General features: G+C 35.2%; 1 pseudogene; it reads left to right on the forward strand.

Moving 5' to 3' along the window:
• Window positions 1-4189: 4189 nt before the first annotated feature.
• LOC122747725 lies at window positions 4190-44664 on the forward strand (annotated as a pseudogene).
• Window positions 44665-72089: the final 27425 nt, after the last annotated feature.

The following is a 72089-nucleotide window of genomic DNA, read 5'->3' on the forward strand; positions in this document are numbered from 1 at the left end:
TGAGGCAACTGGGGTTGGGTGGCTTGCCCGGGGTCATGCGGCTGGTGGGTGTTGGGTGTCTGGGGCTGGATTTGGGCTTGGGTGCTCCTGGTTCCAGGGCCAGTGCTCTGTCTGCTGCACCACCTAGCTGCCCCTGGAAACACATTTTTAAAAAAAAAATTTCTCTTTGACAATTCCTCAGTCTGAAGTTTTGGGAGTTTTTTGACTGTTTTCTCTCACAACCTAGCTAATGTGGGAATGTTTTCCATGACTTCTCATGTATAACTTATTTTGAAATGCTTGAGTTCTAGTGGGTGGGGGGTGGTAATGGAGGAGGAAGAGAAGTTGGAACAATTTTTTTTTTTAAATTGATGTTAAAATTTGTTTTTACATATATTTTGGAAAATAAAATTCTATTCCAAAAAAAAAAAAAAAGAAAGATCAGTTCATTAATGTCAAGCAGTGTTATATCCATGTATGATGTTTAAAATCTAAAAGTGGGGGGAGAACAAGCTAAGATTTACTTATAAGCCAAAAACATAAGCCGCAGTTTTTGGCATTAAGCATTTATTAAAATGTATTCTAGGTTAGTAAAGATAGAACATGTGGAGTTCTGAAAAAGAAGCCTGTCTTCCCTAGCATTCAGACTGGATTCCTTCTCTCTCAGCCTCCAACCCGAAGTTCTGGTATGACAAAGGCCAGAGCTAGAGAGCCAGCCTCCCTTCCTACTTCCTTTATCCCTCCCTGGAAGGGGACAGTCTTTCAAACTGATTGGTTGAGGGTGATGTCCTGATGATACCTTAGTCCACAGCCTCTGAGAACACCTTACTCAGGGCTAGCCAGATGTGGTCTCGATTTAATCAACCTTAAGTAGGTTCTCAGTCATTCTCACAGTCAGTCTCACCTAATTAAATGAATTCCAAATCAGTCTTCAGGTGGGACCCCTGGGAATCTGCCAAATGCCATTATTTTCTCACACATGAGCACATTACTAATATTGTCAGTCACAAAATAGAACTATGGTGGGTAGGCAGAATCCACCACTAAACATCATTTATTTCTCTGAGGGGTTGTCTCCACTGAGTCTTTTTCACCACCACTGTAAGTTCTGATCATTGGGATGCTTCTTTGAGCATTTGGACACTTAATAAAGCCATTATATAATTTGTACACCAACAAGAAGTATTGGATTATTTCTCCACTGAACTCAACCCAGAGTTCTGGAATATCCTTCCAGTGGGCTGAGTGTTGGGCAATTGCATAAATTGTAAGGTGGTCCTATGGAGGAGAAAAGAAAAATAAACCAAGAAGTCATCTTATGCTTAATTTTGGGTCATTGCTAAGTGTTTTAACTAAGTGACAGAATCTCAGTTATTAAATTATCAAGGAGGCAATAGGTTAACTTTGCTAAAGGAGTCAACTGCTCCTGTACTTTAGTAAGTCATCAGCACTTTCCAATGGCAAGCTACTCTCTCTGATGAATGGAATAACAGTATGGAGAGACTTTCTTGTTACCATGCTGGTATTATTTGTTTCATAATTACTAACCTTTAGTGCTGCACAGGGTTACTTTAAATTTCTAATATCACTGGGCTCCTTAATTTTGGCTTATTATGGAGAAAGAGCCAAGATGTGGGGATAAAGCAGTAACTCATCTGAGTTATTCCCTAAACCCCTCCAAATACCTATACATAATGTCATAAGGGAATTTGTACATAGCACAGCATAATCCAGAAAAGCACAGGATGAAATAATTAGTCATCCAGTGACAACTTACAAGGTTGGCCAGAATTGTCTGTTGCACTGAGATTAGAGTGGAGTACAGTCCATTGCAAACTACCCTATCACAGACAGACCTCTCCTTAGCAAACTAAAAGTAGGCCTAGGGAGTCACTGAATTAGCAGCTGCAGCAGCTGCTTCCAAAGATCTTAGCCCTCTAATAGTAAGGGCATCAAAGAAGTAAGTCTCTTTGCTAGCACTGACACAGGAATGTTGCTTTGTCCCTTCTTTGATCTTGGTAGCTATCCTTAGTGGCAGTCCCAGAGCAAGAAGGAACATCATATCTTATGGCCACAATGGAGGAGTCAGTATCCTCATCAAAGTTCCAGGGCAGAAAGGAGTAGTTGTGGTCTCTCAAACCAGAGAATAGACCAGGAGAGAAGTAAACATACCTCTCCCCAGATCATACCATGATGGAAGAACTGAAAACTTACAGGTCCCTAAAAGTATTTCTGAAAACAGCTGCACTGCACAAAACACCAGTAGTATGGGACAATGCACCCTGCACCCTATAAATAGAATCAATCTTTAACAAATGGGGAAGAAGCACAAATATTCACTGAAGAAAAAAATCCTTAAATAATAGAATTGACCAAATGGAAAAGGAGATGCAAAAACTCACTGAAAAAATAAGCCTTTAAAAATAGAATTGATGACACTCTGGTTTCTCTTCAGATCGAATAAATGTTCTGCTTTTTACTAAAAAACATAGAATTGATGGGAAGCTAGGTGGCACAGTGGATAAAGTTCTGGCCCTGGATTCAGGAGGACCTGATTTCAAATACAGCCTCAGATACTTAATTAGCAGTGTGACCCTGGAGAAGTCACCTAGCCTTCATTGCAAAAAACAACAACAAAAATAGAATTGAGCAAAATGAAGCTAATGACTTTATAAGAATTCAAGAAACAATAAAGTAAATCCAAAAGAATGAAAAAAAAAAAAACATGAGACATTGTGAAATATCTTGTTGGAAAAACAACTTACTTGGAAAATAGATCCAGGACAGATAATTGAAAAAAAAAATATTGGACAACCTGAAATGCAAGATTAAAAAAAAGCCTAGACATCATCTTTCAAGAAATTATCAAGAAAAAATGACCTGATATTCTAGAATTAGAGGGTAAAATTTAATTGAAAGAATTCGATAACCTCCTGAAGCAGATCCCAATATGAAAACTCCAAGGAATATTATAGTCAAATTCCAGAGCTCCCAGGTCACAGAGAAAATATTGCAAGCAGCAAAAAGGAAAAAGGAGGAGGTGGAATGTGGTAAGTGGGGCAGCTAGGTGGCGCAGTGGATAGAGCACCGGCCCTGGAGTCAGGAGGACCTGAGTTCAAATCCGGCCTCAGACACTTAACACTTACTAGCTGTGTGACCCTGGGCAAGTCACTTAACCCCAATTGCCTCACTAAAAAAAAAAATAGGTATTGTAGAGGCACAGTCAGTATAGTAGAAGATTTAGTAGCTTCTACCTTAAATTATCAGAAGGCATAGAATATGATTTTCCAGAGGGCAAAGGGATGGGATTACAATTAAAATCACATACCCCAAAAAACTGAGGGTAATACTTCAGAGGGCAAAAAATAGTCAATTAAAGAAAGGACTTTCAGTCATTCTTGATGGAAAAAGCTGAGGTGAATAGAAAAACAAATGACTTTCAAATGCAAGATTTAAGAAAAGCATAAAAAAGTAAACAGGAAAAGGAAATCATGAGGGAGTTAAAAAGGTTAAACAGTTTATATTCCTACATGGTAAGATGATACGAGTAACTCCTAAGAACTTTCTAATTGTTAGGGCAGCTAGAAGGAGTATTATATATACATACATATATATATATATATATATATATATATATATATATATATATATATATATATATATATATATATATATATATATACACACACACATATATATATATGTGTGCGTGTGTGTGTATAAAAACACATATATACATATACACATATATTATATATACATACACATATAAATATACACACATATATGTATATATACACAAAGGAAACAAATATGAATTGAATATAAAAGGATGATTTCTAAAAAATAAAATTAAGGGGTATGGGAAGAATGCACTGGAAGAAATGGAAAAAGGAGGAGGTGGAATGTGGTAAGTTATGATATAGAAGTTGCAAGAAAAAAGCTTTTACTACTAAGGAGAAAATGGATTAGGCGAAGGGGAGTGAGTGAATCTTACTCCCATCACAATTAGCTCAAAGAGAGAATAACATACATCCTCAATTAGGTATAGAAATCTATCTTACCTTGCAGAAAAGCAGGAGCAGAAGGGTATAAGAAAAGAGGGGTGTGATAGAAGGGAAGTTTGTTTGGGGGAGGGAGTAGTCAGAAGCAAGGCCCTTTTGAGGAAGAATGGAGTTGAGATTGAAATAGATTGGGTGGGGGAGAGGGAATGGAAGGAAATGTGGTTGCTGTTGGTGGTTGTGAGGAGAATGTTGAAGGGAGTTTCTCTGATGGAGCCTCATTATTTCAGCATGTGGAGAACAAAGACAAATTTGTAGAAAGTCGGAAACACTCCCCACTTGATGGATTACATGGGTATATGAATAATTTTCTGATGAAATCATCAAAACCATCAATAGCCACATGAAAGAAAAATGTTCTATGTCACTATTGACTGGAGAAATATCCAAGCAATTATGGAATATTACATGAAATCTATTAGATTGACTAATAGGATAGAAAAGGAAAATGACAAATATTGGAGGTGATGTGGGGAAAATGAGGCATTAATGTACTGTTGTTGGAGTTGTAAACTTATTCAAACATTCTGTAGAGCAATTTGGAAATATACCCAAAGGTCTATAAAACTATATATACTTTTAGACTTAGCAGTACCACTACAAGGTCTCTATCCAAAAAGAGATAAAATAAGTAAAAGGACCTATATGCACAAAAATCTTTATAGCAGGTTTTTTTTTTCTGTTGTCAAACAATTAGAAATAGAGGAGATGCCATCAATTGGAAAATGGATGAACAAATTGTGGTATGATTATAATAGAATATAATTATGCTATAAGAAATAATGAGCAGGATGAATTATGTGAGCCCATACAAAGTGAAATGCTCTGTGTACAATGTAGTAGAAAAACTGTAAAATGATCAACTATGAATAACTTAGCTATACATTGATCCAAGAGAACTCTGAAGGATTTATAATGAAAAATGCTATCCATCCCCAGAGAAAGTACTGATGGTGTTTGAATACAGATTGAAGCCTTTTTAGCCCTTTTTCTTATTTAAAAATGGTATTTAAGGGGAAGCTAGGTGGTGTAGTGGATAAAGCACCAACCCTGGATTCAGGAGAACCTGAGTTTAAATCCAGCCTCAGACACTTGACACATACTAGCTATGTGCCCCTGGGCAAGTCACTTAACCCTCATTTCCCTGAAAAAATAATAAAAATTAAAAAAAAATAGCATATCACTCTCGCATAATAGACCTTACTGGAAGTTGAAATGTAATTTTTAAATATAAGTTTTGGTTTGCTGCTTCTTCTTGCCTTTGATAAATGAACTAATATCCTTATGGACAGAGCTCATCCTCTGTAATTGCCAATTAATTAATGAGGGTATGTAGTTGTCCTAATTCAGTCTTAATGCCAGTTATAATGATCAAAGAGTGGATGATGATGATGAGGTTTCACTACTGCTCAATACTACTCCAGTACCACAGCAGGACTTTGTTTTTCCTTCCCTTTTCTGTGATCCATTTAGATCTCTCAGCCTAGTTTTGCAAACACCAGATTCAGATAACCTCCACCTCATTTCCAGAAAAGCAAGATGTTGTCCTCAGTGTTACAATTAACTTATCTACAGGAGAGTATAGACAAATTATATGAACACCATGAAGAGTTTGGCAGTGAAGGAGGGATAATGGAGTCTGATTGAAAGGAAGAAGTTGAGGTAGGGATGAGGTAGAGGGAGGAGATTGGGAATAACATTGTCCAACTAATTCTTCTGCCCCACTCATGTAAAATCAGAGGTTGGGCTTTGGGGTCTCCCAGGGAGAAAGTGCGAATCATTATATTCTGACTAAGTATGATTTCATTCATCTGGAGATAGAAGCCCCAGTTGTGTGTGGGGGGGGGGGCGGCAAGAGAACAGGTAAATGTATAGAAGAGTAAGGAGAGGAGAAGGGATACAACATCATAAGTCAGTGGACACATTACAAGGAAAGGGGTGTAAGCCCTTAGCAACTGCACACTACCCTTACAGTTTTCACAAGTATTGTGAAGCAAAGGCATTCTTGAAGTTCTCTGATTCTGGTACCCAGCCTTTTGTCTTGTTTACTATTTTCCAAGTGCTACCTTATAAAAACATCCATCTTCAATTTAACTCCTGACTGATTTATGAAATTGATGACACTGCAACTGTTCTTATGGGGTAATTATGATTTCAGATTTGCTTACCCTTTTCTCCATTATTTAGAGCATATGCTTCCCTTATAAGTGACTTTTTGTAACTGAAATCAAGGTATAGATTCTTTACTAGTAGAAATACAATATAACCTTAGTTCTATTGACTGGGCCAGGGCCCAGAATGCATTATATATTACTCATCCTATTCATACCTTGGATCCCAGGAGGCTAAATAGGCTTCATGGCCTTGGAGTTTAAGCTCTTTGTCATGGAGATACTAACATTACAAGCTAAATTAACTGATGCATGCCTTTTGGTTGATCCTATGCAAACCAATGTTTAGAAGGGGTTATAACTTTTCTGATTAGATGGATTCTGATGTTTTGGACTATTGTGGTCATCTCCCTAACTTTATCCCTCACAAAGCAGGGTTTCTTTGATATCCTTGCTGAGTGTTTCTTTTAATAAAAGGGTTTGTTTTGCTTATCTGTTTCTTTCTTTTAGTCATTTGTATCACTGAGTCAATCTCTCTCAACCATGACCCTGTATTTTAAAACAGCATGCAAATCATCTAAAAAATTAGGGAACAAACAGTAAACAGAGGGTTCTCATATGCTTTCTAACACTCATTCAGTTGTGTTGTTATAAGAAATACAGTTTGCTTTAGGATGTTCTTTTTGAAAGTCTGTTTGGTTTTCCTACTTCTATCAAGGATGCTTTTCCTTATAGATTTATTATATATTATATATTTATAGATTACTTTTGAAGTTGGTAAACATAGGAAAGTTGGCATATGGATTCAATATTGATTTTTATTGCTCTTTGTGGGTAGTAATAATTTCCATGTTTTTTTTAGACTGTGACATTCTTCCCTCTTTCAAATAACTAGACAATCAATACCTCTATTCTCTCAAAGTGGTATGTCTTCCAACATAGATTACTTCTGAGTTCACATGTTTCTCTTGAATGTATTTTTTTCTTTTTTTGTTTTTAGAGACATTTATAGTTAGTCATCTAGTACATGAGGATCTATGAAGTTAGAGTCCAAATACGCTGGTTCTGCTGGCAATGATGAAGAGTTTACTATAACAGAACTATGGGTAGATATTTTGTATGTATTGTCTTTTTTAAAGGATGACCTGACTTAATTGTGATTCTTACATAAATATATCTGTTTTTCTTGCCCATATTTCACTTTTTTATAACTTTAATTTGTAGCTCTTTTCTTCTGAAAGATTTTATATACAAATTTATTTTCTAAATGGTTGTCAGCCAAGGCTACTATAGCAAGGGGATTATTCTCTCTTTGGGGGTCTGAAATCTGGCTCCCATTCATAATTCATGATTGAAACTCTTATTGATAATTTCTTAATTGATGAGCTCATCATTTTTCAATCTTTAATTTTCTTGAACTTTCTGTACCATTTGATATCACTAACTACAAACTACTTCATTCTATTTCCTTCTCCATTTGGCTCTATGTCAATTTCTTCTCCTGCTTCTACTCCTACCTCTTTGACTCTACGGGCAGTCTAATAAAAAGAATATACATACATATACACATATGTAATTATATGTGCTTTATTATATTAATATAATTAATGCATTATAATAATTTTATTTTGTATATGTATTTTATATTTTAGAATGCTTTATTTTATATAATTTATATAATTTGGCATAATTATATATATATATATGTATATACACGCATATATATGTGTATACACACACACCTTTAAATGTGTTTCTGCATTCAAAAGAAGGAAAGACAATGAAAGTTGATATAAGGATTTGTCTAATGATAACAACTTAATATAAAAGCAAATCATATACATAGCAAGTGCATGTACAAGACTGTGGTATGGTCAAAATGGGTAATTTCATCTTAACCTAACACATGAATATGAGTTAAGAGACTACTGAGATAGTCCAAAGGGAAGACAAGAAAGGGAATAATTATGGAAATAGAAGTCTCAATCTTTAATCTAGACTAACTCAAATTTGATCTTCTAGGAGGCCTTCCTCAATGCATATTTCCACTTCTAAATTGCTTTGGATTTATTTCTCTTTCTGTATAAGTTGACTTCTACTCACTCTCTCCCCATAGGATATTAAGTTCCTGAAGTATTGACTTTATCTTTGTATGGACACCTTTTATGCTTTTAACATAATAGGTGGTTAATAAATTTATATTCAATTGTAGTTAGAGAAGGAAATGCATGGGATATTGTCGAGGTAAAGTGGTTGGATTAGCATCTTACACAAAATATAAAATTACATCTTAAATATTATATGACCTAGAGTTTCTCTGTAGTTCTCTCCTTAACCACATCAGAGATCCATCCTTTATAAGAAAAATTTTGGTAATGGAAAAAAAGAATAAGGAGAGAAGAAAAATTAAGCAAAAACAATACTATCTAAAAAATCTCTCATTACAATAAATAATCCACACTTGTGGACACCTAGCTCTGAAAAAGATTTGTGTGGTGCTTCCTTAAGAAGAAAATTTTAAAGTAATAAATTCATCACACATATACTCAGTATATATATATATATATATATTACATATATGCATACAGATATGTATGTTCAGAAATATGTATGTTCTTATATATGTATACACATATATTTTCACAAAATATCTTGAACATTTTGCTTTATAATTTTCTAAAATGAAAATCTAGTGAAATGTATCAATAAAAGATGAAAAGTTGTTATCCTATCTAGGTGTATAACCAAAGAAAAATAACTATGCCACTGAAGTATTCTATCATATTTCTCAAAACTAGTTTAATATATTGTGTTTTCTTTGTTTATAAAATTTTATCAGACAATAAGATGCACATTCTAAAAGTGAAATTCATAATCTCTTTGGAAATCTGAATCAAATACTGGAAAGAAAAAACATCTCTATTGCCAAACTGAAATGAATTATATTAGTATCAGGAAAAAGAAAATTTAATTTAAGAACAAATCATGTTATTATACTAATATGACAATCTTAATTATTTCTTCCATTTTTCTCCTGGTATTATAATTTATAGCCTTATAATTTCAGTTTTAAGCCTTGGTTTTTCTCTCATATTTTACATGGAATCCTTTTTGATGGGAACACATATCCCACCACACACACACACACACACACACATATACATATATGCACATATATGTATATATATATATAATGTGCATATAAGTACATATAAATTTGGATCTGTAACTATTATTTTGTCACTATTTGCAATGTCAGGTGTAGAAACTTTCTTTAATGATGCAAACCATTCTCATCTCCAATTTATCATCATAGATGATTGTTTGGGGACACTGAAAGATAGAAGGCTTCCTCACTATCAGAACTAAAATGTTTCAGTCTTAGAACTTTAACACAGGTCTTCTTGATTCCAAAGCCAGATTTCTATCAATTATACTATCTTTCCACACCCTTATATATCTTCTTTTAATCATTTTCTTTGTCAATATTTTCCTCGACTCAATTGTATTCACAATAGAATCTTCATCTTCCTTTTAAATATAGTAATTATCTCTCTGTCAACATACTTCTTCCTATTTTGGATTTCTGTAATAAATTGTTTTGAAATATGTTTACTCATAACTCCAAATTTGGGACATCCACTGTTAAATGAGAAGTATTAAAATTGAAGATTTAAAGTTGAGATACATCTAAACATTTACATGGAATATAAGAAATGATACTGGAGTCTGGATGAAGTTTTCCATAGTAAACTTCTTTGGAGATAATGTTTCTCATATGTGATGACTCCTTAGTTCTACTTTTGTCACTCTACAACCCATCTAGTTCTATTAAGGAAAATTTCATTTCAGTCTTTAGGAATCATAGTAACTGGAAGTTGAGGTTTGGAGGTGAAGTGGTACAAAGAACAACTGACCCAAGACAGGTGCAGTCACATCACATTGGTAGAATAGAGACACACTCCTTAGAGAACAGTGGCTCAGGGTATACCCAATAACCATTTAACTCAGGTAAACATGGATTATGGAAAGAGAACATATATTTCCTTATATATCAGTGTCCTGGGACAAAATTCCTTTCCCTCACCCTAGTTCTGTTTCTAAATCTAAGGATTTCTGAATGAGAGTGACCTGAGTAGTTAGAATTTTGAACACTAAGATTTATTTTCCTTTTACTTTTGGGATGGGGAGGGGTTGTGTGTAGGTGGTATTTTTACTCAGCTTCAACTGTGGGTGTTTCAACTGTGAATATGACAGCAGCCTAACATTCAGTTTGAGATTGATTATAAACCTTAAACATTGTTGAGGCTTCATTTAAATATTACCACTAAAGTACTACATTAGTGCTTCATCTTGTAATCTAGGTAATCCTTGGTTATACCCGTGGAGTGTCTTCTGCAAAGCTAGAAAAGTTTTATGAATGTGTGAGATAATGGACTTTAAGGAAAAATCTTTACTGAATTTGGAGTTGCTCAGCAGGAGTTTGACATGATATACCTCAGTCTTCTGATCTTCTGGTTGGGTAAGAAATTTCCCCTACCCTCTCCCTTTAACTGCTAAGTACTGGCATACTGGCTGTGTTTTCCCTTTAAATTTTTTCGAATGGACCTTTTAAACTCCCTAATTACCCTATTTTTGATTTTAGTCTGTTTAACCAGACAAATGGGAGATAAGATCATGTTAATGCTTTGTTTTTGTGGATTTTCTATTTTTCTTTTTATTTTTGTTAAAAGAGCCAGCAACTTACTCACACAAGGAAATATCTCCCCCTCTCCCAACCATGCTTTTTCAGAGAAACCAGAAGAGATTCCTGCAGCTTTTCCCAGTTCTAACACTAATTGTTGCTCTAATTTTGCATATCTGGAGGCAATGACCCACCCTATAGAAGCTTTTAATCCCCTAGCACCTGGAGGCAAAGTGGGGGAAGAGGAATCCAGGCCTGAGTTCAAAATCAAGTCTGATTCAAATTGTGCTGGTCCCTCCCCTCCTCTCCAGACCCCACCCTCTACTCCTCCCATGGCCAAGCCCATTGCTTCCCCTGCCTGGGAAGTCCAGAGATCTGATGAGCATGCTCAATTCTCTCTAACTACATTTGCAGCTTCAGGCTCAGCTCTTCCCCAGCCTGCCTGTGCTTCTAAGACAACCTTAGAAAACCCTTTAAATTCCAGATATGCTCATTTTGTTCATAATTTTGCTAACCTGCTTTTGTCTTTAATTAGTAAGCTTATAAAGCATTTGTATGGTGAAAAGACTGACAGACAATATAGAGGGGTTAAAGAAGAAAAACTTAAGCTGAATAAGAATGACAATCATCAACATAGTTCAAGACTCTGCTTCTTTTGCCATGGAATATTGTACAGAAATTTGCCATGGAATATTGTACAGAAATGTAGAAGTAAGCAGCAAGGTATTGATATGAGTATTGGGGATTTTAAATATCAGAATCAAAAGTGTTCTGAATTCACTCAGAGTAATAGTATCAGTTCAGAGGTTACATAGGATTTCTATGCTATTACATATACATTTTGAAATTAATGGTATGGGTTTATTTTCATAGAGATTTTCATGCTTTTGAGATGGTGTTTTATACTTAGTTTTTAAAACAAGGAGAATATTTGTAAAAGCTTTTTATAGTCATGTGATCAAGTTTATATTTTATAATACTCATATTAATATTAAGTTCATATTCATTTAGATTTCCTTAGTTTGAATTTCATTGTCTTTTATTGTTCCATGTGTATTTGCTTCTATTCATTTGTCTATCTAATTTTGAAACATTGCAAGATGGTTTTGATTTTATTATACAATGTTAATTCTAGGAGTATTCTGCTCCCATATTCTGAGTTGTTCGTTTTTGTTATTTTTTTCTCAACTGATTATTTGATCAAACTCTTTAAAGCATTTCCCTGGCAAATTGGTTGCCATGGCAAGTGTAAATTGATTCTAGAAGTATTATTTTTGATAAGCATATTCCAAAAAAAAAAAAGAGGGGAATGTTTCTAAAAGTTTTCTTTTTTCAAAAAGAGTTTTCTTTGAGATTGTGTTGTGCTTTAACTTGTATTTAAATATGTTCTGATTTTTCACAAAAATAATTGTATACTAAGTAAAAAAAGGGGTATTATTTGAAATTGTTGCATAATTATATATTATATTCTGAGCCAACATGTATTCACATTTTTGCTATCATTTATTATCCTCAATTTTTAAATCCATATGAGACATGGATTATGGGAACTTATCATTTAAGACATTAATTGCCTTTATTCCGAGTTATCAGATGCCACTTGGCCAAGATGCCATCCAGTCACAAGAGAAATACATGTACTGAACTGCCACATGAGGGCAGACATGCATGAAGTCAAGGTATGGCCGAGGGAACGGCTTTTGACAAATGTTGAGGTTGGATTCTCTTGGTTGAATATTTTATTCTCTTTTTCCCCACAATATTGTACAGATGGCTGGAAGTATTCATCCCACCCATCTCATTCTACACCTGGCTTCTATGCCCCCTCCTATATGCCTGATGCCATGGACATCTCAATCCCATGCATCTGATTAACTCTGACTCAGTTTCCTCCAATATGTTTGGTGGCATGGACATGTATTCCATCCACCTCTTTTAAGCTCGGCATATTGCATGGACAGTATGTATTGCTCAAGTGTGGGAATGCTCATATGCCATCATTTCTCTGTTCTTTTATGGTAACCCCCATAATTATCTCAGGTGTCATCATAAATATAGTGTTGAATTTGGCCTTGACACCTGTTACCAATTATATTAGATTTTTTAATTTCTCATAATGGCATGAGGATAATTAGGCAGATGATGCAAGAAGTGATGAGACAAAGATAAAAATTATTTACAAAAATTAACATTGCAGCAATTGTCTTCTCAATTACCCTCCAGAAGGGGGGGACTATAGTAATATTATAATTTTAAACAATGTTTCAATTTTTGTTTTATTATATGTTTAATGTGTTACAACTAAGATTCTGAATTCCCTTAGACATATTTTTGAGAACTCTCATTGTTTGATTTGATTATTGACAAAGCTATTTTAAAGTTGTGTTAAGCTCAATTTTGTAGGAAATTTTCCTGGCTGATTACCAGCATCCACACATCAACCCCTGAAAAGACTTCCATTCCACCACTACACCTAGAGGACATCTGAAAAAAGACTTTCAGAGACTTTAAATGAACAGTTTTGTTTTGTTGTTGTTGTTGTTGTTGTTTTTTCTTTTCTCTTTCTGTTTAATATACACCATCTGTAACATGTACTCTCTGCAGAGGTCCTCCCTTTGCAAGACTAATGTCAAAGGGTCGGTTCATGAGGACAAAAAAAATTGCCCCTCTGAACAAAACTTTCCTCTCTTCCTTTTCTATATTGTTATTAACATATTGTTACTCAGCATAGGTTATTATATTCTGTTATTTTTGACTGTTTCATCAAGGAAAAGTCCCCTTTCTTGAGGAAACAAATTGGGGAACTGTAACGATTGGAATGATGCCACCCGCTGGAGACTTACTGTAGAAGAGTTCCACCCATGAAGTGAAGGTCTTTGAGGGCAAGACCAGGAGTCTTTTCTTTGGCACCAGGAAGTGACGCTGCCTAGTGGGATGAAGAAGGAAGAGACTGGTGCTCGGTCTCTCTCTTTTCCTGAGGACTCCGGCAGAGAAGGGAGCTAGAAATGTCTTTCTCTGTCTCTTTATCAAATTCTTATTCTCCTTAATAAATGCTTAAATGTCTAACTCTTGCTAAAGCTTATAATTTATTGGCGACCACTCATTAGATATTTTAGACAGACTAGCTAGAATTTTAGCCCTTAACATATTGTATATATTTCTCAAAATGTTTTAATAACATAGTGGAAGGTACACAACCTTTTCTTGTATGGTTTTTGCAAAACTTGGGAGCTTTCAAAATATATAAAATTATGTCCATATAATGCTGAAAGTTGAAATATTAAATAAATCAGTCAATTTCTTCTTTATACAAAAATAACTCCATTCAAATATTTTAACTTTTCTTTCTTTCTTTCTTTCTTTCTTTCTTTCTTTCTTTCTTTCTTTCTTTCTTTCTTTCTTTCTTTCTTTCTTTCTTTCTTTCTTTCTTCTTTCCTTCCTTCTCTCTCTCACTCTCCTTCCTTCTTTCCTTCCTTCCTTTCTTTTTTTTTTCTTTCTTTCTCTCTCTCCTAAATTATGGTGCTGATGTTCTATTTTAATCGTGTTCATTTCTTGAAGATTAAATTAACTTTTCATTGAAATTAGAATGCCCACCAAAATTCCTACCGGCCTATTTAATCCCTCAGTCATCTTTTCCTTTTTCTCCTGATACTTCTCACAAAAGTAGTTGATCACAACATAATCAATTGTGTTGAATAGGAAACAGGGCATCAGGAAGAGTGGTAGGTAGGATGAAAACATGCTACTCAAACCTGTGGCTATCTCCCTTAACACCTTGCTTTTGAAGTAAGCACATATTATCTTGGGAGCTTATGAAAATATTGTTTTAGAGACCATCTCTTAGTCATAGAAAAAAAACCACAATCAATTAATGGTCATAGAAAGATGACAACAGTAAATGGCCTGAGGTTGGTATATACTGCTTGGGTAGCAATGAAGAAAGGGAAGAGGAAGTTAATGCTTTCAAAGGATAATTGAATCACCCTTTGTGAGCAAGTTAAGTAGGATAAGAAACATAAATATCAAGTAAAAGATAAAAATTTATTAGACTTCCAGTAAAGCTACAAAATCTTACAGTAGATTACAAAAAAACCCAAAAAAAACCCATTTTTTTTCCTCCCAAACACAAAAGTTGAAGTGGCAAGAATTGTATTGTATGTAGCATGCATAATGAAATATTGAAGGAAAAATAGAGCCTGAATGCCCCACATCAGAACCAACGTAAAGATTTCATTTTATTTAAAAAATACAATTTTATAATTCAAACTGTCATTAGTATTAGAAAATTCATTTGTAATCTGTCTCATTTGGAATGAAACATTAACATCTGAGGAAATATTTGAGAAACTCACTAAACTATTGATTTAAAATGTTTAACAGTATTCTGACAATTTTAAATATTTTTCATATAATCTGTACAATTCCAAAGCATCAAAAATTAATATATAATTAATTTGAACAGTATAGATTAACATACCATTTAAGTTTTAAATATCAAATCAACTGAAGCAGCAGGGTATAGTGGATGGAGCATCAGACTTGGAGTAGGGAAGAAAAATTCAAATCTTGAGACAGAAAATTATTATCCATATTGTCATAAATCCCTTTACCATTCTCAGTCTCAGTTTCTTCATTTGCAAAATCCATGCAATAACAAGAAGGTAATAGATAATAAAAAATAGACTGGAAAGTAATTATTTCATCCCTCAATCAATAAGCATTTATGGAGTAAACAGATATTCATCAAGTACATCCTAAGTTAACACTCACTATTTTAAGCTCTGGGGATATATAAAAAAAAGGCAAAAATAATCCCTGCATTCAAGTTGTTTACAATGTAATGGGGGAAATAACATGAAAACAACCATGTTCAAACAAGATATATGCATGACCAACTGGAGATATATTCTCAGAGGGAAGATATTAGCATTAAGGAGGACCAGGAAAACATTCATGTAGAAAGTGGTATTACAGCTGTGGCCCAAAAGAAGCAAGAGCAACCAGGAGGTATAGACAAAATGGAAGACAGTTATAGAGCTGGGATATAGGGTGGAGACTTGAAGTATCTTGTGAGAGAAATAGCAAGGAGATCAATGTCATTGTGTTGTAGAATAATATGGAGGAGAAAACAGCATAAGAAGACCAGAAAGGTAATAGAGGTCAAACTATGAAGAGCTTTAAATACCGAAAAGAAAAATTTTATATTAGATATTGGAGGTAATAGGGAACCACTAGAGTTTATTTTATAGGGATGTGGCACAGTGAGATAGGCACTATAGGAAGATCATTTTGATATCAAAGTTGAATTTAGACATAAATGGGAAGAGTCTCTAGGGAGAGGGGCTAATCAGGAGACTATTATAATAGTCTATATGTGAGGTGATGAGCACCTGCACCATGGTGGTTCCAGTATCAGAGGACAAAAGGGGACATATTCAACAAATGTTACAAAAGTAAAATTAACAATACTAAGCAACACCTTCGATATCTGTGTGGGGAGGGTAATCAGTGAGAAAGTGGCCTAGGTTTTGAATTTGGGTAACTAAGATTTACTCAGGTGCCCTCAACAGTAGTAGGAAATTTAGCAAGAGGGGACCATTTTGGAAGAAAGATAATGAATTCTGTTTTGGACATATTAGATTTAAGATGTCAATCTGTAGCCAGGTGGTATAGTGCATTGAACACTGAGCTGGGCCTCAGAAAGAACAGAGTTTAAATTGGGTCTCAGACATTTACAAGTTGTGTGACCCTGGGCAAGACACTTAACACTAATTATCTCAGTTTCTTCATCAGTAAATGAGCTGGAGAAGAAAATGGCAAACTGCTCTGATATCTTTGCCTAGAAAGCCCGAAGTGGGATCACAAAGTTGAACACAACTGAATAACATCTGCAATCCAAATCAGCATACCGAAAAAAGCAATTGGAAATGCAAGACTGGAGACTGGAGGTCAGAAAGTAAGTTAAAGCTAGAAAAAATAAATCCTAGAACAATCCACATGGACATAATTACTTCATAGCAATTGATGAGATCGCCAAAAAAAAAAAAAAAAGAAAAGTCCAGAAGGAGATGATTTGAGGGAGTAGGACAGATACTTTGAAGACATCCAAATTTAGTAGGTTTGGTCTGAATGAAGATTCATCAAAGGTTACTGAGAAGGATGGTGTTACAAAAACCTGAAGGGAAGAGAATGATTGTTAGTATTTGAGTTTTGAGAGAAGGCTGTTAAATTTGGTAATTAAAAGCTTATTTGAAAAAATAATTTAAAAATGTTACTATTAACTTTAGGACAGGTTTCAGTAAGTTTCATTTTCTTTTTTCTTTTTTTTTGTGGGGCAATGAGGATTATGTGACTTTCCAAAGGTCATACAGCTAGTAATTGTCAAAGGTCTGAGGCTGGATTTGAACTCGGGTCCTCCTGAATCCAGGGCCTATGTTTTATCTACTGCACCACCTAGCTGCCCCAAGTTTCATTTTCCTAAGTATTTACTATACCCTTACTATATACAAGGAAATGGGCTAAATTGAAGTAATGCAACAAAAATATCAAAACATTCCCTGCAGATAATATGTGACCATGAGAAAGTTAAGAAATCTTTTAGCTTCTTTCCTCAGATAAGAGTGTAAGGAACTTTGTAGAAGCAGACAATCTAGGGTACAGTAGTTCACAAAATGGGAAAGGTGAGCAAGTACAGGAATTGTGGCCTGAAAAATGGGATTGGAAGTCATGGTGAGGATAGTGAACACGGTTTGGAATTGTAGAGTAGAGGGAATGAGTAGGAAGGAGTCAAGGCAGGCACTTGGCTAAACTCTCACAACATTCCCCTTTAAAAATAAATAAAAAAATAATGCTTCAAATCAACTTTTGGAATGGCAGAGTCAATAAATGATCAAGGTGAGACATTTTTCCACCCTAAGAAAACTTGGGAGGTATGCAGGAGAAGTCTGATACCAGTTTGGATGTCTCTCTAGATACCACACATACGGTGGCCTCAGCAGCAGCTTCAGAAACTTTCTGGCCAGAGATGGTAAGAGGATCTGACTACTGGCCAGAAGAGAAATACAAGAAATATTTTGCTGGTACTGGATACAGTTGTCTCTGATTGGTAATTCTATTGCCCATAAACAGTACTGAGGAGTGGTTCAAGTGAGAAGAGAAATTCTGGTGGTGAATCACAAGGAAGCAGGGGCATGGGCACAATTTTTTACCCATTTATTTAGAATTTTATTTTTTCCCAAATTACATTTAAAAACAAATTTTAACATCAATTTTTAAAACTGTGTCCCAAATTCTCTTCCTCCCTCCCTCTCCACCACCCTTAAGAACTCAAGCAATTGAATATGTTATACAAGTGTAATCATGCAAAATATTTCCACATTAGTCTTTTTGTGAAAGAAAACCGACAAAAACTGCAGAAAAAGGAACTAAAATAAATATGGTTCAATCCGTATTCAGACACCATCAGTTCTTTCTCTCAAAATGGATTGCATTTTTCATAAGTCATTCAGAGTTCTCTTGGATCATTGTATTGTTGAATACAGCGAAGGCATTCACAGCAGATCATCTTATGCTATTACTGTTATTTTGTATGCTGTACATTTCACTTCACATCATCTCATGTAAGTCTTTCCAGGTTTTTCTGTTACCATGCTGATCATTATTTCTTATAACACAATAGTGTTTCATCATAATCTAATCCCACAATTTGTTCAGCCATTCCCCAATTGATGGGCATCTCCTCAATTTTGAATTCAACTTTTTAAAAATCTCTTTTTGGATACCAACCTAGTAGTGGTATTACTAGGTCAAAAAGCATGCATGGGGGCAGCTAGGTGGTGTAGTGATAAAGCCCTGGCCTTGGATTCAGGAGGACCTGAGTTCAAATCCAGCTTCAGACACTTGATTCTTAATTAGCTGTGTGACCCTGGGCAAGTCACTTAACCGTCATTACCCTGAAAAAAAAAAAAAGCCTGCATGGTTGTATAACCGTATGACCATAGTCCCAAATTTCTCTGCAGAAAGTTTGAATCAGTTTACAACTTTACCAAGAGTGTATTAATGTCTCATTTTCCCCATACCCCCTACATTTGTCATTTTCCTCTGCTTTACTATACTCCAATCCAATAGAGATGAGGTAGTACCCAAGAATCCTTTTGACATGCATCTTTCCAATAAATAGTTGGTTTAGAGTATTTGTTTCCATGTCACTATAGATAGCTTTGATTATTCCATATGAAAAATTCATTATCTTTTGATGATCTATCAATTGGGTAATGGCTCTTATTTTAACAAATTTGACTCAGTTCTCTATGTGTTTGAGAATTGAGTCCTGTCAGAAGAACTTGCTTCAATTTTTTTTCACAGTTCCTATGACTAACTGTATTTCCCTCCATCCTATTCCTTCCCCATGACATTTACTCTCTTTTCTATCTTTTTTTTTCCCTATCCCTGCTCAAAAGTGTTTTGCTTCTGGGGACAGCTAGACGGTGCAGTGGATAAAGCACCAGTTCTGGATTCAGGAAGCCCTGCATTCAAATCCGGCCTCAGACACTTGACACTTACTAGCTGTGTCTAGTACTCTGAGCAAGTGACTTAACCCTCATTGCCCCACCAAAACAAAAACAAAAACAAAAAGTGTTTTGCTTCTGACTTCCCCCTTCTCCAGTCTGCCCTCCCTTCTTTCACCTTCCCCTCCTATTTTCCTTCAGGGTAAGATAATTATACACAAGTGAGTGTGTATGTTATTCCCTCTTTGAGTCAATACTAATGAGAGTAAGTCTCACTCACTCCTCCACATCTCCCCCATCTTCCTGTCCACATTATAAGCTTTTTCTTGCTACTTTTAGGTGAAATACTTTACCCCATTCCACCTCTCCCTTTCCGTTTCTCCCAGTGCATTCCTCTGTAACCCTTAATTTTATTTTTTAAAGATATCTCTTCATATTCAATTAATACCTGTGCCCTCTGTCTAAATAAACTTCACCCAGCTGCCCTAATAATGAGAGAGTGCTTATGAGTTACATGTATAATCTGCCCATGTAGGAATATAAACAGTTTAACAATTTAATATCCCTTATGTTTTCTTTTTCCTGTTTACCTTTTTATGCTTCTCTAGAGTCTTGTATTTGAAAGTCACATTTTCTATTAAGCTCAGTCCTTTTCATCAGGAATGCCTGAAAGTTCTCTCTTTCATTGAATTCCCATGTTTTCCCATTAAGAATTATACTAAGGCTCACTGGGTAGGTGATTCTTGGTTGTAATCCCAGTTCCTTTGCCCTCCTGAATATCATATTTCAAGCCCTCCAATCCTTTAAAGTAGAAGCTGCTAAATCTTGTGCTGTCCTGACTGTGGCTCCATAATACTTGATTTTTTCTTTCTGGCTGCTTATAATATTTTCTTCTTTACCTGGCAGCCCTGGAATTTGAGTATAATATTCCTGAAAGTTTTAATTTTGGGATCTTATTCAGTAGGTGATCAAAGGATTTTTTCCTCCTTTTTTAATAATAAGCATTTTTATTTACAGTGTTGGGTTCCAATTTTTATCCCTATTTCTCTCTCTCCCCTCCCTCCTCCCTGAGGTGGCAAACAATCATATATGGGTTATACTTGTATGATTATCTAAAACATCACCACATTTGTTATTTTTTACAAGAAAACTTGACAAAAAGAAAAATGAAAGTGTCAAATATATTGTTTCAGTCTGTTGCATCAATATCAGTTCTTTCCTTGGTGCTAGATGGTATGTTTCATCAATAGTGCTTTGGGATAGTATTAGATCATCGTGTTGTTGAGAATAGTAAAGTTATTCATAGTTCTTCATCAACAAATATTGCTGTCTCTGTGTACAATTTTCTCTAGGTTCTGCTCACTTCAAAATACATAATTTCATACATGTTTTTCCAGGCCTTTTTTTCCTCCTGATTGTCTTATAGCACAATGATATTCCATCAACATCTTATACAACAATTTGTTTAGCCATTTCCCAATGGATGGGCATTCCTTTGATTTCCAATTCTTAGCCACCACAAAAAGAGCTGCTATAAATATTTTTGTACAAATATGTCTTTTTGTTCCTTTTGTCGGGGATGTTTTTGGGATATAAACCTAGCAGTCATATTGTAGATCAAAGGGAATGCACATTTCTATAGCCCTTTGGGCATAGTTCCAAATTGTTATCAAGAATGGTTCAATCTTTTCACAACTCCACCAACAATGGATTAGAATCCTAACTTTCCCACATCCCCTCCAACATTCAAAATTTTCTGTTTTTCTTTTATTTGCCACTCTGATAGATGTGATTTGATGCCTCTGATTTGTTTTTAATTTGTTCTTTTTCCAGTTTCTTTTTAATTGTATGCCCAAATCATTGATCTGTTTTTCTCCATTTTATTGATGGATGCAGTTTAGGATATACATTTTCACTAAGAACTGCTTTGGCTGCATCCCATAAATTTTTATATTATGTCTCATCAATGTCATTTTCTTTAATGAAATCATCAATTTTTTCCATGTTTTTTTTTTCTTTGACCCACTTCTTCTTTAGGTTCAAGATTGTTTAATTTCCAACTGGTTGTTCGTCTCTCTTTCCATCATACATTACTGAATGTACTTTTTATTGCATTATGATATGAAAAGTCTGTGTTTGCTATTTCTGCTTTTCTGCATCTGGTTATAAGGTTTTTAATACCCTAATACATGGTCATTTTTGTGTAAGTACCATGTACTGCTGAGAAGAACGTATATTCCTTTCTATTCCCACTCACTTTTCTCCAGAAATCTACCACATGTAAATTTTCAAGAATTTTATTCATATCCTTAACTTCTTTCTTGTTTATTTTTTATTAAATTTATCCAGCTCTGAGAGGGGAAGATTAAGGTCCCCCACTAGAATTGTTTGATTATCGATATATTCCTGTAACTCATTCAACTTCTCCTTCAAAAATTTAGTTGCTATACCATTTGGTGTATATATGTTAAGTATTGATAGGACTTAATTGTCTAGGGTACCTATCAGCAAGATATAGTTTATTTCTTTATCTCTTTAACTTGACCTATTTTTACTTTTGTTTTGTCTGAAATCATAATTGTTACCCCTGCTTTCTTTACTTCAGCTGAAGCGTAAGAGTCTGTTCTAGCCTCTTACATGTACCCTGTGTGTGTCTCCTTTAAATGTGTTTCTTATAAACAACATATTATTGATTTTTGGTTTTTAATCCATTCTGCTATTTACTTCAGTTTAATGGGTGAGTTCATTCCATTCACATTTATAGTTATGATGTCTTACTCTTTATTTCTCTCTTTGCTGTTTTTCACCTCTTTATCCCCCCTGACCCCCCAATGTCTCCCTTCTCACAAGTGTTTTACTAAATATCACCACCCTCAAATCCCCTCCCTTGTATCAGTCCACCCTCCCCCTTCTATTATAACTGTCCCTTTTTAAACTTCCCTGTTGGGTAAGATAGTTTTCTATATCCAACTGAATGTGTTAGTTATTCCTTCTTTGAGCCAACTTTGATGAAATTAATGTTAAATCTTTGCCCATGCCCCCCATCTTCCCCTCCATAATGATAGTTCTTTTAGGCCTCTTTGTGGGTGTATTTGTTGGGGGAGGCATGGGCAAAGATTTAACATTAATTTCACCCATCCAATTTCTCCCCTCCTTCTTTCATGCAATTTCTTTTTAGAGCTTTATTTTGTTTTCTATGATGTTGTTCCATCAATGTCACCTTATGACCACATATTCTGTCTACACATACTCCTAATTATTCTTATAGCAAAGTTGTTAAGACTTACAAATATTATCATCCTTTCAATATTGTCTTAGGACCACATCCTCTTTACATATAATTCTTATTGCTCTAATAATTACTCTTATATTAAAGTTATTAAGACTTAAATATATTATCATATAGGACTATAAACAGTTTAATCTTATTCAATTTTTTTTTGTCTTTCTCTGTCTTCTTTCTTTTTTACCTTTTTCTGTTTCTGTGAATCTTGTAATTCGATCTCAACTTTTTTATTCAACTCTGACCTTGTAATCAGTAATGCTTGAAAGTCCTCTATTTCATTGATTGTCTATTTTTCTCCTGAAAGAATATATTCAATTTTGCTGGGCAGGTGATTCTTGGCTGTAACCTAACAACATTGACATCTGTTATATTATATCCGAAGCCCTGCATTTCTTTAATGTGGAAGCTCCCAAATCCTGTGTATTGCTGGCTGTACATCCAAGATATTTGAACTTTTCTTGTTGGCTGCTTACCATAATTATTCTTTGATCTGTGAGATTTGAAATTTGGCTATGATATTCCCAAGAGATTTCATTTTGGGATGTCTTTCAGGTGGTAATTGGTGGATTCTTTTAATTTCTACTTTACCTTTTGGTTCTAATATTTCATGATTTTTTTTTTGTTCTTTTGATAATTTATTGAAAGATATGGTCCAGGTTTTTTGTTTTTGTTTTTGTTTTTTGTTTTGTTTCATTTTGTTTTTTATCATGGCATTCAGGTACTCCAATAATTCTTATATTTTTTTCTCCTGGATCTAATTTCACATATTTTTCTATTTTGTATTTTTTTTTAGTGAGTCAATTGGGTTTGAGTGATGTGCCCAGGGTCACACAGCTAGTAACTGTTAAGTGTCTGAGGCCAGATTTGAACTCAGGTACTCTTGACTCCAGGGCTGGTGTTCTATCCACTGTGCCACCTAGCTGCCCCTAATTTTTTTTTAAATTTTGGTTTATTGTATCTCGGTGTTTCATAAAGTTTTTAGTTTCCATTTGTTCAATTTTAATTTTTAAAGCATTATTTTCTTCAGTGCCCATTTGTAGTTCCTTTTCCATTTTGCTAAAACTGTTTTTAAGGGAATTATTTTCCTCAGTAAATTTTTGAATTTCTTTTTCATGGTTCCCTTGCATTATTTTTATTTTTTCCCCAATTTTTCTTCTACTTCTCTAATTTGATTTTTAAAGTCCCATTTAAGGTTTTTCAGGAATTCTTTTTGAGCCTGAGAGCAAATTGATTTTTTTTTTTTAAGTTTCACCTGTAGCCATTTTGTTACTCTTTATGTTTTGATCTTCCCTAACTTTGCAGTAATTGTCAACAGTCAAGCTTTTTAAAAAAATTTTGGGGTTTTTTTGCTCATTTTTGTGCCTTGATATTTTATTCGAGTTGGGCTCTCTTCCTAAAATGTCCCAGGTTTTGTGCTGAGGCTCTGGGTCATATTGGTTGTTTTCATATTGCTTCAGGGCTTAGCACCTTTCTTTTGCTGGGTTGATAAAGTTAACAATATCTTTCTAGTGACTGTCCTTAGAGGATTGATCTTGTTGTTGGTCTACCTGTGAGAAAATAATGGGATTTGCCAACTCCCAAAGGCCCCACCTGGAGATTGATTTGGATTGATTGAATTAAATGAGAGTGATTGATTTTGCTGATTAACCTACTTAAAGTTGACTTGATTGAAGCTGTACCTGCCTGGCCCTCAAGAGTATTGTTCTCAGAAGCTGTAGACTCAGGGAACGCCCCCCCACCCAACCCAAACACAGAAACTCCTAACTATCTAAAGGAAGTTAACTAACTTAAGACCACCTCCAAATCATGTCAATCAATGAACTTGAATGCTACCAACCAATTAGCTTGGAGCAGTGAGTGGGGACCACCTGTCTTCCAGACCGCAGAGAGCTTCCAGTCTAACAGACACAGTATCTTCCTCTTGGTTGTTGGAACCTTGAAATGGTGTCAGAAGACAAACGAGAAGATCCAGGCCAGGTTGAACTCTGATCTCTCCTCTAGGGTGGATAGATTTTCCTCTTTCTGAACTCTATATGTTCTCTCTTTACTCTTTAATAAACGCATAATGCCTAAACTGTTGCTGAAGCTTCTAATTTATAAGTAAATCCTACCTAGCTTTCAACACACTGGGGACAGGAGAAAGCTGACCACACATTAGATTTTACCCATCACATGCCCCAGGGGTGGAGCCTTCTTGCTGGGTTACTCTGTTAGCAGGCCCTAGAAGAATAATTTTGTTCCCAATATGACCAAGTGTGTGTCTGTGTGTGTGTGGGGGGGAGGGAGGCAGCTTTTTGTTTACTATGGTAACCAGTCCCTGTGCTAGCAGACCCAGGAAAGGTTTTGTGTTTTTGTTTTGTTTTGTTTTGTTTTGCTTTGTTTTTTGCAATCTGCTGAGTCCTTAGTGCTCATCTGCCCTGGAAAAAGTCTCTCTGCTGGGAGGTTACAGGGGTGGGAATTTGCTGTTGACCAGTCTTGGGCAAGACTTCACTACTGGTCAGTAGTGGGGCCAAAGCCTCCCTAGAAGTCTGTGCTAGCTTTGGGGTACCTGGTGGGAGCCCTTGCTATCCTGGACAGACTGCACACCTGCCCAGGGAACTGCTAGTGTGCAAGTGGGTGGAACCTCCCTGGTAGATTGCCCCAGTCTCCGGACCCTGCTGTGAGGCCAGACACTTCTGCTGCTACTTACTGTTCCTGGAACTCACTTTCCTCCCACATAGGTAGGACAGACCTTTCCTGCCAGGCTGATAGGTTGTTTCCCTGCTCCTGGGACATTTCAGACACAGTTTTATGTTGGCTTGGAGGGAAGAGCTGGGATAGTTTCAGTGGGTTGCTTCCTCACTCAGTCATTTTGGCACAGGAAGTCCAGTGTATTCTTTCAATTTCTGGTTTACCTTCTGCTTCTAGAATGTCAGGGCAATTTTCCCTGACAATTTCTTGAAAGATGATGTCTAGGCTCTTTTTTTTTTTGTCTTGTTTTGTTTTGTTTTTTTGATCATGACTTTCAGAAAGTCCAGTGATTTTCAAATTATCTCTTCTGGATCTATTTTCCAGATCAGTTGTTTTCTCAAAGAGATATTTCTCATTGCCTTATATTTTTTCATTCTTTTAGTTTTGCTTTTTTTGTTTCTTTATTTTACATAAAGTCATTAGCTTCCATTTTCTCAATAATAATTTTTAAAGAATTATTTTCTTCAGAAAGCTTTTGTACCTATTTTTTTCATTTAGCCCATTCAGCTGTTCAAGCTGTTGACATTTTTTCAAGATTTTCTTGCATCACTCTCATTTCTTTCCATTTTTTCCTTGACCTCCCTTACTTTTTTTCTAAGTCATTTTTGAGTGCTTCTATGGCCTAAGACCAATTCATATTTTTCTTGGAAACTTTGGATGTAGGACCTCTGATGTTTTTATCTTCTGAGGGTATATTTTGATCTTCCTTGTAACCATTGAAACTTTCTAGGGTCAGTATTTTTTCTGTTTGTTCATTTTATAATCCTTTTTCTTGACTTTTAACTCTTTGTTAAAATTTGGCAATGCTTCTGGGATGTAGGGCACACTGTCCAAGATTCAGGAGATTTAAGTAGCTGTTCTCTGAGATGCTTATAGGAATATCTAAGTCCTTAGTTCTTTGAAAGTGATATGATTTAAGGAGAGGTATGTTCACCACCTTCCTTGTGTGTGCTCTGGCCTGCAAGCAACCACAGGCCTGCTTCTCTGCCCTGAAACCCAGAACAGAATCCTGTTCCACTGTAGCTGCAAGCTCCTGTGTGTTTGTGCTCCTCCCCAACCTGGGATCACCACCCAAGATTGTGACCCACATGTGAACACAGGCAAAACAAGGGTCCCTGCTCAGTGCCAGAAAAGATACATTTGTTATCTCCCCCTGGCAAACTTCTCGACCCCCTCACCATGTGTGGGCTAAGCTCCAGAAGCAGCTGCTGCTGTAGCTATTTTAAAGGCTTCTGAGGCCTTGCTAACTGGGGTTAGGTCTATGCTGTGGTTGGTTCTGCAACTGGCACAGCCTCCACTGGGCTGCATTCCACTCTCAACCTCATATAATAGACCATTCCTGCTGACCTTCTACATTTTCTTTGACTCAGAAATTATATCACCTCATCTTTTTGTGTGTTCTGCTGCTCCAGGAATTGTCTTATGGCATTATTTGAAGGTACTTGGAGGGATCTTGGGAAGAGTTCAGGCAATTCACTAATTTTCCTCTGCCATCTTGGCTCCCAACTATTGGACACACTTCTAAGGTAAGTGCTTGTGGCTTCAGGGGACCAGTGACCCTTTCTGGGTAGAGATCAGAGCATAGACCAGGAAAGCAGTCACCATACCTCTCCTAGGGTCATACTACCATAAGAGTAACAACAACCTGAAGAACCCCAGGACTATCTTTGAAAACAGCAACACAAAAATACCTAAAGCTTGGAACAGTGCCTGTACACTCCCAGGAAAGCAGAGCCCAACTTTAACCAAAAGTTCAAAAGGAATAAGATCGGAAAATGAGCAAACAACAGCAACAAAAAAGACTTTAAACATTAAAGAACTACAATGGGGGCAGGGAAAATCAAGACATAAATTTGAGAAGAACTCAATGATGTGAAAAGAGCCAAAAGCAAAACTTCAAAGAAAAGTACTAAGAGGACCCAAATCCAACAAGATTTCTTAATTAGTTGAGAAAGACATAAGAATAATAGAGGAAAAATTGGGACAGAAAATGAGTGATGCAAGAAAATTATAAATAGAGAATTAACATCTTGGTTAAAAAATGAAAAAAAATATATTGAATAACATCGTAAAGAGCAGAATAGACCAATGGTAAAAGACGTACAAAATCTCACTAAAGAACATATTTCTTTTAATAAAGAATCAGATAAGTGGAAGTTAACAACTCTGCAAGAAATCAAGGGGGTGGGGTGGAAATGGTCAAAAGAATGAAAACAGAAAAAAAAAAAGAGAAAAGGAGTCCCACAAAATTCATTTTATAATACAAATATGGGGGCAGCTAGGTGGCACAGTGGATAGAGCACTGGCCCTGGAGTCAGGAGTACCTGAGTTCAAATTCGACCTCAGACACTTGGCACTTACTAGCTGTGTGACCCTGGGCAAGTCACTTAACCCTCATTGCCCAGCAAAAAATAAACAAAAAATAATAAAAAAAAACCAAAGTGAGACACTTGAGTGTAATGGCAAGATAAAGGGTGTGATGATTTCTGTAATTGAGGTGAATGGACATATAGGCTATGAAAATTAATAAGTTGAGGAACTCAGGAGTGAATCAATTCATTCATCTCTATTTTCTTTTTGTTTAACTTTCTTTTAGATTTATCCAACATAACTTTTGCCCTTTTTAAAATAATAATATATTTTTGCAAAAATTAAGTTGTATTTCTAAGTAGTATTTTTTGGTGAATTAGATGCCTATTTGGATAAATGCAAAGATTTTTATTATTTAAATTGCTGATATATGTATGTATGTGTGTATATATAATGTATATTTCATTTCATGCCATCCTCATTTTGATTCTATAAATCTTGTTCAACCATCTCTTAGCCATGTTTTAGCAGAGTCCTAACCATTTCCCACATCCTACCCCTGCCTTAGGATTTAATACAAAGATGTATGACCCTGTCTCAATGAAGCTGTTTTTTTTGTTTTGTTTTGTTTTTGTGTTTTTGGTGATGCAGTTGTTGTGACTTGCCCAAGGTCACACAGCTAGTAAGTTTCAAGTGTCTGAGGTCGGATTTGAACTAAGGTCCTCCTGAATCCAGGCCCAGTGCTCTATCCACTGTGCCACCTAAATGCCCCGAAGCTGGTCTTTTGGAGATACCAGACCTACCAAGAGAAGTCATTACAAAACCCTTGTCTCACTTTTTTTTCCTCTGCCATTATTATTCCCTTTCTTTTTGATCTCCTCAATTCTTACTCTATATTCTCTCTTCCAACAGCACAAATTTACCTTAGCTCCAAGTTGTGACCAGAGATTACTGGGAAAAATGGCCCACCCTCATCCCAACCCTGAAAAGTCAGAATGTGAGATTCTTCTAGACTCAGAGGGTTTTCCTATGATTACATAATTAAAATACCTTTTGTAATTACTTTTCAGCATCCTAAAGAAAGTAGAGTGACTGTAATTTGATTTTAAAAAACACATTTAGTTAGTCACCCTCCTGAGGCCTTGCATCTATGTGTGTTGATTGTCAGGGGTCAACTTTCCTATGGGAGATAGGGTTATACAATCTGAGATGTGTTACGACTCTTCCAGAATTTTTGCACCTAGATGAAAATGGGTTAATTATTCTTTGTACCCTATTTCTGCTCCACTATCAATTGAATTTGACTCGGTTGCCCCAGTTCCTAATTATATATGTGTTACATTCTAAATGAACATGTAATATCTTGATGGCTCAAAATATCCCTTATCTTGCTCTGCCATTATGTTCCTGCACATGCCTGGCTCCATATTAGCAACAATGCGCTATTCAGTCAATCTCAAATTCATTTCATTGACAATGTCAATATTTTGTCCACTTCTGATCCTAGTATCAATTTATGTTCCTTAGTATACTCATTCAGAAAGTATTCTATTACTAATGAGTCATGGTGCTTTATGATGACTGAAAATTTTATACTTTCCCTAAAACCTGCATTTTTCCTGCTGTACAAATTTTTCTGCTATTTTGACTTTGACTAATTAGCTCAAAGAATGGTGAAAAGAAGAAGGAGAAGAAAGGAGAAGGATCAAGCTGTTTTTATTATCATTAGATATGCTTACATTACCCCTAGTCTATAACCCATATGAAAATTCAAACTCATACTTTGAAGTTTATACCATGGTTGTGGAGTTTACGCCTTTGGCATACTAACTGACTACCTGTAGAAAACATCTTTGTAATGAGCATGGCATTACTGTAAAAACAAAATTAAGAAATTACTAATTACATAACAGATGTGAATGTTTGTTCTGGGATTGATGCATTATGGTCACAGAGCTGTCATTATCTTTCTCACAATTACAGCATCACCTGGTCATGTGCTATGCACATGTGGCCCTTTGGCAATGCAATTACTTATAACTTGGGAAATAATTAGTCTTGATATGAATCCCAGATCATTCTCTTCCCTTATGTGAGATTTTCCATGCCCCCCACTCATTATAAGACTAGCTTTTACACTTAATAATGATTCTAATAGCAAATACTATACAAAAATGTCAGTATTATCTATTCTAGAAGGTTCACATTATGTGCTTTTTCAAAATTTAATTTTATTATTACTAGATTGGTCTGAATATAGATCATTCTTCTCTTCCTTCCTTCTACACAATTTCTGCTATCACCCCATAGGGGCCAGATGGCTAGTCTGAGAGTAAAGAAGGCCTGGGTTCTGATTTTACCTCTGTTACCTCGGTGACCTAGGCAACTCTCTCCAGTTATAAGGTGTCTAAATATTGGTTATCTAATGTCAGTGTTGGAAGCTTCCACACTATGATAAAATAACAGCTCTGAAACAAAATAATAATAATGAGGAGGAGGATGAAGAAGGAGAATTTTATTTTAATTATATGAGTAGTATGTTTTGGTGAATTACATGCTGATTTATGTCAATGTACAGTGTACAAACTTTTGCTGATAGAATCTATCTATATATGTGTATAAATATATATATATATATATATATATATATATATATACATATTTGTATGTATGTGTGTATAGACGTTTGCTCATCAAACACAAAGAATTAAAGTTGTATGAATCACAAATGCACGCAAAATTCTTAATTGCCAGGGGGCAGTCAAGTGAACAGGAATTATTGCTTCCTATATTTCTTCCCCTGTGCTAAGTTCTTGGGACACACACAAGGAGGGAAAGAGACAGACAGACAGACAGACAGCCATCCCTCAAGGAGTTCTTAAGAATTAACCCTGAATTTTTGTCAAATCAAAACAAATATTTCTTGGCAAAATAATGTACAAAACAATTCAAATAGCTGGAAGGCAAATATAATATATGGAAAGCTTCTATACAATCTTGATGCATACTATTGCATTAAACTTTCTTCATTATTTAAGTAACAGACCACACTGTAATTCCCTATTTGTATCTGATGAAACCTGTTTCTTTCGAATAGCCCCATGACACAGGAATGACTAATTTGAGAGAAGTGACAATGTTGATTCAGGTTTTTTTCCCCTTCTTATTAAATATTTATTTCCAGTTAACTTTTGGTAGGCAAGACTAATTTACCTAAGTTGTACCTTTTGAAATAATAAAGAAAATACAGAATCTAAATTGCATGGCTGAATTGTAAGAATTAAGTACTTATATTACTCTACAGTTTTTTATTAATGACTTTTCAACATTCCAAATTGCATCAACATAATTAATTCATATGTCTCAAACTAATCTTCCATAGCTAAATATTATATGCATTACTTTTTGGGGTTTTTTTGCATTTTATTTATTTATTTTGTTAAGAATTTCCTAATGATATTTCTTTTTTTAGTTAAATAAAATTTTATTTTCCAAAATATATGTAAAAACAAATTTTGACATCAATTTTTTAACACTTTGTGTTCCAACTTCTCTTCTTCTCTCCCTTCCCCCCCCCACAAGAACTCAAGCAATTCAAAATAAGTTAAACATGAATAGTCATGGAAAACATTCCTGCATTACCTAGGTTGTGAGAGAAAACAGTTAAAAAACAAAACTTCAGATTAAGGAATTGTCAAAAAGAAATCTTTTAAAAGCTGTGTTTCCATTTGTTTTCAGATAGTATCAATTCTTTCTCTGTAGATGGATTGCAATTTTGATATGTCCTTCAAGTTAATATTGGATCATTGTCTTGCTGAAAATAACCACATGGTTCCCAGCAGATCATCTTACATTATTGCTATTATTTTGTATACAGTACATTTCACTCTGCGTCAGTTCATGTAGGTTTTTCCAAGTTTTTCTGATAGTATTCTGTTCATCATAAGCTTTATATAGTACCTTAAACTTGACAAGGAATTTTCTTCATAATAGCCCAGCAAAGTAGCTACCATACATTTTGCCATTATAATCAATCATAATAACTATTTCCCTCTAACCTATTCCCTTCCCATACTATTTACTCTATTTTCTATCTTCTTTTAAGCTATTTCTCTTCAATAGTATTTTACTTCTGTCTGTCCCTTCCCCTGCTCTGCACTCCTTTTTTTCATCCTTCTCACCTTATCCTCTTCCCTTCATACTTTCCTGTGAGTAACCATGGCTGCTTTCTCTTTGACCTGGAAACAGAAGTCTGATGGAACTCTGATTCACTATGATCAGAAGCTTGGTATGCCTGTGCCCCTCCCCCACTGGGCCACTACCACTGGTTTGAGCCCACTGTTTCAGAACCAGAGCGCTTTGCCCCAGCTCCAGCTGAGACTGCCTCCACTTGACCCCGGCCTACCGCAGAACACCCTCACCAGTCTTTGATCGGAGCCTCAGAAGCTGCTGATGCTGAAGACTTTGACCTGCACTGGAAGCACTCTCTGCTCTCTCCATCCCCTTGCTGAGCTATTCAGCCTGATCAGTAGGTGATTGCAATTGCCCTCCTTTGCTGAAAAAAAATGTTTCACTCTGTTCTTATGTGCATTAGGCTGCTCTGTTTTTTGTTTTTTTTTTAACCACATTATTTGGGAGTGAATGGACCGGTTTATTTGGAGCTTGTGGGAGTCAAAGCCTTTCCTCTGCCATCTTATATCCATTACTCTTGACAAATTCCTTGAACAAAGCACTAAGTATTGTCCTTATTTCTCCAGAAATGTTTCACTGCTAGCAGAGTATATGGTAACTGTGATGTGCACTCTAGAACTATGACTATTTACAGCTAAGGCTAGTTTTCCATACTTAAATCAGGTGGAAAATGGAGCAATGATCCAAATCAATCAACTGAAGAAATATTTTTGCCTTAATTATCTCAATCTTTTGGGAGAAAGATGTTTTATTGGGGAATGGGGGTTGGCAGATTACTAAAATACATTAATTTTCAACTTCACTCAGTATGTGTAGACTCACCCTTTTCCTTTCAATTTTTAATTAGGCTATTGCAAAATGAACTTTGAGAGGTGTCAAATACAATACAAAATAAATTGCTTAAGCCTTTCTTTGATGAGAAGCCTGCACTTCATCTCTCAGAAGAATTAGGTTTCCTCATTTTAACTCCTCTGCTCCTCTCTAAATGAATCCATAATTAATCTGGACAATGTTTGGAATGTCAAAAGTTACCTTGATGCCAAACTGGTTAATATTCTTTTCTGACCTTCCTCAATATTTACTTGTTCTCTACAAGAGTGCCAACCTGGGAATTTGTGATTAGAAAAAAGAAATTCTCAGCAGTATCTTACAAATGTCTTCAGCAAACTGTGATTCATAAGAGATGACATCTCTTATAATTGCATCTGAGTATTCTCTTATGTATTTTCTGCCAAGACTATATTAAATCAGCTGCCCCTAGCTAATCTTTAAGGTTTTTAGTTCTGGACTAGGTCCCAACCTAGAAATCCCATAAATTCTTCACCTTTATTCATAGCAGTATCTTCATTATCTTTGCTGTTTCTGTGTTCATTGACCTTTTTTTGGTTGAATGGATCCCTTTAGTCTCATTGCTTTTATTGCATCTTACCAACATGTAGAAGACAGGATTATAATAGTGCTCTGTACTCTAAGGTCGAAGATAGGATCTATTTACTTTTAATCTAGAAGCAGGCTGGTATTCGAATTCTGTTTTTGTCTGGCAGGGAAACCTTTATATCCAACAGTTTAGTTGATCCAATATCTGTACAAAGTCAAGTCTTCAGTGCTCTTAAATGTCCTTACTAAGACATTGCTAAATTATCAAATTAAATATGTAATACTATGAATTCAATTTTGGTCATTCCATGGCTGGGACCAAAGTTTTTGTTTGGTTCTTTGTTTGTTTACTCAAATTCAATATGATTATAAATAGCTTTAAAAATAAATTCTTGAAAATAAATGTTTATATTTGCAGTACTAATCAATAAATATTACTTATGGAGTCTATTGCAATGGTGCTAATCAAATTATAATTTTCTTTTTTGCATACATATTGATTAATTCTATCTATAAACACACAGTTAAACTCTATAGTATATCTGTATGTGAGAAGTGCTGAATCATACCTATGGACATGATGGGCATAAAATGGATTGTAGCAGTTATTTATTTATTTTTTACTTTAAATAAAATTATTTTATTATTTTCCAGTTACATATAGAGATAGTTTTCAGCATTTGTTTATATAAGATTTCCAATTTCAGATTTTTCTTTCTCCTTCCCCTCCCCCTGCTTCCTAGACAGCAGGCAATCCGATATAGGTTTGATAGATAGATGGATAGATAGATAGATAGATACATATACATATACATATACATACACATATACATATACACATTGTGAGATTTAAAATTGGATACAAGAGCATTAAACTCCCTTTTAACCTTTCCCTTATTTATCTCCCAGATCAGTAAGTAGAAGAAGCCTCTGATCTCTAGTTAGAGTTTTTATTGTTTGGAAATTACAAGGTGATGTTGATTAGAGAGATAGGAAAGTAGAAACACAAACAAATAGTCTTAAATCTAAGCTTAGTCTATATTCCGTATAGAACTCACCAAAACCCTAAGGCCACCTCAGGCTGAGAGCCTCGTCAAGCAGGTGCTGTTATGGAGAACCTGGCCGAGTGGAACCTCAGTCAGCGTCTATGTGTGCAGAGCAAACCAGCGGGCCAGGAGAGTGTAAAAAGACTTCACTTCCGTTCTCTCCTTGCCTTTTAAGCTTGCACCCCGGAAGTGGAGTGCTTAGCAGACAAACTGGTGGTTCGTCATGGTCTCCTCCCCGAAAGGGTGGTCCTTCAAAAAACTGACGTCTTTCAGTTATCGCTAACAGACTGTTAAAAAAAACTTTCATTTTTTTTTACCACATTTCCCCCCTTTTGCTTCCTCAAGAAATGGAATGTTTCCTTGATGGAACAGTAAAAAAAAATAACAGAATATAATAATCTATGATAACTAATAATATGTTAACAACAATATAGAAAAGGAAGAGAGGAAAGTTTTGTCCAGAGGGGCTTTTTTTTTTGTCCTCATGAAATGATGCTTTGACATTGGTCTTGGAAAGGGAGGGCCTCTGCAGAGAGTACATGTTACAGATGGTGTATATTTTAACAGAAAGGAGATAGTACAAACTAACAAAACAAAGGTAGGCTATTCCTTCCTCCCCTAATTTGCCTATGGCATCACCTCTTATGTCTAAATCATGTACCCATTTTGACCTTATTTTAGTATAAGATATAAGATGTCGGTCTATACCTAATTTCTGCCATACTATCTTCCAGTTTCCCCAGAAGTTTTTTGTCAAATACTGAGTTCCTTTCCCAGAAGCTGGGGTCTTTTGGTTTATCAAACACTATATTACTAATGTCATTTAGTACAGTGTCCCCTGTGCCTAGCCTATTCCATTGTTCCTCCACTATATTTCTTATCCAGTACCAGATAGTTTTGATGACTGCTGCTTTATGGCAATGAACTAGATTTGGTACAGCAAACCCTACTTCCTGTGCATTTTTTTTCATTATTTCCCTTGATATTCTTGACTTTTTGTTTTTCCAGATGAATTTTGTTATTATTTTTTCTAGCTCTATAAAATGATTTTATGTAGTCTGATTGGTATGGCACTGAATAAGTAAATTAATTTAAGTAAAATTGTCATTTTTACTATATTAGCTCTGCCTATCCATGAGCAATTGATATCTTTCCAATTATTTAGATCTGATTTGATTTGTGTGAAAAGATTTTTGTAATTGTCTTCATAGAGTTCCTGGTTTTGTCTTGGCAAGTAGACTCCCAAATATTTTTTTGTTTTTGCAGGGCAATGAGGGTTAAGTGACTTGCCCAGGGTCACACAGCTAGTAAGTGTGTCAAGTGTCTGAGGACAGATTTGACCTCAGGTCCTCCTGAGTCCAAGGCTAGTGCCTTATCCATTGCACCACCTAGCTGTCCCCTGACTCCCAAGTATTTTATATTATCTACCATTATTTTAAATGGAATTTCTCTATCTCTTCCTCCTGGACTTTGTTTGTCATGTATAGAAATGCTGATGATTTATGTGGATTTATTTTATATCCTGTGCAGCAGTTATTTTTATAGGAATAAAGAACTAGAAACTAAGAGGGTACCCAATGATCGAGTAAAGGTTACATAAATTATAGAATATGAATGGAAGGGATATCATTGTACTATAAAAATGAAAGAAAATACATTTTTAAGGAGGCAAGGAAAGATTTGCATAAATTAATATAGAGTGAAATGAGCCATACTAAGTGACTGATTTATATTATATCACCCTTGTAAAAAGGAACAATTTAGAAAATCTTATGAAATCTGATCAATGGAGCAATCAACCTGGATTCCATAGAACTCATAATAAAGAATGCTACCAAACTTCTGACAAAAGGATACAATAACATGCCAAATGACACACACATTTTTGGATCTGGCTAAAACAGAGGTTACTGTTTCCTGATTATTTTTATCTGTTACACTATTTAAAAAAATTTCCAGTTTAGTGGAGAGGAAGTAAAAGAGAAAAGAAAAAAAAAACTTAAATCCTTAAAATTTTGAGGGGAAAATATATAAAAGAGCAAGTATTTAAAATATATAAAAGTATATAATAGTAATACATATACATACACACATGTACATTTAAATTTCTAGAGTTAAGAAAATTATGTCTGTTGATCTAGCTATCTATCATCTATCATCTATCTATCTATCATTTAACACCTCTGCACTAGAAGGATAATAAAATGAATAAAAATCTTTGAAGGGCCAAAGTACATTTTCTTAGGAGAAGAATTTTTTTTTGGAAAAGCTGTTTGAACATTAAGTAGATATCTGCTTTCAACATTAAGTTGGAAGATTAAGTAAATATCTGCTACCCAAATAGTAAATTTTTCTAATATATCATGTATATATGAATGTGGGGCTAGTAAATATTGTTTTCATGAGGATGATGAATAGTTTACTTTATATACACTTTAAGAAAATAGGGAGAGCAACTTTTCTAGAATTTTTTGCATGTGCATATATGTATGCATGTGTATATATAGGTATTTATATTTGTATGTGTAACTGTATGTGCATGTGCATATGTAAATAGTTTTTAAAATGAGGAAAATATCCTGCATTGCTTGAAAAGGATACAATTTAAGTACTGACAAAATTTCTTTCTCCTTTCCAGGAAGTATGACCTGGATATCCAGGTTTATAGTAACTTCTTAAATGCAAAATTATTCAATGAATTTTAAGGAAATTCAAGATGAGATTCTGTATTACCATGGTTTACCAAGTTCTGGGTTTTGTCTGCAAATAGTTCATATGGCTTAAGAATTTGTTAAAATATTAATATGCATTTTCTATGGAATATGATTTAAATACTATAAAACAAGAATTTAAGTAATAACAACCTGTCATATTTGTCATATTTGTCAGTCATCTTCATTTAATGTTTAAAACCCACAAAGATTTATGATCTAATATTTCTTGTTCTTACTGCTAATTCTCTAGTAATTTTAGGTCATCCTCAAATTTTTACAGTTCTAATTTACTTAATTTATAATAATTTAGTTTAATTCAATCATTCATTTCTATCTACCTATTTCCATATATCTAAACTGTTACATAGATTGTAAATTATCTGATGGCAGAGATGGTGTTTTGTTTTGTCTTTATATCCAGTGTTCACAGTGTGGTGTCTTAAATAAAGCATGTGCCTAATACAGACCTATTTGATTGAACCAATTAAAAGAATTAAGTATTCTGGTCAAGTTTTCTATTAATATTGACAGAACCAAGAAAACCTTCAAAGTATTAATATGTATCTAATTAAATTACTCTCTCCAAAATAATATCTCTTACCATATGACTAATAGAGATGGGAATGGGGACAAAGGGTATAGCATAAGCAATAAGGGAAGAATGTTGGTAGAAAGTTTAAGGCAGCCACCAATAATACTAAGGGTCGGTAGGTGGCACAGTGGATAGAACATCAGGCCTGGAGTATGAAAGTTGTTCGGTCATTTTTCAGTCATGTCCAACTTTTCATAACTGCTGGAATTTTCTTGGCAAAGATATTGGGGTGGTTTGCCATATCCTACTGTAGCTCATTTTTGCAGATGAGGAAACTAAGGCAAACACTCTTAAGTGACTTGCCCACGGTCACACAGTAAATAACTGAGGACAAATCTGAACTCCGGATGAAGAGCCAGGAGATCTTTGATCCAAATCTTGTGATCTTCTGATCAGTACAGTACCAAGTGCATTGCAAGTGCTTAATAATTGCTTATTGCCTTCTATCAAGACAGGAGAAGGAGGCAGAAAACAAGCTGGGACTTGGGAACATGGGAATATCAGGGTTTGGGGAGGATTTTTGTAGTATAGATATTGAAACTCATGGCATATCCTTTGAGAACAATATTTACAAGCATGAGATACAGTAACAACCTGTTAAATAGTGGACTCTTCTCAGTTAGAAAAAGCATGCCCATATAAAGACCAGCAAGGTAATATTATCTAGTGAAGTACATCAACTCAAGAATGTGAGAAAAGTAAGTTTTTCAGTGTTAGAGGGAGAAATGGTTAAAAACCAGTTTGAACTGATTCTTGCTGATTCTCTAGTAAAAGTAGGTAAAAGTTCAACCCTAGTGACTACTGCATTTGCTTAATAGTCTTATAAATATTAATTTCTCCTCCTATGCCTAAAATCTCCACCCCATTTTCAATCATGGGTTACATGAAGGTGTATGTGGATGGGCAGGGTAACATATCAAGGAGAATTTAGTTAGAACTCTTCCAGGAAGATTGTGAACCTGACCTAACTGACCTATGGTGACTCAGGGGAGGGAAATACTGTGTTGGGGCTTAGGATAAATTTGGCTGCACATTCAAAATTTGCACGCACTGATTGTTTATATTGTGGGTGCCCATTCTCATGAGAATGCAATAAAAAGCTTTTGTCATACTAAACTTTCCTCTGAAAGAACTTATTTTGATACAGTTGTCAGCACTTTTTTCTCACACAAGGAATACACAGAAAAACACGATTAATTCAGGATAAGATCAGAGTATTTATTTCCCCAATGAGAATTCGTTTATCAAATTATAAATAATTATATCTCTCTATTTAAAATACACTGAGGTCAAGAGACCACATAATGATATCTGCTTAACCTAGTTGGTATCTTGAGACTGTTCACCCTGCAGAGAGCACAAGTTGCTTTAGTTTATATTCAAATCTGTTTGTCAGATTTCTCTGTTGCCTTCTAAAATTATTGTCTTTAACAAAGAGGTTTCATATTCCATGGGGGTACTTCCTAGTTGAGTTATAATTAGGACTTCTGGGTTCTGGGGCAAATTCAGTGAGGTGGCAGGTAATGACCGCTTTGATGCATGGTTATATTTGGCCAAATGCAGAGGTCAATGGACTTGAGGGTATTGAGGAATTGGGAGGCAAGATGTTAGAAAGGGGATAGGGTTGGAAAGGGGAAATTGTAAGCTAGACATATAATATAATGTGAAGGACAATGAGTTCCCTGAAGTTCTCTATATTACAATTAATAAATAAAAATATATTAAGCTCTTACCATGTGCCAGGCACTGTGCTAACTGCTGGAGCAACAAGAAAAGGATAGGATGGAATGAAATATACTATTACTCCTAAACCTTCAGTTCTACCATTTCCTTCTTTCATCACTTCTACAATTGGTTTGCCAATCTATCTTAAATTCCCCTTCTCTATTAATCCTACACTTCCTTTTCCCTTTCAATTTTATAATCCCCTTTGTTATACCCTCCTCTTCTAGAACTGTTAGAATGTTATCACAGACTACTTTGAAGTAGAGTTGTGCTGTAATATATTGAGTTGATAAAGGAGACATGTCTCTTTCATTGTAGACCTTTAAACCTAAAAGAGATGAATATGGCTATTTTCATCCTATTAAAGGGTACCTAGAATTCTGCAGAATGATAGACTTAAAGGATTCTAGAGACTTTCTGCACCCCATGGATTCTTGAGCTCTAAGTAGACATTCCTTTTAATCAGCAATGTACCTGTACTTTGAGTCTTTTCCATTTAGAAGGTCCATAAGAACTTACAGTCCTGGCAAGGGTTTTGAGGGCTTAGAATCACTTCCAAAGAAAATGAGGCATCAGAGTAAAACCTTACTTGGGTAAACAGTCTTGTGATGGATTTTATATATCTCTTATCTGAGCCATACTTAGAGATAACCATCACTAGATTAGACACAAGTTGTTGAATATTGGCCAAAATAACTGAAAGACTATTTAGCAAGAAATGTTATGAACAGTCATTTGTGAGAGTACACTCATCAACAAAATAACACATTTTTTAAGTAAATAGGGGTAGGGAATGGAACTGGTATAGGAAACTCCCAGGATGAAGAAAATCTAGAAATGTTGGTACCTACCTCCTTTGCAATTTATAATCTTAGAGAGCTGGCTTAAACACTGAGAGACTGTGATATGCCTGGAGTCACCCAGTCAGTGTGTGTCCATGGCAAGGCTTCAATGTAAATTTTTTATACCAAGGCTAGAACTCTTTTTACCAATATAACACTGACTGAGATAAATATTCCTTCTAATAAGCTCATCATTACATCCTATTATCTGTTGTTCTAGATATAATTTTCTGTCCCCACATTTCAGTTGCCTTTTTGATGGACAGAAATACAAAAATTTGGAATACTGAAAAAGTTTGAAGCAGTTATGCTGCAGTGGCCCTCCAAAAAGGTCTAGGGGTTCATTGCAAGCTCACTATCAGAGAACAGTGTAACATAAAAGCTTAAAATGCTAATGTAAGGCAGTTAGGTATTACAGTGGATGGAGCACCGGCCCTGGATTCACGAGGACCTGAATTCAAATCTGGCCTCAGACACTTAACACTTACTAGCTGTGTGACCCTGGGCAAGTCACTTAATGCCAATTGCCTCACCAAAAAAAAGAACAAAAACAAAAACAAATGCTAATGTAATAGAAGGTTAAAATTAAAAGACCCAAGCCTCATTTTCCTTTGACCAGTTTGGACCACATCTGGTATATTGTGTTCAATTTGGACACCACAGTTTGTTTTTGGTTTTGTTTTGTTTTGGAAGGGGGATTAAAACAAAACCTGTGAAGTATCTAGAAGAGAGAACTGAAATGGTCAAGGGTCTTGAGTTAATGCCATTGAGATTAGGTTGAAGGTGCTATGTGTGTTCATCCTAGGGAAAAGAAAACTCAGCAGGTATGTGATTGCTTTCTTCAAGCATTTGAAGGAATCTTGTGAGGAAAAGGAATTAAATTTGTTATCTTTGACCCTAGAAAACTGAACTAGGAACAATGGATAGAATTTGCAATGAGGCAAATTAGAGCGATGTCAGAAAAATATATGACCAAGTACTTCCTAGTAATTAGAAGTGTCCTAAAGTGGAATGGACTGCAACAGATGGTACTTTTTTCGCTATTTATTGGAGTCTTTCAAAAAGGATGATCACTTATGGAGTAATTCCGTATAAGTGATTTCTTTTTCAAGGATGGGTTTTTTTGGAAGCACATTCTAACTCCTAAGTCCTGTGATTTATCTTAGTCTGAGTTAGATTTAAAGAGACCAAGTATCTCTTATCTTAAGAGAATAAAATAAGACATGTCTGTTTAATTAGAAGGATTTCTGATAATTTGCAATAAAAACTCAACAAGTCAATTCTACTTTTTCTAAACAATGGGCAATTAAAAATAGTCACTTCTCGGGGTGGCTAGGTGGTGCAGTGGATAGAACACTGGCCCTGGAGTCAGGAGGACCTGAGTTCAAATCTGGCCTCAGACACTTAACACTTACTAGCTGTATGACCCTGGGCAAGTCACTTAACCCCAATTGCCTCACTAAAACAAAACAAAACAAAACAAAAAATAGTCACTTCTCAGGGGCAGCTAGGTGGCACAGTGGATAAAGTACCAGTCCTGGATTCAGGAGGACCTGAGGTCAAATCCAGCCTCAGATACTTGACACTAGCTGTGTGACCCTGGGCAAGTCACTTAACCCTTATTGCCCCACAAAAAAAAGTCACTTCTCTGTCAACTGATAATTGTGGGTTTAGATTCATTTTGTTATTCGTCCATTTTTTGTTCATTACACAAATATCTGTAAAGTATGTAAGGCTCTAGTCCTGTATATAATTCAGTAGGGAAAATGACAGGTACAAAACAAAGAAAAAACAAGTCAACTTGTGATAGGGTTCCACAAGGGCATTAAGTAAAGACTAAGACCATTAAGGAAGCTAGAATAAGACCCAGAATGCTGTTGCTTTAAGTGTAAGCCTCCTGGTCTAATGGCCTCTATTTTATTGGGCAAACCTCTCTGTGCCTAATTTTCTTCATTTCTTGAGTAGGATGGACTTGCTAATCTATAAGGTCCATCAATAATCTTCAAGGATAGTTATTGTCACTTCTGAAAATTTATAGTCATGCCCTAATCCCTCCTTAAAGTATTCACAATTCTTTCATAGCTTTAGTCCACTGTTTCCTCTGTTCAGATATACTCCACTCCCATCCACACTATTTCTGGGAGGTTCTATTCTCCCAGACAACCAAGTTCCTACTTTTATATTTTCAACCTTGTGTGAATTAGCAATTCTCATAATTAATCTATATCCCTCCATTTCCTTGGCATAAAAGGCGCACACACACACACACACACACACACACACACACACACACACAAACACACTACAAAAATCTGAACAATGACTTTTCAAAGCAAGTTTACAACAAAACATCAAGTAAATAAATATGATTAATCATGAAATAGCAATGTGAACATGATATTAATTTCACATGTTGTCTTTATTTCCCAGGTTTGCAGTGCTATATCCCTAAATGGTTTATATGTTATTATGACTTAGAAGAGTTCTACCAATGCTTTATATAATGTGAGCTTCCACAGAGCAGGTGTCATGCCTTTAGAAGTTGCTCTGAGTAATGCCAAACACAGCAGCATCCACCTGAGGGCCTTTAATAAATAACCATCCAGATGCTCCCCATTTGTAAATTACTCCCTGGTTGTAAGCTAGACACTTTGGAAATGCATCAACTTGCTAATAAGTATTATTCTGATTCTAATACATTGGATTCACTAAGGCATCACATAAAGTGTATTGCTGCTTTAGTTCACTTTACCCTTATTTTGAATATCATCAAATAATGAGCCAAATACCAAATTTGTAAGTATCTCTTTTTGTGAAATTGTGGTCCTTTAGGAGATAGAATAGTTCACATTTACATAATGCTTTAAAGTTTACAGAATGCTTTACAAAGTATTCAGGTACTTTTTTTCATGCCAAAACCCTTAATTGGGGCTCTTCAATTCTGAGGTAGGTAGTGACAGAAAGTATTATTTGTGTACCAATGAAGAAACAGAAACTCAGAGAAGTTATGTGACTTGCCCATGGTCAAACAGGTAGAAAACTGTCAGAAATTAAATGGAAATTGAGGTCTTGACTCCCAGTACAGAATCCCCTCCACAAGACCACAGTGGTTTTCCTTGAACCTTTTGTTGAACAGTGAAATAATATATGGATATATGTGTGTGTATGTATGTTTGTATATATGTGTGTATGTATATATATAGTCACACATGTGTGTATACATATATGCACATGTATACCTTGTGTGTGTGTGTGTGTATATATATATATATATATATATATATGAATATATGAATATATTTAGTATCCCCAGCACTTAAGAGTGCTTGACACCTGGTAATCATTGAATAAATACCTGTTTATTGATTAAAATTACTTGAATATGTGCATTTGATCTTCGGAACATGCTTACAAAATATGTAGGAATTATTATTTTTCCTTGAGAGATTAAAAAAAAAACTGGATTAAAAAGAGTTTAACCTTACCTCTAGAAGTACCAGGTTTGTCAATTGAAACACACATACAAACAAATTTGCTTGGTCCTGCAAAATGTTCTTAAATGCTGATCCTCTTATGAATAGTTATTTTCAAGACATAAAAGTGTTCACGTTTAGAGAATATTAATTATTTTTACAATTTTAATCTCCAAAATTCTCATAGCAATATAACAAAAATTATTTTAAAAATAATATCCCTTAGTTTCTCATTTATGTTACCACATGATGTAATAGAATCTAAATGTAGTCACCTGTGTAAAATGATATTAGTAAAATGTCAATGCCCCCATCAGTTTCTCAGTGAAATAATTTCTTCAAGGTAAAAACCAAGTTATCTAGCTCCTAGGTCAGTGAGTGTTGTTTTCACTGCTTGATGCCATTCTTCCATGCTGGTGATCATGATGAGGATGAAGAGGAGGATGAAGAGAGGAGGATTACAGAGATCTCTTTCTCTTATTTTACTCAGGTAAACATTTAACATGTTAATTTCCAGCAATATATTTTTTAAATTATATTTGAGCCTTTCCGTCTCCTGGAGTCACTTCGAGAGCAGCCCGCTGCCCCCTTCCTCCCCCGGCCGAGGTCGCCCCCGCTGCCGCCATGTTGGCCTATCTACAGTAGAAGATCCCCTGGAACTGCTCCAGCTTCCTCATCAAGCACAACAAGCAAATGTACAGCACCGAGCACAGCAACCTCAAGGCCAGAAACTCTTTCTGCTACAAAGGGCTGATCCACAGGAAGATGGTGGACATGGAGCCGGCCACCAACAGTAAGGGCATCATGGTGGTGGTGAAGCACCAGGAAGGTCAGAGGAAGCCTGCCACTTCCTATGTGAGGACCACCATCAACAAAAATGCCTGGGCCACACTCAACAGCCTTGGGCACATCATCCTCAAGAACAAATACCGGAAAGATCCCTGCATGTCTGCTCTGCCTGGACAGTGCCAGCCTGCAGAACCAGAAGCCAGTGGTGGTGAAGAAGAAGCAAACCCACCCACCCAAGAGCACTTAGGGGGCCATACCTGCCTTTGGCTAATAAAGTCAAACTGCTTGACCTGTCAAAAAATACATATATTCGAATTCAAATTAAGCATTTTTGCATTCCAGTTTATCATTTCTCTCAACACCAACCTCATATCTCATACAGTGGTTTAGGAAAATATTCCTCCATTATTTCTTGATCGGTGCACCCAACTCATAATTCTATTATTTGTTATTAGTATTAGGCACATGACTATTGAATTTGTACTATATTATTGATACTTGCTATAATTTGTTTCATAATCATTTATTTAAAAATATACAAGAATGACAAAAGAGTAATATATAAGAGAACAGGCATTTCAACAGATTACCATAATTTCATTAGGAGTTTTAAGTACTACAGAATACATTTTTAATATCATTACTGTTTCTGATGATATAAGAACACCATAAGTCAAGGAATGATACACTTTTATCCCTAATAAAAAGGAAAGAAAGGAGTATGAAAGAAGAGAGTGAAAACATTTCATTTGACCACTAAAGGAGAAAATATTTGCCAGAGTAGTGACTTAAAGGGTATTGTACATGAGAGCTGTAAAGCCAGAAAGATTAATAAATGAGACATTTATCAAGAGCAAGGAATAAATGATGGCCATCCCATGTTCTCTTTTGGTACTACAATAATGTCAAGAGATCTAGAAGGAGATTGTACATCCTGATGAATGAATTTTCTATGGAACATTTACTGAAGAACATGGACAAGTGATTCATAGGAGAAGGTATAAAAGGTTGCATTCTGGATTGTTGAAAGCAGTATTAATTTCAGGGATTTTAATCAATAAAAATCATTTATTAGATACCCATTATAATCTAGGTATGTATATAAGTACAAAGAATGAAATAACCCCTGTTTCCAAGGAGCTTACTTTATAATGGAGAAAAAAAGTATAAGATGATCCAAAATTCTTAGTGAAAGTTTGCATCTTTAGTATCTTGAAACACAGTGTGTGTGTGTGTGTATGTGTGTGTGTATTATGTGTGTATGTGTGTACAACATAAATATTAAAGTGAATAAATACAGATATATGTAAGATAGTTGAATACAGTATTTTGAAGAGGGCATAGCAATTGGAAAATCTTCATGCAGAAGATGGTGCTGGTTAACAAGAGGTGAACCAGGAAGAAGGCATATCCCTGCCACATGCCCATGGACCTGCACGTTCTAGGCTAAGGGCTCTTGGCTCCCCTTTCACTGGTATCAAATAGTCCCATTTTTGCCTCTAGCTAGGACCCACCAATGTCGACTGTTTGTGTGAGTGTGGTCTGGGTTGGAATCTATGGTGTGGTTTCCATTTTGAGATTATTTTTGTTTTTTGAAGAATCATTCTAATAAAACTGGTACATTTGAGGGCAGAGCCAAGATAGCGGACCTATCGTGTTCAGATAGGAAGTACAGGGGGGTGAACTGCACACACTATAAAGGCCTCAGAGTAAAAAGCTGGTCACACAGCACCTATACCCCTGCACAAGAAGCCCAAAACAGGGACCCTGGTGTCCCAGAGCAGACCTCAACTTAAAAAATAAATAAATAAGCTGCAATAATGATTAAGAAGCAAAAAAGAACCCTCTCCATTGAGAGCTTCTTTATCAATAGGGAACAAGCCAACACAAACTTAGATGAGGACAATACACTCAAATTGCCTACATGTGAAGCCTCACAAGGGAAGGTAAATTGGCCTCAAGAACAAAAAGCATTCCTGGAATTGCTCAAAAAGTATTTTAAAAATCAATTGGGGGCAGCAAGGTGGCACAGTTTATAGAGCACCGGCCCTGGATTAAGAAGGACCTGAGTTCAAACCCGGCCTCAGACACTTAACACTTACTAGCTGTGTGACCCTGGGCAAGTCACTTAACCCAAATTGCTTCACTAAAAAAAAATCAATTGAGAGAGGTAGAAGAAAAAATGGGGAGAGAAATGAAAGCAAAAGAAGAAAACTATGAAAAAACAATCAGCAGTTTTGAAAAGGAAGCACAAACATTGACTGCAGAAAACAAATCCTTAAAAAATTATTCTGACTAAATGGAAAAAAGGTGCATAATCTCACTGAAGAAAACAATGCCTTAAAAAATTCATCTGGCCAAATGGAAAAAAAAAGGTGCATGATCTCACTAAAGAAAACAATGCCTTAAAAATTAAAATTGGACAGTTGGAAGATAAGGAATCCATGAGACACCGGGAATCAGTCAAGCAGAATCAAAAGAATGAAAAAATAGAAGAAAATATGAAATACCTCACTGGAAAGACAACTGATCTGGAAAACAGATCAAGGAGAGACAATTTGAGAATCTTTGGACTGCCTAAAAGCCATGACCAGAAAAAGAATCTAGACACCATATTCCAGGAAATTATTAAGGAGAGCTGCCCTGATATCATAGAATCAGAGGATAAAATCATCATTGAAAGAATCCACCGATCACCTCCTGAAAGAGATCTCAAAAGAAAAGGTCCAAGGAATATTGTAGCCAATTCCAGCAGAAAGAAGCAATTTAAATATCATGGAGCCACAGTCAGGATTGCTCAGGACCTGGCAGCTTCAACATTAAAGGACCACAAGGCTTGGAATATGATATTACGGAAGGCAAAGGAGCTTGGATTGCAGCCAAGAATCTATTACCCAGCAAAACTGATCATTCTCTTTCAGGGGAAAAGATGGACATTCAAAGATATTGGGGAGTTTGAATCTTTCCTGATGAAAAGACCAGAACTAAATAGAAAATTCGATCTTAACATACAAGACTCAAGAGAAGTTTAAAAAGGTAAACAGAGGGGAAAAAAAAAGATTACTCAATTAGGTTAAACTGTTTATATCCCTACACGGGAAAATAATACTCATAACTCTTAAGAATTGTAAATGTATTTGGGACAGAGAGAAGGACTTTACATGGAGGGTATAAATATAAATTGTCTTTGATGTGAAGATACAAATAAAATTAAGGGGTTAAAAGGGGAGTCTACAGGGAGGAGAGTAAAGGGGAGGTGAAATAGGGTGAATTATATCATATGAAGAGGTGAAAAAAAAAACAACCTATTACAACAGAGGGAAAGAAAGGAGGGGTGAACATTGTTTCAACCGTACTCTCATTCGATTTGATTCAAAGAGGGAATAACATATACGTTCATTGGGATAAATAAACTTAGCTTATTCTTTAGGGAAGCAAAAAGGGAAGGGAAAGGGGGGGACTGATAGAAGGGAGGACAAAAGCATGGGAGAAAAGCATAAAGAAAAGGGAGGGAGTGATAAAAAGGGAGGGCAGATTGGGGGAAGCATGTGTAAGAAGTAAAACATTGGTGAGGAGCAATAGGGTGAAAGAAGGGGGGAAAAGTACAAAGGGGGTAAATGGAATAAAGGGGTAATAATAACTATGAATGTGACTGGGATGAACTCTGCTATAAAATGGAAGTGAATTGCAGAGTGGATGAAAAAAATAGATTCCTACAATATGCTGTTTACAAGAAAAGCATTTGAAGTAGAGAGATACACACAGAGTAAAGGTAAAAGGCTGAAGCACAATATATTATGCTTCAGTTAAAGTAAAAAAAGCAGGGGTAGCAATCCTTATCTCAGACAAAGCGCAGGCAAAAATAGATCTCATTAAATGAGATAAGGAATGAAATTACATCTTGCTAAAAGGTATGTGGTAAAAAGTGAAAGTTTTTATCAGTCAGTTAGCAATAACTGAAAGACGAGAGTTTTTTGAAGGACCACCCTTTCGGGGAAGAGACTGTGACAAACTGCCAGTGTGTCTGCTAAGCACTCGGCTTCTGTCTTCTAAGCACTCCATTTCTGGGGTGCGAGCTTAAAAGGCAAGGAGAGAATGGAAGTGAGGTCTCTCCTTTTCGTTCACTTGCTCCTGGCAAGCTCGCTCTGCAGACAGACGCTGACTCAGGTCCTTAGTGATCGGCCTGGTCCTCCATAAGAGCACATGCTTGATGTGATTCTCAATCTCAGAGGTGGCCTTGGGTTTTTGGAGAGTTCTATATGGAATATAGACTAAGCTTAGATCTAAGACTACTTATTTGTATTTCTATTTTCCTATCTCTCTAATCAACATCACCTTGTTTTGTTGGCTAAGTAATTCCCAAACAATAAAAGCTCTAACTAAAGCTCAGAAGCTTCTTTCACTTACTGGTCTGGGAGATATATAAGGGAAAGGTTAAAAGGGAGTTTAATGCTCTTGTATCCAATTTTTAATCTCACAGGTACTATAGATAATGAAGTAATATCAATATTAAATACGTATGCACCAAGTGGTATAGCATCCAAATTCTTAGAGGAGAAGTTAAATGAGTTACAAGAAGGATTATACAGTAATAGTATAGTAGTGGGGATGCTGAATCTCCCCCTCTCAGAATTAGAAAAATCTAGCCAAGAAATCAAAAAAGAAAGAAGTGAAAGAGGTAAATAGATTACTAGAAAAGTTAGACATGATAGATGTCTGGAGACAATTGAATGGGGATAGAAAGGAATATACCTTTTTCTCAGCAGGACATGGCACATTTTCAAAAATTGGCCATGTATTAGGGCACAAAAACATCATAGTCAAATGTAGAAAGACAGAAATAGTAAATGCATCCTTCTCAGATCATGATGCAATAAAAATTACATGTAAGAAAGAGCCAGGGAAGAGTAGAAAGAAAATCAATTGGAAAATAAATAATTTCATACTAAAGAATGAATGGGCCAAAAACAAATCATAGAAACAATCAATAACTAGATCCAAGAGAATGACAATAATGAGACAACATACCAAGATATATGGGATACAGCCAAAGCAGTCCTTAAGGCGAAATTTATAGCTCTAAATGCTTACATAAATAAAAAATAAAAAGAGGAGATTAATGAATTGGGTATGCAACTTAAAAAGCTAGAAAAAAAAAAACAAATTAGAAATCCCCAATTAGATACTAAACTAGAGATCCTGAAAATTAAAGGAGAAATTAATAAGATTGAAAACAAAAAAAAAAACCTAAAGAATTAATCAATAAAACTAAGAGCTGGTTTTATGAAAAAAACCAATAAAAGAGATAAAATATTGGTTAATTTGATGAAAAAAAGAAAGAAGAAAACCAAATTACCAGTATCAAAAGTGAAAAGGGTGATGTTACCATCAATGAAGTGGAAATTAATTCAATAATTAGGAATTATTTTGCCCAACTGTATGCCAAGAAATTTGACAATCTAAATGAAATGATTGAATATTTACAAAAATACAAACTGCCCAGGTTAACTGAAGAGGAAATAAAATCCTTAAATAAACCCATATTGGAAAAAGTCATTGAACAGGCCATTAATGAACTCCCTAAGAAAAAATCCCCAGAGCCAGATGGGTTTACAGGTGAATTTTACCAAACATTTAAAGAAAAATTAATTCCAATATTATACAAATTATTTGGAAAAATAGGTGAAGAACGAGTGCTACCAAATTCATTTTATGACACAAATATGGTGGTGATACCAAACCCAGGCAAAGCAAAAACAGAGAAAGAAAAGTATAGACCAATTTCCCTAATGAATATTTGATACTAAAATCATGAATAAGATATTAGCAAGGAGATTACAGCAAGTGATCACCAGGATAATACACTATGACCAGGTGCGACTTATACGAGGAATGCAGGGCTGGTACAACATTAGGAAAACTATTAACATAATCAACCACATCAATAAGAAAACCAACCAAAATCATATGATTATCTCAACAGATGCAGAGAAAACTTTTGACAAAATACAGCAGCCATTCCTAATAAAAACACTTGAGAGTTTAGGAATAGGTGGAGCTTTCCTTAAAATAATAAACAGTATCTACCTAAAACCATCAGCAAGTATTATATGCAATGGAATTAAATTGGAGGCTTTCCCAATAAGATCAGGGGTGAAACAGGGATGTCCATTATCACCCCTATTATTTAATATTATTCTAGAAATGTTAGCTTTAGCAATCAGAGAAGAAAAAGGAATTAAAGGCATCAGAATAGTCAAGGAGGAAACAAAACTATCACTCTTTCCAGATGATATGATGGTATACTTAAAGAATCCTAGAGAATCAACTCAAAAATTACTTGAAGCAATTAACAACTTTAGCAAAGTAGCAGGATATAAAATAAATCAACATAAATCATCAGCATTTCTATAAATGACAAAGTCCAGCAGCAAGAGATAGAAAGAGAAATTCCATTTAAAATAACGGTAGATAATATAAAATCCTTGTGAGTCTACTTGCCAAGACAAACCCAGGAACTCTATGAACACAACTACCAAACACTCTTCACACAAATCAAATCAGATCTAAATAATTGGAAAGATATCAATTGCTCATGGATAGGCAGAGCTAATATAGTAAAAATGACAATACTACCTAATTTACTTATTCAGTGCCATACCAATCAGACTACCTAAAATTATTTTATAGAGCTAGAAAAAATAATAACAAAATTCATCTGGAAAAACAAAAAATCAAGAATATCCAGGGAAATAATGAAAAAAAAATTCACAGGAAGGTGGGTTAGCAGTACCAAACCTGGAGCTTTACTATAAAGCAGCAGTCATCTAAACTATCTGGTACTGGCTAAGAAATAGAGTGGAGGATCCATGGAATAAATAGGCTAGGCACAAGAAACACAGTAGTAAATGACATTAGCAATGTAGTGTTTGACAAACCTAAAGACTCTAGCTTCTGGGATAGGAAGTCAGTATTTGACAAAAACTGCGGGAAAACTGGAAAATAGTATGGCAGAAATTAGGCATAGACCAACATCTTATACCTTATACTAAAATAAGGTCAAAATGCATACATGATTTAGACATAAGAGGTGATATCATAGGTAAATTAGGAGAGAAAGGAAGAGTCTACCTTTCAGAACTTTGGAAAGGAAAACAGTTTATGACCAAACAAGAGATAGAGAATATTATAAAATGCAAAATGGATGATTTTGATTGCATTAAAAAAAAATTTGTACAAACTGAAGCAATGCATCCAAAATTAGAAGGGATGCAGAAAGGTGGGGAACGATTTTTATGACCAGTACTTCTGATAAAAGCCTCATTTCTAAAATATATAGGGAACTAAATCTAATTTATAAGAATCCAAGTCATTCCCCAATTAAGAACTAGTCAAAGGGTATGAACAGGCAGTTTTCTGATGAAGAAATCAAAGCTATCTATTCCCATATGAAAAAATTCTCTAAATCTCTAATGATCAGAGAGATGCAAATTAAAACAACTCTGAGGTACCACCTGACACCTATCAGATTGGCTAAAATGACAAAAAAGTAAAATAATAAATGTTGGAGAAGCTGTGGAAAAATTGGAACACTAATGAAGCGTTGGTGGAGCTGTGAACGGATCCAATCTTTCTAGAGAGCAATTTGGAATTATGCTCAAAGGGCAATAAAGCTGTGCATACCCTTTGACCCAGCAATACTACTTTTGGGTCTTTTCCCCAAAGAGGTCATGGAAAGGGGAGAAGGACCCATATGTACAAAAATATTTATAGCTGCTCTGTACATGGTGGTCAGGAATTGGAAGTTGAGGGGATACCCATCAATTAGGGAATGGCTGGACAAGTTGTTGTATATGAATACAATGGAATACTACTGTGCTTTAAGAAACTATGAGCAGGAGGAGTTCAGAGAAACCTGGAGGGTCTTGCATAGGCTGATGATGACTGAGATGAGCAGAACCAGAAGAACATTGTATATAGTATCATCAACATTGAGTGTTGATCTACTGTGATGGACTATATTCTTCTCACCAATGCAATGGTACAGAAGAGTTCCAGGGCACTCATGATAGAAGAGGACCTCCAAATGCAGGAAAAAAAAAAGAACTGTGGAGTATAGATGCTGAATGAACCATACTATTTCTTTTGTTTTTGGTGGTGGTGTTTTTCTATTTTGAGGTTTTTCATCATTGCTCTGTCTTTTCTCTTATAACATGACTAATGCAGAAATATGTTTAATGTTATTATGTATGTATATATATATATATATATATATATATATATATATATATATATATATAACCTATATCTGATTACCTGCTGTCTAGTGGAGGGGGGTGGTAGGGGAGGGAGGGAGAAAAAGTTGCAATTGGAAAGCTTGTATAAACAAAAGTTGAGAACTATCTTTACATGTATTGGGAAAAAAATAAAATACTTTATTAATTAAAAAAAACTGGTACATTTTTTAAAAATTTAAAAAAAGAAGATGGTGCTGGATCCCACTTTTAAATGAAGAGAAAGGAAGGAAGGCCTGCATCTCAGGAATGTGAACAGGAGTGGAGAGAACAAATTGGTGGTAACACAGAATGAAAGCAGATCAATTTTCAAAACAGATAGGTTGGTGCCATATTATATAGTTTGTGATACAGTGCTGGACTTAATGTTGGAAAGGCCTAATATATAATTCTGCCATAGACACTTACAGGCTGTGTGATCCTGGGTAAATTATGTAATGTTTCTACATTTCAGTTGCTTACTCTCTAAAATGGAAATGATATTAATACATTCTTTTCAGGGTTATTTTAAAGATAAATCAATATGTTATGTGCATTGCAAAATTTAAAGAAGTAAATAAAGGTTAGTTAAAACTATTATCATTATCAGTATTAGTAATGGAATAGGAACAGGGACTTGATTGGTGATTCATTGATAATAGGGTAGGAATATCCCTTCTGTCATTACACTTCAGCAGCTTGTCTACCACTTTAAAAAATTCCCTAGAGGTATGAGAAAAAAAAAATGACTTTCTTAGGGTCATGGAGCCAGTATATAAGAGGTAGGATTTGAACCCATCTTCCATGCATTGAAGACTACTCTTTAACAATTCTTGTTTTTTAAGAACATCTCTGTGCCTGTCTAGTCTCCCCAGGTAAAGTATTGCTTCTGCAATGATCCATGCCTTTAGTTTATTCAATGCCCTTCACAGTTCCTACTATATAATATTCTGTGGGGCTACTAATATTATATATAGTAACTGGCATTATTTTAAAATTGAACTGTTCTTTCATTTTGTAATGGGCTATCCACCATCAATTTGGGTTTGATACTTGAAACTATATTTATACACATGTAGATTACTTTGGAAAAGTAAACAATAATGGTTGAATTCAGTCAACTCATCCCAAAAGAGTAAGTTAACTTGAATGAAAATGAACTTGTTATGACAGATCACTTTTCTAAATAACTTGTTAGGTTGAATACAATGAGGTTTGGGGAATATGTGTATATGTGTGTGTGTGTGTATGTGTATGTATCTATATATATATATGTGGATGGTACATAGTTACCCAATTTTAGGCACAGCCACCATTTAGTTGTCAATATGCTCTGTAAAAATAAAATAAGCTAATTTGAATAAAATTTATTTTACTAACACAGATTTTGACAAGTCAAAAGAGATGGAATTTCTTCTTCATTCCTCTGCTGGATGTTTAAAATGGAAAACACACAAATCCACACATATGTACCCTTATTTTCATATTGTTAACTTTTTATAAAGTACCACAACTTCTCATCTCAATTTGAGATGTAAACACTCTTTATGAAATAAATCTATTTAAAACAGCCTAGATGTTTTTAAATATGCCAAGAAAAACATAAGGTCATAGCATTATGTGTGTTAAATTATAGTATTATTAGTATGCAATATAATAGTAGTATTAATAAACTTATAGGATAATGAATATACCTGGAGCTTTTTTAAATTTCAGAAAAAGAAATTGATTTCAGATTCTTAGAAATAGTCATTTATGGATGCTTGATATGCCCATTATATGTGTTTTTTTTTCTTTGTTCATTAAATTGACCTAGAATTTTCACTAGTTGGGAATGATTTGATTTTCTGTTTCTTATTGTTTTAATAAAACAATTTATTGTATAATTCCAATTTTTAATTTAGAATCCTTTCCTCTTAATCCAAATGCGAATGTTTTAATATATATTACCATTCTTCTGTTTGAAAATAAATATGGTTTACAAAATTTAAAGCATTATTCTAAATGCAGTATCAATTTCATAATTTTCATTTAAAAGTAACTTTACTAATTATTAAATTCCCCATCTGGTGGATCTATCCCAGGTGTGCATCATATGAACTATAGCTGGGACCCTGCTGGGACTTTTATGATGTTTAAATGATTTGCCTACAAGGTGAGCCAAAAGGACATTGAAGTTCATTGAGCCATATAGAGCTTGATTCATCTGAGCCTGATACATCACCATGATCCTTTGAGGATAGAACCAATCAACAAACAAGAGATTAACCCCCTTTTATCTGAAAAGCTTCAAATTTTCAATGCAGCCAGGTGAAACATTGGAGTTGAATTCTCGAGACCTGGGTGTATGGATCAACCCTTCTAAAAATAGCTATATGAAGTTAAGCAATTAATTTTCTTTCTTTAAGCCACAGTTTCATCATATCAAATGAAAATTTTGATCTAATGTGATGTTTTTCATTTAGTTCTGTCTCTTTCTGTCTCTCTCTGATTCTGTCTCTCTCTCTCTCTCTGTTTCTCTCTCTGTTTCTGTCTCTCTTTATCCCTTTCTCTCTCCCATAACATTAGATGAGAATGAAGGAGGTCTGGTAGTTTGGCCAAATTCTTCACATAACTAGGTATGAATTAGGCAGCTAAGTATTAAAATCAAAAGAGTAGTGCATTTGGAATCAGGAAGACCTGAATTCAAATCCACCTTTGACACTTATAAGATATATGACCCTGAGCAAATCACTTAAACTCAGTTTCCTCAACTGAAAATGGGGAAAATAGTAGCACTTATTATAAAGATCAGTTGAGATATTTTTTTTTAAAAACCTGGAAAATAGTGGGTGCTATATGAGCACTAGCTCATATTAGCTTTTACTAATTAAATGATTCCTAAGTTCCCTTAAAGCTGGAATTTTCTGACATAAGTGGATATACAATATATATAAACAGATATAAATATTAAACATACACACACATATATTTGCATATTATCTATCATATATACATATATCCATACACACATATATGTGTGTATATATATGTACATTTGCATGTATGTATATGTATAGTATTCTTAGGTATTGATGTAGAAAATCACACATAGCCTCTGATCTTCTCTATCTTAAACAGACCCTGGCTTTGCTGTGTTCCAAGCTGCAGCTGCAGCCCGTAGTTTCTGCTTTCAAACCTTGTCTGTCTCAGACAGGCTCTGGCCTTGAGGTACCCCAGCTGCAACACCAAGCCTGCCTTAACCACTGACCTCATTTTCATTTGATAAACTTGCCATTATACCACACCTACTCTTTTTGTATATAACCAGGTGGGCTACAAGACTCACTGCCCATTGCTGGAGGTTTGAGAACCCCCTTTGTATCCACACATAATAAATTCTCTCTCTCTCCACCTTGAGTACCTGGTTGAGTATTTTCTGTGTCAATTGTGCCCTGACAGTGTCACCTGATTGAATATAATGAATGTCTATAGACATCTCTGATTAATATGAAAAGATTTATATCAATCTTAGAACAAAACATTTTCCCCCTTTTCTCTGACTTATTTAGAGACATTTAGTGTTTTTGTCCATCTCTCAGTTAACAAGACCTAATCTCAGTGTGCTTTGTTTCAAATATGTAATTACGGAAGAACAAACCCACACACAACTTCCAAAAGCCTATGTGTTCACAGACTATTTAATTAAAATCAGTGACGGAAGCTTAAGAACATTAATGTGACTAATTCAACTTTTTTCTTTTTTTTTGGCTAACATTGCTGCCTGATTAAAACTTAAACCTCAGGAAACATCAAAAATGGTCTGTTTCTTTTAATATGAAGAACATTTAACAGATAATTAAATCTGTTAAATCAATAAAATAATCAATAAAAAAAGAAAACTTCAAAAACTTCATGCTGGTACATACTCATTCTTTAAAAAAAAAACAAAAACAAACAAACAAAAAAAGCCAAAAACCTATGGGCAGAGCCAAGATGGTAGAGGAAAGGCATTAAGCTCTTGGGAACACTTGATACTATGGCTCCAAAAAACCTTCAAATAATGCCATAAGACAATTCCTGCAGCAGCAAAACCCAAAAAAGAACAGACTGAGATCATTTTCCCACAAAGATGGCTTAGAAGGTTGGAAGGAGGAGACTACTGTGCCGGGAAGGAATGGAGCCCAATCCTACAGTAATGCTGACATAGAACCAGTCTGAGGCAGGCCAAGCCATAGAAAGGGACTCCTGGAGACTGTGGTAAAAAAAATTAAAGTTTTTTAACTAAAATTTAAGAGTTGAATGCACATTATTGAAGGACCACCAGTTTTGAAGGACCACCCTTTCGGGGAGGAGACCTTGACAAACAGCCGTGTGCCTGCTGCTGTTCAGGAGAGCGTGGCCTAGCACCCGAGACTTCTGGGACTCGAGCTTAAAAATGAGGAGAGAATGGAAGTGGTCTCTGGCTCTCAGCACACACACGCTGGCTCAGGTTTGACAGCGTGTTCGGGTGATCGGCCCTGGTTCTCAGTGGCAGCACATGCTTGACACTGGTTCTCAGCCTGAGAGGTAGCCTTGGGATCCAATGAGTTTTATAAAAGAATATAGACTAAGCTTAGATCTAAAACTCTAAATCAGCTGTAGCACCAGTGTCATCTGGAACTAAGCTTATGGTCTTGTGAGAAGACTGAGCAGGTAGCAGAGAGGAGATTACAGTGGTTTCTGCTGGTGTTGAAGCAGAACTTGGGTGTTTCACCCCTGCTGGCAACCAGGAAGTAGCCTTGGGTAGCTGGGACCCAGGTGGGGTAGGGGAACAGGCTTGTCAGAGCTAACAACCACAACATGAAAAGTTTTGCTGTCTGGCTAATTAGCAAGTTGGCCTGGGGTTACCTACAGACCAGGGAACAGGCCAGGCAACTGGAGAACATGCCCTTGCATAAACTGAAATACCTGGGACTCTCTAAAGCATGGAAGTAGGGCCCTGCTGTAAGAGGGAGTTAAAATTCAAGTAAAAGACATGCAAGATGAGCAAGTGGAGAAAGTTGAGTACCACAGAAAGTTTCTTTACCAACAAGGAAGATCTAGGTGCACCCTCAGAAGATGATAGCAACATCAGAGCTCATACATCCAAGCTGGCAAGAAAAGTATGAATTGGTCTCAGGTCATAGAGATGCTCTAAAAGAACTCTGAAGACAAAATGAGAGAGGTAGAAGAAAAAATGGAAAGATAAATGAGAGTGATGCAGGAAAGTCATGAGAAAAAAGTTAGCAGCTTGAAAAAACAAATGGAAAAGGAGATAAAAAAAAAGTTATCTGAAAGAAAATCATTGCCTGAATTGGGAAGGCAGCGGAGCCAAGATGGCAGAGGAAAGATATTGATGCACAGAGCTCCTGATACAAGTACCCCCAAAACAGCTATAAAATAACAATTTGGGCAGAAAAACTGACAAAAATATGGGCTGAGGTTATTTTCCAGCCATAGACAGAATAAAAGGGGCCATGCTGAGATTTCAGTAATGTCCAATCCTGCAATCTCACAGATAAAAACCCCAGGTACACTGCACCAGAGGAACTTAAACCCTGAGCCTCTGAATCAGCTGCAGCACAAACGTGTTCTGGAACTGAGGTTGTGGTCTGGTGAGAGGCCTGAATGGCTGGCTGAATGGGAAAGTACAGGATGTCAGCAGGACCGTGGGAGGAATTCAGCTGTCCTACCCCATCAGGGAACCAGGAAGAAATCCTGAGTAGCAGGAGGCCCAGGTGGAGGAGGATCACAGGCTCCTTGAAGCTAAGAACCACACCACAGAAAGCTTTGGTTGTTTAGTAAGTAGGCTTGAGGTTATCTTCAGACCAGAGAAAAGGCCAGCTGAGAGAACAACCTGCCCTCCCTCAAACCAAAACACCTGGGACCCTCTGAAGCTGGGGACAGTAGTGTAGCCTAGAAGCAGGGTCCCCCAGTAGTAAGTTAAAAGTCAAATAAAAGACAGCAAGATGAGCAACCCAAGAAAATTGAGAATTATAGAAAGTTTCTTCAGTGACAAGAAAGATCAAGGTGCCGCCTCAGAATAAGATAACAGCCTCAGGGCCTCTACATCCAAAGCTTCCAAGAAAAATGTGAACTGGTCTCAGCCATGGAAGCTCTCAAAAGGGACTTTGAAGAGAAAGTAGGAGAGATAGAAGGAAGATTTAGAGAGAGGGAGGAAAGAATGGAAAGAGAAATGAGAGTGATGCAGGCAGGTCATGAGAAAAATTCAACAGCTTGAAAAGTCAAATGGAAAAGGAGATAAAAAAAGCTGTCTGAAGAAAATAATTGCCTAAGAATTAAAACTGAACAAATGGAAGCTAGTGACCTTATGAGAAATCAAAACAGTAAAGCAAATCCAATTGAATGAAAAAATAGACGGCAATGTGAAATATCTCCTTGGAAAAACAGCTTACCTGGAAAATAAATCCCAGAGAGATAATTGGAAAATCATTGGACTACCTGAAAACCAGGACCAAAATAAGAGCCTAGATATCATATTCCAAGAAATTGCGGGGAAAATTGCCCTGATATTCTAGAAGCAGAAGGTAAAATAGAAATTGAAAGAACCCACCAATCACCTCCTGAAAGAGATCCCAAAAGGAAAACCTCCAGGAATATTATAATCAAATTCCAGAGATCCCAGGTCAAGGAGAAAATATTGCAAGCAGCTATAAAAAAGGAATTCAAATACTGTGGAGATACTTGAGAATTGGAGGGTTTCTCTTACGTATGAATCACATAAACAAAGTTTCTTTCATATCATGTTCACAAATACAAAGCATTTTGCATACATAATATCTTTTGCTATTTATAAGTGGCCATACTCTTCTAGATACTTTAATGTTTCTGTTTTGATAGTTAAAAAAAGTATTATAAGTGTGATCTTTGTAAATCATTGTTCTCCATCTGAAGAGTTATCCTACTCTTGTCTTGGCTACCTTGACTCTAAAAGAAATGTTGAGACTAGGCTTGGAGAAGAGAAAATTATAGCACCAAACATGAGTTCTGTTTTTCTTATTTGACACTTACCTAGATAATGGCAATTTTCTCCTGGTTTGCTGTTTTGATTCTTATTTTCAAAATATGTTAACTCCCAGGGTCAAATAAAATCTCCAGTTGTTTCTTTTTCATTACCTTATCAAGATTTTGTTCATTTTTATGACTCTCCAATGGGGGTTTATACATTTGCCATTTGTATTCATCCTTAAATTTGCAAAATTCATAGGACTTTGTTTGAACCCCTTTTCAGTTTCATTGTTGCTTTAACACACACACACACACACACACATGCTTGCACATATATATATGTGTGTATAAGTGTGTGTGCATGTATGTATGTGTATGTGTGTATATCCTTTCAGTATTTAAGGACATCTGGAGGCATAGTGGAAAAAGCACTCAGCCTAGATTCAGGAAGACCTGAGTTTAAATCAGGTCTCAGACTCTTACTAGCTGTGCCATCCGTGGCAATTAACTTTAACCCATTGGCTTCAGAGCCTTAATCTGTAAAATAACCTAGAGAAGAAAGTGGAAAACCATGCGAGTATCTTTGATAAGAAAACTCCAAAGGAGATCACAAAGAGTTGGACACAACTGAAAAAAATGACTAAACGGCAACAACAACAAAAGTATTGAATCTTGCATAATTTTTGTTGGCTTATTCTTTATTGATGTCTTGATAAAGGAATAGATGATCCAAAATTTATGATCTAAGAGGAAGATCAAAACAAAATTATTGAAATAGTAATATATAGATTTCAAGTTTTTAGATGTAAATTGTTTCTTTTAAGAAAAGTAAGGGGCAGCTAGGTGATGTAGTGGATAGAGCACTGGCCCTCAAGTCAAGAGGACCTTAGTTCAAATCTGATCTCAGATACTTACTAGCTGTGTGACCCTGGGCAAGTCACTTAACCCCAATTGCCTCACAAAAAAAAACAAGAAAATTAATAAAATTTCCACTGTATATAATTGAAATTGTAATATTACTTCATTTCTTACATTGGTTTAGATCATATGAGGAAATACTGTGTTGGATGCTATCCTTCTATGGCCATAATCAAATAATTTAATAATATTTTAAGAAATGCAGTTCACCAAATCAAATGATGTCAATAAATATTTACTAAGCACCTATTATGTCAGAGTTTCCCTGCTTCTTTTGCAGATTCAAAGAAAAGCAAGGGAACAGTTCTTGTTCTCACTGACCTCACAATACATTGGGAGAGACATCATCCAAAAAACTATGTTCAAAACAAGATATACACAGGATAAATTTAAGATAAGTCACAGAAGAAAAGCATTAGCTTTAAAGGATTTTAAGAAAGTCTTCTTGTAGTTAGGGCTTTACCTGGGACCAAAGGAAGTCAAGAGAATTAGAAAAGAGAAATGAGGATGTACAGCATCATAATTATGGAAAACAGTAAATGGAAATATCTAGAATTGGAAGATGGAATTTCTTGCTTGAAGAAGAGCAAGGATAATAGTGTCCTCAAAGCAAAGAGCGCTGTGTATGAGGAGTAAGTTGTAAGAATACTAGAAATGTAGCAAAAGGACTTGATTTGAAGGCCTTTAAACACCAGAGGATTATACACATGATCTTGTAGGTAAAAAGCCACTGGCGTTTATTATATCCCAGGAGGATGACATGGCAACATCTATACTTCAAGGAAAATCAGTTTGAAAGCTTATTAGAGGATGGACTAAGAATGGGGGATGACTTGCCTCAGGGAAACCAACCACAAAGCCATAGTAATGGTGTCAGCTTGAAGTAATAAGGGCCTCCACAAGGGTGATGACAATGTCAGAGGAGATAGAAGGATATATAGGAGAGATATTACAAATGGAGAATTGGCAGAACTTGGCAATAGATAATTTATGTGAGGTGAAAGACAGTTGCTAAGTCAGAAAACATTGTGTCTACTTTGTTCTGTGATAAAATAATGGGATATAGCAGATACTCAAAGGCCCACCTGGAGATTAATCTAAACTGATTGAATTAAGTGAGAGTGATTGACTGCTGATTAGCCTACTTCAGGTTAACTAGATTGTAATCACACCTGGCTAACCCTTAAGAAGGTATTGTTCTCAGAAGCTAACTCAACTTGAGTTGACCACCTTCAAGTCCAGTGAACCAATGGTTTGGATGATGCTAACCAATCAGTTTGAAGTAGTATGTAAGGACCGCCTATGCTTCTGACCTATAAAAAGCTTCCACACTCAGTTTGCTACTGAGTTCGTGATTGAAGCAGGCTTGTGTTGGAGGACTTAAGGAAGAACCCTACCAGGCTGGAACTCTAGGCTAGATAGGCTTTTCTTAACTTTCTGAATTCCACGTGAGTACTTGGTATGCCTTAATAAAATGCTTAATGTCCAAAGACTGGAGCTAAAGTTTCTAATTTAAGGCCACCACACATTTAGATTTTAAACGACACAGTTCCAGGCATTAAGTGCTGGGAATACAAAAAAAAAGGTGAAAGACATTTCCTGCTGCCAAGGAGCTCAGTCTCATGTGGTATAAAACATACAAATAACTGTGTACAAACAAATTATGTACAAGATAAATTGGAAGTGATCAACAGAGAAGACAGTATAATTAAGTGGGATTGGAAAAACTCCCTGTATAAGGAAACCTTTTAAAGCAAGCCAGTGAATAGAAGATGTGGAGATGGGGAAGGAGAAATAGTGAGAGGAGCATATATCTAGTACATGGTTGATGACCTTGTAGAGAACTTAGGAGTCAAATGATTGGAAAGGATAATACAAATGAAGCATAGAATTGTGGTTTCATAGTAGAGGGAGAAGTAGAATAACAATAGAATAGAAGTGGAGCATTTTCAGATTTCAAGTGTATACCATATGTGTGAATGACTGAGTTGGAGGGTAGAATGGGGTATGTAGGTTAGAAATTTTGAAGGAGTATCAAAATATATAATGAAGTCACCTAGAATGAGGGAAAGAATTTAGGAGAAAAGAAAAGCTGAGTCATGCACTGAACTTAATTGTCCTCAAAGACCGTAGATAACAGCTATTGGATTTTTGTTTGGGTGGCAGTTACTGATTGAGTGAATTTTAAAAGACGAATTTCTGAGTGATTATGCTATGGACAAAGTTGAAAGTGCCAATGATGGTTAAGGAGTAACATAACTCTTCCAGTGAGTTGAGGGCAATGAGTGAAAATGCAGCAATTGATGGAAAATAAAAACAGAGAAGTTATATCATTAAGAGGTACTGAGAGGGGCAGATAGAGCACTGACCCTGGAGTCAGGAGTACCTGAGTTCAAATCTGGCCTCAGACACAACACTTACTAGCTGTGTGACCCTGGGCAAGTCACTTAACCCCAATTTCCCCACAAAAAAAAAGGTACTGAGAAAGGAAAAGAAACATTAAATCAAGTTTATTCATACTATCCCACAGTAGAATATCTTATTCAGTATTTAAAAATAAGATCTTCAAGAAAAGTATGAATATCAAAATTATCCTCTCCTATTCTCCTTAGAGATTGGGTAAAATTGAAACAGGATTTTTAGTCCTCTTGAAGTTGTATATACCCACAACTATGGTATATTGATAGAATAGGGGAGAAATGGAAGGTGCTTTTGTCTCTGAAGTTGGAGTGGGCAGCTTTTCTAAAGGAAGAACGTGATTAAAAAAACTATTCACTTTAGAAGTAATTAACCTCTTTACACCATCTGCATTATTAATGTGAAGGGAGTATGATAATGTCTTAATGTATCTGAATTTCTATTAATTTTTTCTCTGCTAAATAAATAAAAGTGGATTGAGTAAGAGATGGCATTTGCTTTAATTGTTCATCATTTTTTTCTCCAGAGCTGTGGTCATTTATTAAATACAAACTGTTAAATGGATGGCATTTCATGATAGGTTTTGAACCTAATTATATAAAATGTCACTGTATTATTTATCTAAAAGCCTTTGCAAAATTATTGAACAAAATTTGTATACCTGCAATCTTCAGGCATTCAAATCATTCCATTAATTCTAAATAATTTTCATTCAAAAAGTAGAACAAAAATGAGCAGTTTATATTTTTAGTAAATATAATTTAGTCATTTATAGACACTTTGAATTTCCATTGGGTATGCATGCATGGCCTACTTTAGGGGAAAAAGCTTTCTTGAATGAGATTATGACAGTAAGAAGTCTACAGATGAATTTAAATAATGATACAGTGATGGAGTTGATAGTTTTCAAATATGACTGAAAAAATGACTAAAGGATACATGTTCATTTTTAAAAGCAGAAGTTGTAATTAGGAAGAAAAATCCATGATGGGGGCTAAAATAGGTAAAACATCAGCTAGCTTGAAAAATGTACACAAGAACTATAATATTATCCTCCTTGACAATGATCATCAAGGAGGGAAGAGAAAAAAAGTGAATTTTTTTTAATAATCAAAACTAAAATTTAAAGAGCTTTTTTCTACTGCAAACTGCTATCTCCCACAACGTATAAGAATTCTTGATTTAACTACTATTTTTCCCTAGCATATTATTCTTTTATAGAATTTTCATTAAAGTTGTTCTAAGATTTAGTGAAAAGCAGCATTTGGTTATAAATATATATATATATATATATATATATAATTATTTAAATGTATGTTATATAGTTTTTTTCTTTAATCATGAATAACATAAGCATATGTGATCAATTTTATGAGTTACAATTTTTCAAAGTATTTTAGAAATGTTATGTTTTTAAGATAACATGAATAAATTCTTGCCTAAATAAGTAGAACTTTTCATTATTTAATTTATTATCTGATATCCTTAATTAGTGATTTTTTTCTGTATTTGAATGTGTATATGTATAGTGGTGAGTAACATTATGAGGAGTTTATATTAAAAAAAAAACAGCAACTCTCAGTTTCATTTCCATGAAAAAAGAAAACTAGTGATTTTCCTTCCAACTCAGTAGCTACAGAATAAAATATATTTGTATTAGCTCAGAGTGAGTTAGTACCCAGTGACAAAATAAAATGAGAATACAATACAAAATAGAAATATTATAAAACTTGGAAATGATTCAAATTTGTCTTGTATCTCAAAAGTTAAAGAAAACAGAGAATACAAATGGGTGAGAATAAGCCTTGCTTTTTACTTCAAAAGAAAAGCAAAACCCTTATGCTTTCAAAGGACAATAGACAATTCTTTTTAGAATGTAATTAATCATCTCATAGCTTTGCAGTATTGTGAATCACTTCATTACATTCAATGTTAAATTTAGTTCCTATATTAATGTTTTAAGTCTAGATTGAACCTTCATTCATTGTGTCAAAAAAATGACTGTGTGTGTGTGTGTGTGTGTGTGTGTGTGTGTGTGTGTGTTGCTTTGGTTGGTTGAGAGTAAGATAAAATATATGTTAAAAATATAAGTAAAACTGTTACAGCATGAGAATATATGTATATGTTTTGCATATATACACATGCATGCATACATACATATATACATATATACATGTAAAGTTTTACCTCAGAAAAATCAGCCTGTCTTGGTCTTTATTTTTTTAATCTGTCAAATAAAAGAGTTCATCTCTGGAGTCTTGAATATTAATAGATTGAAGACATTTTCTTAAAATGACAATTCTATATTATCAGTTCAATATCTATATTATGTTCAATTTCAACTATTTCATCTATGGTGTCAGCATCATGCCCTTGATAAAGATAAGTATTATCTAACTAGAGTGAGGAGTGGTGGTACAGAGAATATTGTAATCCTCCATGATATTTGCCTACTTACCAGAGAATATTCCTAAACTTTAGTCCTTTCACTCAGAAAGTTGTTGGTAGAAAATATCTAGTTGTACTGTTAAGGGCCTAGAAATATGACTAATCATCAATGGACAATACAGCTTTCACATAAAAGTAGCATAATAAAGGAGACTGAGGGAGCTAATGACATAAGATACTGTACCAATTAATTACTGCCAAAAGCAATTAATGAACAAGAATTTTTTTTAGCATTTCCTATTGTGCAGATATTTCACTGGGCCCTGGAGATAAAAAGATATAGATTAAACTATCTCTATATTCAGGGAACTTATATTCCTATAAAGGATATATGTAGAAATACACAAGTTGAACCACCAAGGTAATTATAAATGAATTTAGGCACCGGTAGCCTCATTGATTTGCTATGTTCACACTGCTAGTTCACATTTGAAACTAGTTATGGAAGTTCTGTTTCTATCTTTCTTTCTAGAGGTTAATTCTTTTTAATCTTTAAGCTATTGCATTAGAAGAAGCAAGGAAACCCAGGGTTACTTAGCAAATTACCTTTATAAAATTTTATTTTCTTAGGGTTAAGTAAACATGAATTTAGGGTTTGTATATTCCTATATTTTGTTTCAGGTTTACCACTTTGCAGTTTATGAAAGTAAAAGCTTGTCCTCTCCTTCACTTTTTCCCTCTCATCTAAGCCTCTAATTTAGCTTAGCAAAAGAAATAGCTTTTTTAACCCTAAAAACCAAAAATCCCCTTCTCTTTTTTTTTAAATCTCTGCATATGCACTGTATGTAAAATACAACAAAATAGCTCCTGATTTTGTTGATGATCAAATATTACAGTATTTTAAAGGCTTAATACTGAATACTGAAACTGAGCATTCAAGAAAAGAATATTGCTCCCCACAACCTAGTTGTCTTTTTCAGATAGCTAAAAAAAGGAAAATAATAAAACAAAATACTGAAGAATTCATCAATATTAAAGCAACTTTTTTTTTTCCTGGGTTGGAAAAACAGGAGAGATAAGTAAGGGAAAGAATTTCCCTATTTCATCTCTCCATTCTGAATCAGCTATGCATAGTTCAAATAAGGTTTTCAAGCTCAGTTCTCAGAAAATAGTCTTATAGTATGATATGCCCCAATCTCTTTACAAGTTCTGTAAAGTATCTGCAATTACTTGCTCACATCCTCCTTCTTTTTGGCTTTTGCTTTCTCACAAGCCCCTTCAAAAACAAAATCAATGAAGACCTTGAATTTTGGGAATCTGTTTAACCATCCCATTTTGTCCAGGCAACTTATCCCAAATCTCTTGAATCACTGTACCCCACTCCCTTGGGCATGGTCAAAATAAAATTACATAAATATACATGAAATAATTAACTTCAAAATATATATACAAAATAAATATGATATTATGGGGTTAGGGTGTATATCACTGAGGAAATTTAAAAAAGGTCTCTTGTAGCTGCTGCAGTTGAATTGAGGGGTTTTAATTTTTGGTTTTCTTTTGTTTGTTTGTTTTTTTGTTTTTTACAAGGCAATTAGGGGCCAAGCAACTTGCTCAGGGTCACACAGCCAGCAAGTGTCAAGTGTATGAGGCCTAATTTGAACTCATGTCCTCCTGACTCTAGGGCCAATGCTCTATCCGCTGTGCCACCTAGCTGTCTCATTTGAATTGACTTTTTAAAAAAATTTTTTGGGCAAAGCAATGAGGGTTAAATGACTTGCCCAGGGTCACACAGCTAGTAAGTGTCAAGTGTCTGAGGCTGGATTTAAACTCATGTCCTCCTGAATCCAGGGCTGGTATTATATCCACTGTACCACCTAGCTGCCCCCTGGATTGACTTTTAATTAAAAATGGAGATTTAAAATGGTAGAGATGATGAGAGAATATCTTCCAGACATTCAAAGGCATAGTGATAGGAGATGTAAAATCAAGTAAGTAACATTAAGGGAACCAATTTTACTAGTCTAAAGGGGGCATGAAGGGGACTAGTATATAATTAGGCTGGAAAGGTAGATTGGAGCTAGATTGAGGAAGGCTTTAAATGGCAAATGGTAGTTTTATTTGATCCCATTACTAATAGAAGGGCACTAAGTTTATTGAACATGCAACTAAGAAGATCAGATTTATACTCTAAGAATATCACTTTGGCACCTATTTGAAACACAGATTGGAGAGTGAAACAAAAAGACAAGGATTCTGATGAGGAGGCTGTTTCAACATTTCAGGGAAGACATAATTAGGCTTTAGTCTGGGGTGGTAGCTATGTGAGAGGAGTAAAGGAGATGATTGTGAATGATGTTCTGAAGTTCCAATTGCCAAGACATGGCAACTTATTGAATATAGTGTAAAAAATTGAATAGTCATGGATGATCCCAAAATTGTATACCTATGTTGTTAGAATGAAGTTCCTAAAATGAGATGCCTTAATAGAAATACAAAGAGGAATTGACTAGATGGGAAAGAGAAAGACTTATGTTTTGTACTTAATGAGTTGGTTTTAGAGTGTGGATAAATTTAAGCTCCCTAAGACGAGCAGAAGACTGGAAGGCAATAAGCATCTTTATTGTGCCTGCTATGTGCTACCCACTGTCTTAAGCATTTTACAAATATATAATATGATCTACACAGTTAACCCTGTGGTTTAGGTGCTGTTATTATCTCCATTTTATAGTTGAGGAAATTGATGAAAATAGAAGTTAAGTGACTTTCCCAGGATTATGTAACCAATAAATAAATATGACAATCTATCCATCGTGCCAACAGCCTCTAGAAGAAAAGAGTTATTCAGAGGACATCTAGAGTGGAGACTGAGAGGACATAATAAAAGGAAGTCATAAAGTGTTAACATTTATGAAAGTAGCATTTTAGGGAGATTAATTTTAGGAAACTATTGTATCAATTCAGGAATGGTGATAAGATCTCAAGTAATGGTAGAAGAAATGGGGCTAGGAAGGAACAGAACATCATAGGACCAACAACTAGAGCTGAAAGGAACCAGGGAGATTACCTAACTCAACTCCTTCACTTTATAAATAAGGAAACTGAGACCCAGAGAGCTTAAAAGGCTTCCTCGATTATGCACTTGTAGCATCAGATCTAAGATTGAGACTAAAATTCTTTGATTTTACATGAAAAATTGTTTTCATTTTGCCATGGTTTATAAAAGACCCTCGAAAAGAAAAATAGAGAAAGATAGTGGAAAGAGCAATGGGTCTGGAATCAGAGGAACAGGGTACAAATCTCATCACTAATGCTTAGTAGCTGTATATACTTGGACACATCACATAATGTCTCAGAATCTCAGTTTCTATAAAATGAGGGATTAGAATAGATAGCCTTTAAGGTCTCTTCCTTTTTCTGGGTCCATGATCTTCTTATCTGTGAAAAATCAGATATGAAGGGTGAGAAAGGGGCAGAAATCAAGTCAAAGAAGTTTCAAGCATTATCCTAGAGAATGAAAATATAAAAAGGAAATTTGAAAGGAAACTCAGTTTTGGGGGAGGGAACATATTATGGGTTTTTTAGATGGTAGTTTGGGTTGATAGGATACAGCTAAATGTGTAATTTTGAACATAAGTGTAGGGAGTAAGATGAGTAACTATATCATTACATATGCATACCATTTTCCTTAACAGAAAGGGTTTTGTCTCAATTCTGTCTCTTCGAAAAGTACTTAGGCTTTAAACATGTACAAGAGATGGGAAATTAGAGTTAGATTAAGCGTGTATAATCAGAAGTAGAAAAAAATATAGGAACAAAATTTCCCTGGTATCACATGGAAATTACATAAAACAAGTTGAATATGAAATTTATAATTTAGAGGCATGTGACAGAAATGTTTAGTGGTGGAAAAGATTATAGGGTACTGAGGTGTTGTCTTTCTTTTAAATACCCTTAAATATAGTACTTTTATTTATGCAAAATATATTCTCATAATTCAAGTTATCATCCTAGTTCAAGTGCTAATCACCTCCTGTTTAGACCATTGCAATAATTTGCTAATTCATCTCACTTTCTCATCTCCAAACCATCCTCCATAGGGCTGCCAGTGTTATCTGGCAGGAATCTTACCTAGTAAACTCTAATGACTAAATCTGATGATTCTTTCTAGAATAAAGCAAAAAAGCCTCTGACACTGAAAACCCTTCATAACCTGAAAAGAACTGACATTTCTAGAGTTATGACAACCAATTAAACATGCTTTAGTCCAACAAAACTTGTGTTTTTGTGGTTTTTCATTCAGGACACTACATATCACATCTCCATGACTTTGTACCTTCCTTTTCATATTCACCTCTTAGAATCCTTATCTTACTCCAAAGCTCAGCTCAAATGCTACCTTCTTTTTTTTCCTTTTATTTACTTATTTATTTATATATTTATTTATTTGTTTGTTTGCTTGCTTATTTATTTATTCATCTATTTATTTGTTTGTTTGTTTGTTGCTTGTTTATTTATTTATTTGTTTGTTTGTTTATTTATTTATTTATATATTTGGGGGGCAATGAAGGTTAAGTGACTTGCCCAGGGTCACACAGCTAGTAAGTGTCAAGTGTTTGAGGCTGGATTTGAACTCAGGTCCTCCTGAATCCAGGGCCAGTGCTTTATATACTGTGCCACCTAACTGTCTCCCTCAAATGCTACTTTTTAATAGAATAATTTCCCCACCTTCTACAGTCCAAACTACAAAATTGCTTTAATTTTTATATGCTCTCAGGAAGTTGTTGTGTCCTCTGATGTTGTTAGCTTCTTAAGGGCTAGGCTAGTCTTTTGTCTTTCTATCACATTTACTTGGCACATAGTAGGAACTCAGCTTTATTGATTTATATTTAATAGAGTTTATCTCCAAGTTTCAAGTGAGCATTTATTTCTGCAAAAATTTTTCTCTCTTTCTTTTCCCCCGAAACAAGTAATCTTGCTATCTGAGGCAGCTACCTGTGACTTAAAAAAAAATGCCTTGAAAAAGGGCTAACCACTCTCAGAGAAGAAACATCTTTGCAATTAAAAAGATATATTTTTCATTGAGAAACTATCACATGTATCATGTAATAATTTGCAGGAACTAATGCCTTTGCCTTTTCTTTTGACATACTTAATCTGTTTTCATAGGTGGTGCACACCTGAGATCCTTGGATGGAATTAAAAGAAGTTCTTCTGTTTCCTCTGAGATATATTTTTGTACCTTGCCTGCTATTAAAGGAAAGAATCTGTATATATTCCATCAGCTTTTAAAAAATATTTTCTTAAGAATTAGGGATATTTTATGTATGATTCAAAGAGAAGAAAACAGATCTAAAAAAGCAACAAAGACTGTAAAGAAGACCATAAAAATAACAGATGAATATTAAATACACAAAAATAAGATCAAAGAAAGCCCATGAGAAGAAAAAAAGCTGATATGGGAATAGTTATGTTAATTTCAATATATCTTTTAATTAAGATCAACAATGGACAAATGATTGAAATTTGAACATATATAAGTGGTCAAATACAATATCTCTTTTTTGTGTAATTTCTTTCTTTACTACTATTTTTTTTTCCTTTTCTCCCCAAGGATATATTGAAATCAATGTAATTTACAAATGAATTTTGAATAAAAGCTACAAATATAAACTACTGAAGGTCACCAATATTCATCAATTAACCTGACTCTGAGAGAGACAGAGGCACTACAGGGTAATGGTATTTCTCAACTGAAGATTTTTGAACAAAGTTTCCATAAGACAGAGTCTAATTACCAATTTTTTTCTTAACAGTTGAACATAGCTATTATAATCTACTATAGTATTATTTTAAAATTTCATTTTGTTTATTAGTTCTTAGCCTGATAACTGGAACATAGTAGGCATGTAACAAATGCTTGTTGACTTAAGGGATTAAAGCATTTGATGTTCATTCTCTTTTTTCTATTCTGTATGTCCGAATTTTTTACATATTTATTACATATGGAAAATTTGGGGACTTGTCTTCTTAGCTATTCTACCAGTCTTTCATTTCATTGGATCATTTTATCTGTTCACAGTTAAGGTACAACTCTAAAGAAATGGAAGCAAAAGGTACAGGCAGAAGAAGGAAGTGTCAGAAAATTCTGGCTAGCTCATTAATACAGTAAATATCTGGCAATCATGCCTTTTCTGTGTTCATTTAGTCTCAGATCAGCTCCATGACCTCATCCTATAATGCATAGTTTGAAAAACACCAGAATATACACCACACGATAAACAAGAATTAAGCTCCCATCCTGAATTCCCAGAATCACAGGCTCTTGGACATTTTCAATGCCCTAACTTTCTGGATCATTAATTCAACTGCTTAAGTTTTCCAATTTTTCCTTCAGTCCACACCATTTACTGCCTCTTCCTCTCTCAGATTCATTTTCACTCATTGATAAAAGTCCCCATCACTAATGTTAACATTCTTCAGATTTAAATGATATTACCCTTACCCATCTCCCCCACTGTCCATTTTCATGCATTTATCTTCAGGAAAAAAAAATAATCTATCTGTGCCACAGGCATACTAAATCATTTGACAACTGACAATATACACACAGTTTGTATTTCTACTTTGCAACAGAATTCAAGGGAAAAGAGGAACCTGGAATGACTTACATGAACTAATGCATAGTGAAGTGAACAGAATCGGG

This window comes from Dromiciops gliroides, chromosome 3 (assembly GCF_019393635.1).
Source record: "Dromiciops gliroides isolate mDroGli1 chromosome 3, mDroGli1.pri, whole genome shotgun sequence".
Taxonomy (NCBI): Eukaryota; Metazoa; Chordata; class Mammalia; order Microbiotheria; family Microbiotheriidae; genus Dromiciops; species Dromiciops gliroides.